The sequence below is a fragment of the Rhincodon typus genome, chromosome 4, assembly GCF_021869965.1.
Source record: "Rhincodon typus isolate 14 chromosome 4, sRhiTyp1.1, whole genome shotgun sequence".
NCBI classification, from domain to species: Eukaryota; Metazoa; Chordata; class Chondrichthyes; order Orectolobiformes; family Rhincodontidae; genus Rhincodon; species Rhincodon typus.
The window spans coordinates 36,671,562-36,743,650 of NC_063335.1; the positions used below are offsets into that span (position 1 = coordinate 36,671,562).

The following is a 72,089-nucleotide window of genomic DNA, read 5'->3' on the forward strand; positions in this document are numbered from 1 at the left end:
GAGATGTTAGGTCAAGAAAACTGACAATAGAGATACATAAACACCAACTAGCCACCAAGAGATATGACCAATTCTCACTTGTCTCACTACACACAGACAACAGGGGACACAAATTTGACTGGGACAACACATCGATAATTGCACAAGCCAAACAAAGACAAGCCAGGAAATTCCTGGAATCCTGATATTCCAACCCGAACTACATCAACAAACACATTGAATTAGATCCTGTATACAAACCACTGCGAAACAAAAATGGAAGTAATACCAAACACCCCAGCAAACCGAGGCATATAAATATCGAATGGGACAACACTGATACTTCACCAGAGGCGCACTGACGATGTTACCTAGCAGGGTGTTACCTAGCAACGTTTGCAATCAAACACACCGGCCCGGTAAGCATGTCAATAACCTCATCCACAACCCGAGCTACAAATCTTCTCGAAAAACTTTAAGTGATTTACCTTCTTGAACTACTGCAGTCCATTTGTTTTGGCTATGCCCACAATACTGTTAAGGAGGGAATTCCAAATTTGCACCTAGCAACACTGAATGAAAAGCAATATATTTCCAAGTCAGGATGGTGAGTGACCTGGAGGGGAACTAGTAGATAGTGGTGTTCCCACATATCTGTCGCCCTTGTCCTTCTGGATGAGAATGGATTTAGAAGGTGCTTTCTACGAATCCTTAGTGAGTTTCCACAGTGCATCTTGTAGATTGTACACATTGCTGTTAATGTGCATCAGTGGCAGATGGAGTGAATGTTTGTGGATGGGGGGGCCAATCAAATGGCCTGCTTTGTCCTGGATAGTGTCAAGCATCTTGAGTGTTGTTAGAGCTGTATCCATCCAGGAAAGTGGGGCGTATTCCATCACATTCTTGAATTGAGCCCTGTAGATGGTTCATAGACCTTGGCGAGTCAGAGGTGAGTTACTCACTGCAAGATTCTAAGTCTCTGACCTGTTATGGTAGCCATAGTATTTGTATGACTAATCCAGTCTTAATTTCTGTGCAAAGGTAACCCAAGGATGTTGATAGTCTGTGTTGCAGTGTCAGTACCATCATTGAATGTCAAGGGGTGTTGGTTAGATTGTGTCTTAGAGTCATAGAGTCATACAATATGGAAACAGACCCTTTGGTCCAACCAGCCCATGCTGAACGTAACCCTATCTGCCTAATCCTACCTGCCTGCTCCTGATCCATATCCCTCCAAACCTTTCCAATTCATATACTTATCCAAATGTCTTTTAAACATTGTAATTATACCCACATCTATCACTTCCTTAGGAAGTTCATTCCACACGACAACTACTCACTGTGTAAAAAATCTGCTCCTTACGTCTTTTTTAAATCTCTCTCCTCTCACCTTAAAAATGTGCCCCCTAATCTTGAAATTCCCCCATCTTAGGGAAAAGACAACTACCATTAACTCTATCTATGTCTCTCATTATTTTATAAACTTCTATTAGGTCGTCTCTCAACCTCGTATGCTCCAGTGAAAAATGGCCCAGCCTATCCAGCCTTTCTCTATAACTCAAACTTTTCACACCCAGCAACATCCTAGTAAGTCTCTTCTGAACCCTCTCCAGCTTGGTAATATCCTTCCTGTAACTGGGCAACCAGAACTGGACACAGTATTCCAGAAGAGGCCTCACCAATGTCCTATACAACCTCAACATGAATTCCCAACTCCTATAATCAAAAGACAAAGCAATGAAGGCAAGCGTGCCGAACGCCTTTTTAACTACCCTTTCTATATGTAACACAAACTTCAAATAATTAAATATATGAACCCTTAGGTCCGTCTGTTCTACAACACTACCCAAGGAACTACCATTAACTGTCTAAGCCCTACCCTCGTTCATTGTACAAAAATGTAATACCTTGCATTCATCCGGATTGAAATCCATCTACCATTTTACAGCCCATTGACTCATCTGATCAAGATCCCTTTGTAATCTCTGAAAACCTTCTACACTGTCTAGTATGCCACCAATTTTGGTGTTGTCTGCAAACTTAATAACCATGCCTTCTATAATCTCATCCAAATCATTTATATAAATGAGGACCCAGGTCCAATCCCTGTGGAACACTGCTGGTGACAGGCCTCCAGTCCGAAAAGCAACACTCCACCATCACTCTCTGTCTCCTTCCATTAAGGCAATTGTGTATCCAATTGGCAAGCTCACCCTGAATCCCATGTAAGCTAACTTTACCAACTAGTCTACCACGTGGAACCTTGTCGAAGGCTTTATTAAAGTCCAAATGAGTAATGTCTACTGCTCTGCTCTCATCAATCTTTTTGGTAACTTCCTCAAAAAACGCAATCAAGTTTATGCTGATTATCCCTAATCATGCTGATTATCCCTAATCAATTTTTTTTGCCTCTCTAATGACTTTAAATCCCACCTTCTATAATCATCTCCAACAATTTACCCACAACCAAAGTCAGACTCATAGGTCCATAGTTCCCCGGTTTCTCCTTACAACTTTTCTTAAACAAAGGTACAACATTAGGCACCCTCCAGTCATCAGGCATCTCACCTGTAATTATAGATGATGCAAATATTTCTGCAAGGTGTCTCACAATTTTTTCCCTTACTTCCCACAATGTTCTGGGATACATTAGATCAGGTCCTGGAGACTTACCCACCTTTATGCTCACTAAGACCTCTAGCACTGCCTCTCCTGTAATGTGAATTGTTTAACAACATCAAAATTTCTTTATCTGCATTCCCTAGTCTCCATTTTCTCCAGCACAGTAAAAACTGATGAGGAATATTCTTTTAGTATCTTTCCCATCTCCTGGGATTCAGCACAGAGATGACATTATTGACCTGTAAGAGGCTCTATCTTCTCCTTATTACCCTCTTGCTCTTAATGTATTTGTAGAATCTCTTTGGGTTATCCGTAACCTTATCTGCCAATGCTACTGCATATCCCCTCTTTGCCTTCCTGATTTCTTTCTTAAGAATGCCCCTACACTCTTTATAATGATAAAGAAATTCAATTGAACCAAGACAACAAGGTGTAGAGCTGGATGAACACAGCAGGCCAAGCAGCATCATAGGAGCAGAAAGGCTGACGTTTCGGGCCTAGACCCTTCATCAGAAAACCCGAAACGTCAGCCTTTCTGCTCCTATGATGCTGGTGGCCTGCTGTGTTCATCCAGCCCTGCAGCTTGTTGTCTCGGATTGTCCAGCATCTGCAGTTCCTACTATCTCTGATTCAATTGAACCAAGTTGTCTATATCTAAAATAAGATTCTCTTTTATTTTTGACTAGAACCTCAGTACGTTTAATCAGCTATTTTGGTCATTGCTTGGCACTTGTGTGGTGTGAATCTTACTTGCAACTTGTCAGGCAAGCCTGGATATTCTCCAGGTCTTGTTGCACTTGGACTTGACCGCTTCAGCATCTTAGGAGTCGCAAATGGTGCTGAACATTGTGCAGTCATCAGCGAACATCCCCACTTCTGACCTTATGATAGAAGGAAGGTCATTGATGAAAAAGTTTGAGATTGTTAGGTCTAGGATACTACCCTGAAGAACTCCTGCAGAGAGTTCTAGAGCTGAAATGAATTACCTCCAACAATGTTGTCCTTTGTGCCAGGTATGACTCCAATGGCAGTTCTCATTGATTCTAGTTTTGATAGCATTCCTATAAGTCACACTGTGTGAAAAGTTGCCTTGATGTCAAGAGCAGTCATTCTTTCATCAATGTGTAATAATATTGCTCATCCCTACTGGATAGAGTTAACAGTCAAACAATTCTAGCTGGATTGCAAATTTTTTTTAAAGTACTGTGGCCCTCTAGTGACATAACAGGAGAATGATTACAACATGTATTTTTGATGAGGGAAGTAACTGGAATTTCACATAATTCTATGGAACAGTGCAGAATACACCCTTAGAGTTGCATTCTTGCTCTTATCTGCATGAAGTCCTCAATGTTTCACATATATATTTGCTGAATAGCAGATATACTTTCCTTAGAACCAGATGCTTTGACTAGGCTATAGGCCATCTCTCTTAACATCTTATGTAATTTAATGTCAAATCTTGCTTCATAATGTTCCTATGAAACACATAGTATGACAACAAGTTGTTGTTTTGTTGCATTATTTGCTGTGTATGGAACTTTGTTTTATATCCTTAAACACAATATTTTTTTCCCATTTATATTGTCATTTACATTCCCTCAATTCTCTGCATCATAACTTGTCTAATATTGCATAGAAATGTCCCATTCTGTAGCTCAAATTCATGATCAACCACAGAAATTCCACAGTGGACAGTCCTGGGTGAAGCTACCCCCTAATTCTCCTTTCCTTTATGTGGAAAAGGTCAGAGACCAGGCACTGAATCGTGCATCCACATCCTACTCCTGCTGTTGTGGCACCATATTTGAATTGAATTGAATTAGCTTTATTGTCACATGCACTCACAAGTCACCACTTACTGTGCCATCAAAGTATAGATTCTTGAGTACAAATTCTTAGAAAAAAAAATAGAAAAATAAAGAAATAAAGAGTCCAGCATTACGGGCCTTCAAAAGTACAAAATCATAGTAATAAATTAGAAAAATAAAGCAATAAAAAATTCGGAATAACAGTCCTTCCATGATAATTTCAGCAGAGAAAAAGACAAAGTCCACTTAGTCGATTTCACAGCTCTGGGCTCAAGGAACCAACCCCACTTTGCCACTGGAATCCCAGGCCATACCCACTCCGCTTACCCACTCATCCATCCTTTCTTTCACAATGAGCAGCCAAATGAATTTTTGAAATGGGACAGGGATTTTTCAATTATTCTGCCCTCCTCCAGAGTTATGAAACATCCCACAATTTCCCTGTAATATAGTGCAATCCCTTTTTCACCTTATGGTGAAAGCCAGCAGCAGATACTTGCATGGTAAGATCCCACAAAAGTAAACCAGGTGGGATCACCCTATATGACAGGCACATGAGCTCCAGGCTCACTTCCCAATATGGAGAAGTCAACCATCATTGTTGCCCACACCTCACTGACTCTGTTGGGACTTGAACCAAGGACCATGCACTCCCAGGAGGCAGTCTGAAATGGCACCCTGCTCTGCTTTATAGACAACTGCCAAAGATCAGAGGCAACAGTCAGTCAAGAAATAAATGAAAGTAACTACAGCCAAACAGGAACCTATATTTTTGGATTGACGTTCATCCCACTTGTCAAAAAAAATCAAAAATCAACAAGCTTTCACCCTGTCTAACTCCAGGAGCTGTTTCTCCACTTACTATTGGATATCTGGTGGTTTAAAGCACAGGTCTCACAGCCTGCTGGGAAACAATGCCAACTCTCATTCATGGATCAGCGAAGAGGCTCCTCCCTTCCAACATTAGTAGCAGTGCCACAACAGGCTAATCTCATCTTTGCTTCTCTGGATTAAACCTCCCTTTTTTCTGAAGAATGTACAGGGTCAATTTCAGCTGGGAAATATATAGTCAATTTCAGCACTCCATTGTTGGTAATAACAGCACTGCTCGGTTGTATCAAACAGCTCCAAAGTCTAAAAGAGGTGAAACTGGGTGGGCCAGCTGGTGTTGACCAAAGCACCAGAAATGATAATGGCGCATCCAGTCTGTTGACCCTACAAAATCCTCTGTACAAATGTCTGGGGGATTTTGTGCTAAAATTGGGAGCATTGTTCCACAGAGGAGTCAAGCAATGGCCTGAAATAGTCATATTCGTCAAATCATACCTAACGATTACCCAGACATCACCATCCCACAGTACATTCTATCCCAAAGACAGGACAAATCCACCAGAGGTGGCAGCAAAGTGTTATACAATCAGTAAGGAGTGATGGAAATCCCCAATGTAGAGTCTGATCTTATGAAGTCTTATGACATAAGCTCAAACCATGGTCTGGAATATGCTCCACATGACTATTACCATCATGCCAGGAGATCAAACTTGCATTGATGTAGAATGCAGAATGTCAAGCCAGGAGCAATTATACTTAAAATGAGGTGTCAACCTGGTTAAGCTATAACACAGGATTTCTTGCATGCCAGATAGTGGAAGCAGACTTTAATTAATAGAGCTAAGTGACCCCATAGCCAATAGATCAGATCTAAGCACTGCAGTCCTGCCACATCCAGTCATGAACATGGTGGACAATTAAACTGGAGGAAAAGGTTTGACAAACATCTTCGTCCTTAATATCGGGGTGTCCCAGAACATCAGTGTCAAAAATATTGATGCATTTACAAGAATTATCAGCCAGAACTGCCATGTAGATGATCGATCACGGCTTTCTCCAGAGATCCCAGTATCACAGATGCCAGTCTTCAACCAATTTGATTCAGGCCATGTGATATTAAGAAACAACTGAAGACTCTGGATACTGCAAAGGTTGTGGCACCTGAATATTACATCAGTAGAACTGAAGAATTGCCCCAGAATTAACCATACCCCTAGCTAAGCTGTTCCAGTACATCTACAACACAACTACCAGACAATGTGGAAAATTGCACAAGTATATGCTGCCCTCAAAAGGCAAAATAAAATCAAAATGGAAAATTGTGACCACACAATCAGCTCTTGATCGTTGATGGAAGCAGTCATCAACAGTGTTATCAAGCAGCTCTTGCTTTGCAATAGCCTGCTCACTGACGTTGAGTTTGGGTTCTGCCAGGGCTACTAAGCTTCAGACATCGTTAAGGCCTTTGTTAATTATAACTGAGAGATGAACTCCAAGGTGAAGTGTCAGTGACTGCACTTGACATTAAGGCAGCATTCTGTATTTCATCATGGACCTCTAACAAAGCTGAAGTCAACAGAATATGGGGAATACTCTCCATGCCTGGAACAAAGAAGCCGGTTTGGTTGTTGGAGATCAATCACTTCAGTCACAAGACAACACTGCTGCATTTTCTTTGAGTAATGTCCTAGATCCAACCATCTTCCACTGCTTCATCAATAAGATCAGAAGTGGGGACGTTCACTGATAGCATAATGTTCAGCAGCATTCACAATCCTAGCAATGGGCAATTCGCCTTTGACCGACATTGATTATGTACATGCCCTTTCAATGTCCTAATGTCTAGATGACATGGATCCCAAGCATTCTCCCACCACCCTGCCCATCCTGGATATTGTCCCAGCCATCTTCCTGTTGCATTGTCCATCTAAAGAATGGCAACTGCTGGCAAAGAATGCTCTATTTCTGAAAGATGCTGATATGACTTATCTTGTAAAGTTGTTGTGAAACTAGGAGACTACCCAGACTGTGCTTGAGAGCCTGAGAAATTAGATTGCTAGTATCAGCAAAACCTCAGTGCACAGCATTTTGACCCAATGGAGCTCAAAAGTCCAGGTTGATATTCCAGTACATTAGTGATGCACTGTTGGAGATGCTGTCTTTCAAATGTGATGTTGAAGTGAAACACACTCTCAGGATATACATTACATATATGGTAAGCCTTTGTATTGAGAAGATAGAGGGACCATGCTCATTGAGCATACCACTTTTTGCTCATCTTATTTTCTTATTCCCTTACATCAAATAATGACTGTGATTTGTGATGTAAAACATACAAACAAATATGTTATTTAATCAATATGGTGTAAAGTATGTTATTTAATCAAAGTGATGTAAATAATCTGTTCCTGTAATGGATTTGCAGGTAAAAGCAAATGAAATAGATATTGTATGTTGAAACAATGCTGCATAGCATGTTAATGGGCATGTTAATAAAAATTAATTTTATATTTTCTAGTTTAAATATCAGCATCAATGTATTCTTTCAGGGAAGTAGAATAACGCACTGAACGAGGGCTGAAGCAACATGACTGATCCAGCACAGATGGTTATTATACTTCAATAACATGACAAATAATTTTTTGGAATCTGAGGTTGAATATAAGTTAGCCTGACAGGAAAGCTCAGTTATATTACACCTATTAATGAGAATCTTTCATCTTCTTGGATCTTTGGAGTATTTACGGACTGTCTGGAAAAGCCTGCAATGTTGACACAGTTGCCACATACAGCGTGATTACATAACCTGCAGGCTCTCCTTGAACCACACTACAATCACAGCAGACAACAGGGTGGCATCAGCATTCTCAAGGAGATCCGCACACCAAGATATTTATAGACAATCTTGCACTGTCATCTGGCGTTTGAGTGTAAACAGAAGATTCAACAGCCCAGGCCGGGTACTAAGCCTTTGAAGATCTTTCAGTTGTTGCCATTTGAGAGATGATCTCCAAAAAGTGAAATCCTCTGGGTTTCCGCAAGAAAAACATGTACCACAGATGAGGGCTGTGAATGCTGACTCCAGTGCTGATAAAGATAACAAGGGAGTTATGATCAAGATGGTACCAAAATGGAGAGGATATACTTATCAGGAAAGGGCTGAACAGGTTGGGAATCTAATCTCTAACAAAGAAAAGGCTGAAGACTGACCAAAAGGTCTTTAAAATTATTAAAGCATTTGATAGCGTTGACTTGGAGAGGATGTTTCCACTTATGAGGTAAAGCATAACTAGGGATCATAAATATAAAATAGTCATATAGTCGTTGATAGTACAGAACCTGATTATTGCTGAATAAATTACATATTTTGTTGAACCTTTTCATCTTGCTCTTTTCAGGCCAATTTGCAGGAAAACTATTTAAGGGGAGAAACAACATTTATACTCTATGAGAGGAGAGTACAGATTGGTTGACAAATGGTGTCTAGCTGATAGAAGTCTTGCCATGAAGAATGCACCAGTAAATTATGATTAACAGTTAACAGTCAGCGTTTGTTTAAATTTTTAACCAGACAGTTTTATTCTGGTTGGTCAATACATTGCCCTGAGAAGTCAACCAGCAAATGGCTGTCACCTATTATGTTGAGTTGAAACTGGTATAGTTTTGTGCATACATTCTTTGTCTCTGCAAAATAGAGCTCTGTATATTTATTAATATACATAGCTTCTGATACACACAAGTGCACTTGCCAATCAATATGCACTTTCCTCCCTTATCGCACTGACACTTTTGCGAATCATCTAATAAATGCAAGATGAAAAGCTTCAGCAGAATGTGTAATTCAGTCAAAAATTGTGAAGTGTCTTCTTTAGCTGGAGAATGGTTAGAATGTGAAGCTCTCTATGTCAGAAAATGGTTGATTTAAACAGTATAGATACATTTAATGAGAAACTAGATAAGTACAAGGGAGAGAAATCAATGTGTTGGTACAGTGAGAGATTGTAGGGGCAGAATGTCCTACTTCCATGCTGTTTATTGTGTGTAAAGACAGTTAAAAGTTAGGCCTATGATTATTGGACCTGAAGAATGAGGGTTGATCGTATTGAAACACAAGATTCTGAAGGCTTAACTGCTTGCTTTCTGAGAGGATGTTTCATTAACCAAGGAATTGTGAATGGTGTGGAAAATTATACAATCATCAGCAAAAATTCCAATTTCTGACCTTATGGTGGAGAGAAGGTCCTTGAAGCAACTGAAGAAAGCTGGGTGTAGGTCACTACCCTGAGGGGCTCCTGTAGCGATGCTCTGGAACTGAGATGATTGGACTCCAACAACCACACCCATCTTCCTATGTGCCAGATTTGACTCCAAACAGCGGAGAGCATTCCCTGAGTTCCCATTGATTCCAGTTACACTAGACTCCTTGATATTTATGTTGCTCATAGTTTCATGATTATAATAATATTTGAAATATGGTTCTGGCTTCATTTTTTCTCCTCATCTGGTTCTTTGAGGATTCCACAATCCTGTCAGTATTTGGTTTCAGTGCTTAAATTGCATTCTTGGCTTACTCCATTGTTTGCTATTAGTGTTAGAACTTGAGTTTTTCAAATGGCCGGTCGAGATAAGAACTTAAGGTATGAGAAATAGGATTGACCCACTTGGCCCTTTGAGTCTGTTCCATTGTTCAATACGATCATATATAATATGATTGTGGCCTCAACTCCATTTTCCAGCCACCCTTCAAAACTCTTGACTTGTTTTATCAACAAATATTCGGTCCAATTCATTCTCAAACAGATTCAATGACCCAATGAGCCTCCAATGCTCTCTGTGGAAGGGAATTTTCAAATGAAACAAGACCCAACAAATTAGGTTTGTGTTGATAAGTGGCAAGTAACACTCACACTACACAAGTGCCAGGCAATGACACTCTCAACAAGAGAGAATCTAACCAGCACCCTTTGACATTCAACGGCACAATCACTGTTGAATTCTCACACCATCAACATCGTGGGAGTTACCATTGACCAGAAACTGAGCTAGACTACATAAATCCTGTGGAACAAGAGCAGGTCAGAAGCTGGAAATTCCGAGGCAATAACTCACTTCTTGATTTCGCAAAGTCTTTCCAACATCCACAAGGAGTGTTATGGAATACTCTTCACTTGCCTAGATATATGTAACTCCAACAAAGCTCAAAATCTCAACACCATTCTAGACAAAGCAGCCTACCTGATTGGCACCTCATCCGTACATGTAAGTAGCCTCATTATGCTTTGAACTGCAACATCCATTATGACCATTCACAGATCTGCATGAAAATTATTTAATGACATTCTAATTGAAATTACTCCACGGAGGTCTGTATCCCATCACCTATTACCCTTTATTTACATGTGCACAGTACATGGACTCTGAACAGCTAGATCAGAGCCTAAAGTGTGGAGAATCTCTGAGATTCCTGTTTATTTCTGTCAGGGCTCCCTGTTTGGCCCAGGTTAACAGCCCCAATCAGGAATCTCGTACTCAGTGAGGTCCACCTGACCCTCGTTCCAGTCCCTCCCCCACTAAAGTCCAGGGATATAGGCCTGTTCTTTTTGTTGTAGCTACTCCTGGGACTTTTTCACACCAGGTCCGGCATCTGAGGACACGGGCAGCATGTTTCGCACCATTGCCCATCTCTTGTACCTGGATCGTATCAGAAGAAATTCCTCCTCTTATTCTATAGAGGCTGCATCCAGCTCGGACTCTGACGTTCCTTCAACGCTAGATGGTGGGGGAGAACCCAAAAAAAGAACATCAGAAAATGTCAGAATCCGTTTCTGACGGCTTTTCAATTGTTCTGAAGGGCCAGTAACGTTTTGCTCCGGCCCCATTTGTAAAGCAGCAGATTTCATGTGGCCCACATGTTTGTTCAGGACCACCTCACTTCCCCAAACTTTGTATGTCACAGGACCTGAACTTACATTGGCCTCACCTCATACCCATGCAAGGCCAGTTCCGTGGTTTCAGCACCAAACTTTGTCCCCTGAAGTAAATTGTCTCTCTCGCTTAGAGGAGGCATGTGGCCGGCATTGATATTCCTGATGCCATTTCACCCTCCCCCCAAAGGTCTGGGAATATCAGTCTCAATCTAGTGCAGAGTCTTCTCCCCATTGACAACTCTGCTGGAGCTGTCTCTATCATTGCATGAGCTGTGGTCCTATAATCAAGCAGGAACCGGAACAGTTTGGTATCAACTGAAGTTGTAGGCCATTTCTTTAAGCCTGCTTTCAACCTTTGGACTGTTCTTTCCACCAGACCATTGGACAATGGATGGTATGGAGTTGACCAAACATGCAGAATGCTACTCAACTTTAGGAAATACTCAAATTCCCTACTGATAAATGACCTCCCATTGTCTATGACCAATACTTCTGGGAGTCGGTGTATTGCAAATGTCATTCGCAGCTTTTCAAACTTCATTGTCATGTTTGACGAATGAACTCTATGCACATCCAACCACTTTGAATGGGGGCATCCACTTTGACCAAGAACATTGAGCCCATGAAAGGACCGTCATAGTCAATAGTAACCCAGTCTAGGCTTTACCCTGCTATTCCTACGAAGTTGGGGGAGCTGCTGGTGGTAATTTTTGTTCTTGTTGGCATTCTAGGCACTGACCCACCAATGTGGCTATGTCAGCATCCAATCCTGGTCACTAGACATAACTTCTCACCAACATTTTCGTCTTGGAAACCCTTGGATGAACCTGGTGGAGATCAGCCAGTATCTTGCAGCGACCTTTACTCGGGACAATCACTCTTGCTCCCCATAATAGTATGCCATCTGGTCTCGCCTTGCTCAGAAAGGTTTCAGTTCTGGCCCTTTTGTTTCCCCAACGCCAGCAGCTGTTTTAGTTTTGCCAGGACAGAATCTTTTTGTGTCCCCAGTCAGGTAGTATCAGCAGTGATCAGAACGGTGTCCAGAAAGTTCAAAACTAGAACAGGGTCTTCCAGGGGAGGCACTACCGGTAGAGTATCTGTCAGTGGGAGGTGGCTCAAGGCATCTGCATTAGCCACTTGGCCTCCTGGGCAGTGATCTACTTGTAATTTTATGCACTGAGAATAGGGCCCCACCGCTGAATTCAACCAGAAGTTATGGGTGGCACAGCCTTGTCTTCTTTAAGTAGCCCTAGCAGGCATTTGTGGTCCATTACTATTACACATTTACATCCATAAAGGTGTTGGTGGAACCTTCTCGCACCAGAGATAGCCAACAAATCTTCCTTCACTATCTGGGCATATTTGCATTCAGCATCAGCCAAAGTCCGCGAAGCATACGCTATCAGTCATTCCTCTCTGTTGGGCCACCAGTGAGACTACACTACCCCAATGCTGCACAGGGAGGCATCACATGTCAGTACCACATCTCACTTCAGATCATAGTGGGCCAATGCCTTAGACAATGTTAGCTTCTTTTTCACTTCCCTAAAGGCTACTTCTTGCTTATGCGTCCATTTCTAAAGTTCACCCTTTTTCAGTAGCAGGTGTAAGGGCCCCAAAATGAAGGCCAGGTTACACATGAATTCCCCGTTATATGTCAACAACTGAGGAAAGACCTAAGCTCCAGTACAGATGTGGGAGCTGGGGCACCTTTGATCACCCTCACTTTATCTTCCAATGGATGTAGTCCGCCTGAGAGAAATGTTTAAGCACTGGGTCCAAGTTCTTCTTTATTGGTCTTCCCAGTTATCAGCACATCATCCACATAAATGGCAACCTGGGATAGACCTTGTAAAAATGTTCTCCATCGTCTGCTGGGAAAGGGCACAAGCTGATGATATCCTAAATGGCCATCTTGTATATTGGTACAAGCCCTTTTGCGTATTAATTGTGGCATACTTCTGGAAATCCTCACCTAGTCCTAATTGTAGGTATGCATGGCTCATGTCCAGCTTCATGAAGGATAGTACCACCGCCCACAGCCAGTTTTGCATGTCGGTCCTCTATGCGAGGGATTGCGTATTTATCCAGCTGCGAGAAGCAAGAAGTTTACCGTTTGTTTAAAGTCTCCACAAAGGCGAACTGACCCATCAATGTTCTCAAAGGGTATGACTAGTGCTGCCCATTATTGCAAATTGGGCCAGTTTGATGATTTCTCCACTTTCCAGCCTCCTGATTTCTGCCTCTACTTTTACCTGTAAGACAAATGGCACTGGGCAGGCCTTGCAAAATCACAGAACTGTTTCTTTGTCAACATGTAAGGTGGTTTGGCTCCTTTGATAGTCCCTAGACCTTCCTGAAAAACCTCCGGGTACTTAATTAGGACCTCACTCAGGCACCCACTTTCTAATCAAAAAACATTGAGCCAATCAAGGTGAATCTTTGTCAACCAATTCTGCTCCATTAAACGTAGGCCCGAGCCTTATACTACAATCAGTAGTAACTGCACCAACTGCTTTTCATAGGAGACCGGGACTGAAATCATGCTCTTAATCTGTAATGGTTCCCCAACATATTATCTCAGTTTGGCCAAGGTCTTGCACAGATTTAAGTGTTGGAGTCCAGAGCTAATCTTGTTAAAGAATGGTTCTGTGATCACTGATACAGCTGTGCAAGCATAAACCTCCATTAGACCATTTAAACAAGCATTTATTTTAATTGATTCTGATTTGTTTGTTGCTAAGCAATTTAACCGTTCTAAACCATGTGTACGTGGACTTTCCAGGGTGTGCACTCTCCTGGATCCTGGCGTATGAGTTCTTTTACTGAAGTCAGGCCTCAGAAGATTTCTTTAATGTCTCAAATCCACATACCAGCTACAACTACAATGGCTTGATGCCTGATCCTGAAGAAAATGTTAACCATTTGGCCGAGGCTTGGCTTTGTTTTGGGATTTTGCTGTGGGCTGACGTGGGGCCCATCTGCTGAGGATATGGCCTGCATGAGGCTTTGCAACTGTTTACACTCAAGTGGTGTTCCCCAAGCTCAGTCGAACAGGTGACGGTGTCTACTTCCATTAGGATACATTGTAGCTGACATGTTCCGCTTGCCGCACTTTCGAATGACAAGCCAATTGTAGTGCCTGGTTGAAGTCCAGTTGGGCTTCAGCTAGTAGCTGTTTCATGATTATATCATTAGTCCCACGCACCAAACAGTCTCTCAGCATCTCATTCAGCGTTAACCCAAAATAACATGCCTCTGCTAGTCATCTTAACCTCATCAAAAATCCCAATACAGGTTCCCCTGATCCTCAAACTGCCGAAGAAAACTGATAGCTTCTCAGAATTAGAGGAGGCTTGGGTTTGTAATATTCCTTAACTAAATTCAACAAGTCTTGAAAGGTTCTAATATCTGTTGCCTCGGGGAAAGTTAGGATCCTTATAACTGAAAGTGTTTCAGGTCCACAAGCAGTCAAAAGAATTACTCATCACTTTTCATCTGCTCCAGTGTTATTTGTCTGGAAAAAATAACTTTTTTTTACATTCTGGGCCCAGTCTTCAACAGCAGGATCAAAAGGATCAAGTTTCCCAAACAGCAGCATGATGTCAGAAATGCTTACCCCCAACTCAAAGTTGACTGTTGCGTGTAGATTTTCTTCAGGAGCGAACTGTTTTCTATTGTCACCACTGAAGTAACTTCATAGAGATAAGAATCCCATCACCAAGTCAGTCTTTATTTACAAGTACACAGTACATTGACTCTGACAAGTTATCTCAGAACCAGTTCCTCAAGTGAGGAGAATTTCTGAAACTCCTGATTCTGTCTCAGGCTCCCTGATTGGCCGAGGTTAACAGCCCCAATCAAGGATCCTATACTCAATGAGATCCACGAGGTCCTCAGTCCAGTCACTACACTAACACTAGGCACTAGAGAGCATCTGCTTGAGTTATGGGTACAACCTTCTTTTGTGAGACAATGGGAAGTTTGCAATACCTGCTTTTTGGATGCTTCTCAGTCACTTAAGGTCTCAAAATGACATTGGCACTGCATACACTGATGTAAAATGAGCTTGTTGCTATGTCTGTAATGGGGTTGATGGTCGGGTGTCTAACTTCACCCACAAATATACAGAGCAGGTAGATCATGATGCCAATTATTGTGATTCGGTACTAATGTTGGCATTTTGGGGTTGTGTGATCCATCCTAAAATCTTTTCTACCATCCCAGAGCTGAACATATGCTTGACAGCATGAGAGAACTGCCCTCCCATTCCCCTTACCAACACCATTTAAAGAGAACATCAACTGCCTGCAGGATTATTACTGGATTATTCCTTCAGGCTGTTGATGCATTACTTTGCATTTTGGGCATTTATCCATACTTGGCAAAAGCTTCAGTTGGCTACAGAGACATCTGACAAATGTTAAAGGTTTTTTTGGTGACTGAATGATTTTTGGTGTGGGTAAAGATGTGGGTAGACCAATAGAATTCCCTCCTGTATTGGAGTACAAATGGGAAAGGCCACATAAGGCAGGAAAAGTGATCAGAAGAGGGAGTAGGAGTAGAGATCTCAATAGGAGGCTTTATCCACATTGGATGTTTAGGGACCAGATCTGATGGTGAAGAGATTGTATGATTGATGTTCACAAATTGGCTGCTCTAAGATTAGTTCATTGGCTACAAAGCACTTGGGACATCCTGAGGTCATAGAGATGTAGAGCCAGATGGCACGGAATTAGACCCTTTGGTCCAACTCATCCAACTCAACCAGACATTCCAATCTGATCTGGACCCATTCGCTAGCATTTGGCCCATATCCCTGTAAACCCTTCCTATTCATATACCCATCCGGACGCCTTTTAAATGTTGTAATTGTAGCACCCTCCACCACTTCCCCTGATAGCTCGTTCCATACAGGCACCACCCTGTTTTCCCCTCTGTGGCTGTACAGGACATTAGTGAGGCTACATTTAGAATGCTGCATACAATTCTGGTCATTCTTCTACACAGGGATGTTGTTAAACTTGAAAGGGCTCAGAAAATTAAGGAAGTTGCTGTGACTAGAGAGTTTGAGTTATAGGGAGAGGCTAAATAGGCTGGGGCTTTTTTCCCTGGAGCATTGGAGACTGAGGGGTGACCTTAAAGAGGTTTATATGCTGTGCCTTCTTAGTGCTGTGCCTTCTTAGCGCAGTAGGCAGCATGTCAGTCTCATAATCTGAAGGTCCTGAGTTCAATCCTCAGAGGAGGCAAGCTTGAGAGGGGGTGGCTTTTTGAAGCGGCACAGTGGTTAGCACTGCTGCCTCACAGCGCCAGGGACCCAGGTTTGATTCCAGCCTCGGGTGACTGTCTGTGAGGAGTTTGCACATTCTCCCCGGGTCTGCATGTGTTTCCTCCGGGTGCTCCGGTTTCCTCCCACAGTCCAAAGATGTGCAGGTTAGGTGGATTGGCCATGCTAAATTGCCCATAGTGTTCAGGGAGGTGTAGATTAGGTGGGTTATAGGGGGATGGATCTGGGTGGGATGCTCTGAGGTTCAGTGTGGACTTGTTGGGCCGAAGGGCCTGCTTCCACACTGTAGGGATTCTATGATTCTATAAAATCATGAGGGGCATGAATAGGGTGAATATCCAACGCCTTTTCCCCAGGGGTGGGGGAGTCCAAAACTAGTTTAAGGTGAGAGGGAAAAGATTTAAAAAGGACCTGAGCCACGAAAGGCTCTATAGAAATGCAAGTCTTTATTTTTGAATATTCAGTGTTCACCTTAGTAACAAAATAAATATCACCCCAGAGGGCCAGTGGGAGAAAGGGTGCAGTTATTATTTTTCCATAGTCAGCTAAATTATAACCTGAGAAAACCCAACAGACTAGCACCAGTACAATGTAATCTTGTGCACCACTACACACTGAGAGTTGTGAATGTTGTAAACAGATTTGGCTCTCATTTCTACTTTCAATATGAAATCATTTATTACCATAGTGCAAGCAAATGTGCACAGCCACACACATATATGCAGACATGTGCATACAAATATACACCATACAATCATGACCACGTACACACAAGCACAGGATCTCACCAATCAATCGTAACAAACGATAAATTAGGATAGCTACAAGGCAGGCTGAATGGGACTGGATCCAGCTGATGATAATCTGAAGACCAACATGCTTACTGATTCTGACAATGATCATTCGAAAGTAGACTAATTTTAAGCATTTCAGAAAGTGTTTATTTAGACTGGAGTTTTACTCAAATTTTCTGCATTAATCATTCCAAAGGTCAGCAGTCTCCTTGAGCTACTGAACAAAAGGGAAGTTTCCTAGACGGTGACTCAGCCTAAATAAAATCTGAACAACTTTAAATGTGTCCATGTGGAGTGAAGTGGTCTAGTAGTTTTTTTTTTGATGAACTGATTTGGAATAAAGGAGACTCGCCCACAAATATTACTTCTGCAACTCATTCAGAGCTTCATTTTTATCCTCACTACTGGATTGAATTCATACAAAGAATTTTCGAACAAATTTCTAGCAAATGCTTCGTGGACAGCTGTAGTTTATATGGTTAAATTAATTACTGCATCCAGGAGAAATGAGTCTTCTCAGCTGTACTGCTCCAGTGTTTCATCCCTGAAATGGATGAATGGATGTGAAGCCCTAAAGCTGGGATTTTGAATTCTGGTATCAATAGATTTCTTTGTTGAGTAAAGAGACATTCCATTGAAGTTTTCTGTCTTGCACTCATTAGGAATTATGTGAGGATACACATGTATCATATTAAATACTTCTGACAGGAAGCTGATAAGTTTGCAATATTTGAATCCACAGTTGCATCAAACAATTTCTTTATACAACTTAATAAGCTCTGCCATGCATTCAAATTTGTCATACACATGGGATGATCAAATGAGGTCCCGTTCCTTGATGTGTTAGCTGATAAATCTGCTAATAGGTTTTATACTCCTATCTACAGTAAGCCTACATTCACTGGTCAATGCATGCATTGGAATTCCAACAGTTTATTGCAGTACAAGATCAATCTTGTTGCCCTTGCCACATGCTTGCCGTGTAAGTTAAGTGCTAAGATATGGTGTATCAAAATTATTCTGAATGGTAGTGGCTACCCTGATCAAATTATCACTCACAAGGTAAATTATACCAGACGATATGCTGCTCTATGATTGGAAAGAGAGACAACTGGTGCTAGTTTAAACTGGGGGTCACCACACCTCAGGCAAGGGGAGAGGTTGAGAAGGACAGCCTTTCCCAGCAGCCTAAGCCAGTGCAAAAATTAAAACCATGCTGTTGGTATTACTCTGCATTGCAGACCAGCCGGCTAGCCAACTGAGCTAAAAACCAAAAGAACTGCGGATGCTGTAAATCAGAAGCAAAAACAGAAATTGCTGGAAAAGCTCAGCAGGTCTGGCAGCATCTGTGGAGAGAAATCAGTTAATGCTTCAGATCGAGTCATCCTTCCACAGAACGGACTAAGCTAACTGATGCCCTGTACTAGAGCATGCAAGTTCATGAAAGGGCCAATGGTTACCACTTTTGATCCTTAAAGTGCCCAAGCTACTTCAGATTACGCTGGAAGATGGCTGTATTTGTGCTAACCCTCTCATGCAGCTCCTTCACGGTAAACACACAAGTGGTTTTCTCCACAAAGGAGATGCTGTGGTTAGGCCTGAAGATGCTATTGCCTAAACAAAAATGAGTAATATGATATAAGAGTTTTAGTGCCAGTTTATGTGATGTACAAAGGCTGCATGTTCCTGTAACTGTTGGATTTATCAAACTACACTTTGCTTAGACCATCAGCAGAACTGTGCTGAGCAAGTCCATGTTTGCAAACTTTGGAATACCGTGTCCAATAGTAGACTTGGTTACGCTATTGGACAGTATTTACTGGAGAGAGCAGTTCCTGCTTTGTCTACATGCCAAACATGGTCCAACAAATCAGCAACTTCATCTCTTGCTGTATAAACTTATGTTCCCGTTTACAAGTGTATTTTTGCATGTCAGTCTTGATGAGGGAAATACTTTGTTTTTGTGGCTTTTTTAGGAAAGGTTTTTTTTCTAAATTGTAATTACCTGGAAAGTCTATCAGATAAACCTTTGAAAGCAACAACAGGCATTTAGATAGAAAAAAAAAGAAAGATATACAATTATTCAGCATCTTTCAGAACCACAAGATGTCCCAAAGCACTTCACAGCCAATGTAATGCTTTTGGAATGTAGTCACTGTCACAATGTCAAAGGAGTTTAACGCAAAAGACCTTTCAGGAACAAAATTAGGAAACACTCTACACAGAAAGGTTGATCAAGGTTCAGAGCTCTCTTTCACACACACAGTTGATGCTCAGTGAATTGTTAGTTTTAACTTTAAGATTGATAGATTTCTGTCAGCCAAAGATATTAAGAATGTGTGGCAAAGGTACATACGTGAAACTTGATCATGGGTCAGCCATGAATGACTTGAACAGTGAAATCACAGAGCAGTATAAGGGATTAAACAGCTTTCCCCTTTTCCTATCACACACTGCTGCATTTTCTTAGGATAATACCCTAGGTCCAACCATCTACAGCTGCTTAATCAATGAACTTCCTTCTACAATAAGGTCAGAAGTGGGGATGTTTACTGACAACATGATGTTCAGCACCATTCACAATCCTGGCACTGGGCCATTTGCCTTTCATCAACAATGATCATGTACTTGCCCTTTCGATTCCCTAACGTCTAGATGACGTGGATCCAATGCATTCTCCCATAAAAGTGACTTGGCTCTGCCCATCCTGGACACAGTCCCAGATTTTTTCCTGTTGCATTTTCCATCTATGAATGTGGTTTACATGTAGTAATGACTAGAGAATCAATTTCATTTTGTGCGATTTATTAAGAATACATATTGACCAGGACACCTGACAGGACTCCCCTGCTCTTCTTTGAAATAGTGCCACGGGATACTTCACATCCACTTTATTTAACATCTGTTTAACATCTCGTCCACTAGACAGCATTTCTGATGGTGCAGTGCTTATTTAGTACTGCATTGGAATATCAGGCTTGATTTTTATGTGCTCAAAACCTGGAGTGAGACTTGAAGACAGCAGCTTGTGTATCAGAGGTGAGAGCGCTTTCAACTGTGGCACAGCTAACCTGCAGAGGATAATATGGTTAGCACATCACCCACTGCAGATGGTCAAACCGGTGTTGTTTAATACATTAGAACACGTAACCTACGTACCTGGCATCACATGGGCACTGAAATTCATATACCACATCATTAATTTCAGTGATAGATGAAACATCTTTCAGCTTAACAACAGCACCGTGAAGAGTGGAGAAAATCATTTGTGCAATGTAGCAGTGTGATGTACTGTACACTGATGTGGGACTAGCGTCATATATGGATCCAATCAGAAAACCTGAGTTCTTCAGTTTACTAGCCCAGCAAGGGGCTTGGTAATCTTGGATACAGAAAATATCAGGAAATTCAAGATTGAAATCAATTGATATTTTAGGTAATAAAATGTAGCACAAGGATACAGGGATATTGCAAGAAAGTGGTGTTAGCGAGATGGTCAGCTGTGCACTGAATTGTTTTTTGAACGGGGTTAGGGGACCCTGTTGTTGAACTGCCTGGAAGAAATGTCACTCCCAAAACAGCCAACCTGAAACAACGCTGCCCTGCAGCTATTACACAGGCAGCTTTAACAAAGTGAAGGTTAACCTCCACCTGAGGGAGAGGTATTAGCAAACACAAGAGCTGCTAGCCAATCAATTAAAATTCTTTCCACCTATAAACAGCAGATCTTAAGAATAGAAATAGGCAGTGTTAGTTGAGCTGGGATTTTTCGGCATATTTGGTTCCTCTGAATACACAGGGACAAAAGAAACAGGAGCTGGAAGCTCTCGAAGTTGTTCCATCTTTCACTAAGATTATGACTGGGATTTTAAGGGTCCCATGCCAGCCATGTTTTCAGCGGGCATGTTGGGGTTGGGCACAAAAATACCTTGGGTGACCACCCCACAGCCTTCCCATCCACCACTGTACAATTCCCCATAAATATGAGTGAGCAACAAACTTGACAACCTGTTCACCATTTTGGAAAAGATCATTACTGAGCTTGTTAACAAGTCCATTGACCTGAATATTACGCTGTCCATGCCATAATACAATTGGCGCAGTCAGAAAAGTGGGAGTTGGAAGATCATTTTTTTTAACCCATGTGGTTAAAAAGTGGAAAAGGAGGAGGGAAAGGTCTTTGAGGGTGCAGCAGTGGTAGATCCCTCCCCAAGATATTGGACCCTACCTCCCCTCCCCACCCTAATCCATTGTCATCTCTTGCCTGGCCACCAAAAACCACACCCCCAGCACCCTCACCTCTTTCCATGGGCTCCCCAGCCCCTTCCATCCAATAGATGGGGCTTACCTCTATCTGGAATCCATGCTGTCTTCATCCTGGACTCTAACTGCAGTTCCAACAATGCTCACTACTGAGTCCTGGCACTGCTGCAGCTACCAATAATCGCATTGGTCAGCCGCGCTGGGTGGGTAGGGGGAACATTTTCCCACTGAGCGAGGGAATTTCCATTCTCATCTAAGGGCACGAGTGATGAATCTTCCTCAATCCTCCCTGTTCCCCTCACTACGCCCACTCCTCACTCTACTGAATACCAATTAAATCAGGCAACTTTCATCAGAAATGAAAGAGCTGCTGTAGGTGAAACTCAATATTGTATCAACCTTTAAAGCTGATATTTTCATGCCTGGCAATAACAAGATGTATGCACACTTTCTGCTGAGGCTAGATTCTCTGGATTTGCTAGAATTCAAAAATAACATGCAATTACAGAGCTAGAATGTTGGTACACACTTTAGGTCCGTTCAAAGTTCCAACTTAAAGGCCACTTGTCAGTCTTTATATTCTTAGAAACCAGACGGTCAATTAAACATACATGGGTCCTTGTTGACAGATGTCTCCAGCTGAATGTTACTCTGATGTTGAGCAGCCTTTTCTAACTTTCTGATCTTTTATACTTAGTATATTTAGCTTCTTTAGAAAAAACACAATGAAATTCAGGACTGCCAAGCTCCAGTCAATGCTGAATTGTGTAATTCCATTGGAGGTCTGCACTTGGGAACTGGTAATCATGCCAGTCCCACAAAGAGAGTTCCACACCAAAGGTCTCAGGAGATTGAGCTGTCAGATCAGTACAGGAACTTAGAACCAGCACTCTCAGTGGGATCTTTAAGTATGGGAAGGGCAAACTTCCTTTGAGAGTAGCAGGTAGGTGAATCTATGTTCTATCAGAGCAACATAGCTGTCCATTGCTCTTACACAGCTGAGTGCCTGAGCACACAGCAGAGATGAAGCTACTCAGACTGCACAATAATCAGGTAAATGAGGAGGAAGCATTGGGTCTGCATGCTATCTGCCACCAGGTGAAGCTGCCCAAGAAAAGAACTGTTTTTGTGGCTCGTTATGTCTCTGATTATCGGGCTCACTTTAGTCACACCTTTCAAAACTAGACACCATGTTGAGCTGTTTCAAATCCACTGCAATTTCTTCAAAGTTTGTGAATTCTCTTATAATGATTAAATGTTTGTCTCTTTCAGGGAAGCAAGATGTAGCTCACTAAGAGATCAGCCATGACCACATTGATTGGCAGTGCTGACTTGAGGGGCCGAATGGTCTAATCCTGTTCATACATCTAATGGTTTTATTCACTGGCAGAGCAGCTGTCGTCTAATTCAGGAACCTGACATGGCTGCTTTCCACAATACGTTGGCAACAGTATGAAGGTTGAGTTCATATATTTTATATGAAAGCTGTGATCTTATCTACCTGTCACAGTATTTCTCTTAGAATTATAAATGATACTATTCTTAGGTATGACGCCAAACAATTTTGCACACTTCTTTTGCTTGTGTGCTTGTTTTAGAACTCATAAATTTAATGGAACCAATTACTACTGTTGGCTTACTGATGAGATGCCAATTTAAGAAACAATTCAAAAACAGCAACTTATTTTTGTATTTTAATATCCTGGTTATAATTTATGTCTTTAAAATGGACTTAATTGCAACTCTTTCAAAAATTTCCTTTACAGTTTATATATTTTTATAATCTTGCCCTTTTTAAGTAAATGCAAACTGATTGCTAGCATAACTTTGATGACTAGCATAACTGATTCATATTATGTTAAAATGGACCAAGAGAAGCTTCACAGAAGCACAGAATTGTTACTGACAGAAGGAGGCCATTCAGTCCACCATGTCTGTACCAGCTCTCTGAATGAGCAACTTACCGAGCGTCATTGTCCCATCTTCTCCCCAGCACCCTGCACCTGTTTCCTTTCCAGATAGCAGTCTAATTGTCTTTTGAACACTTTGTTTCAACCATCTCCACCGCCTTTGCAGGCAATGAATTCCAGATTTTAACCATTCAGTTATGACGAGAGATTGGATAGGCTGAGTTTGTTTTCCTTGGAGAAGAGGAGGCGGAGGGGGGGATCTGATTGAGGGATACAAAATTATGAGATACATAGATGGAGTAAATCGAGGGAATCCTTTCCCCATGGCAGAAATGTCTAAGACTAGAGGGCATAAGTTCAAAATGAGAATTAAGTGGTTTAGAAGTGATTTGAGAAATGTTTTTCACCAGGGTGTGGTAGAAATATGGAACATGCTGCCTGAGATGGTTTTGGAGACAGGTACTGTCTCAATATTTGAAAAACATCTGGATGAACACTTAAAATGCCAGGACATAGTTGGCTATGGTGGGCCGAAGGGCCTGTTTCTGTGCTGTATGACTCAATTACACTGCCTGAATAAGTTTCTCTCACATTGCTATTGCCTCTTTTGACAATTTCTTTAAATCTATGCCTCTTATTCTCAATCCTTCCAAGAAGGAAATAGTTTTTCCATCTCTACTCTGTTCAGACTCTTCATGATTGTAAATGCCTCTATCAGATCTCCTCTTAGCCTCATCTTCTACCAGGAAAACAGTCGTAACTTCTTCAAACTATCTTTGTAATTAAAATCCCTCATCCCTGGAACCATCTTCTTTATTCTCTCCAATGTCTTCGCATCGTTTCTAAAGTACAGCGCCCAAAACTGGACACACAAGACTCCAGTTGAGGCCAAACTAGAGTCTTATATGAGTTCAACATAATCTTCTTGCGTTTAAAATCTATGCTGCTATTAATAAAGCCCAGGATATGTACACTTTACTAATCACTTGTTCTATCTGTCCTGCCATCTTCAACGACTTTGTACGTGTACACCCAAGACCCTCAGCTTCAGCACCCTCCTTAGAATTTCACCCCCCATGCACTTTGCCTGGAGATAACTTCAAAGTTGTATAGCTGAGTGACAAAATGATATCAGGGCTGAAATTTCAAAGGTTGCTTTACTGGTGCATTGGGGGAATTCTCCCTAGGGTCCTGGAGCAAAAACCTCTCAACCAATGAAATAAAAAGAAGCAACCTGGTCCTGTTGCATTGCTGTTTGTGGAAGCTTGCTGTGTATAAATTGGAAGATTTTTTTTCTCACATTGCTGAAGGGACTACATTTTACTAGCTGTGGATGCGGATGATGTTATATAAATGCAAGTCATTTTTTCTTTCTCTTTGCCCCCAGTCATATGTTTTCGCACCCACTGCAGAGATACCATAATCTGGCCTTCTTGTCCATGCAGTGTGTATTTGTAAACCAGTGGCATCTTTAGTGATCCCAATATTACAGTTTGGTTTTTAACTCTGGATACCCGGTTCAAACAACCTGAGCTACTAACCTCCTCATTTACTCCCAAATAAAGACAGTAGCTGTCAGATGTTGAGAATTCTGCAGCGACTAACTCACCTCCTAACTCTCCAAAGTCTGCCCTTCATCTACAAGGCACAGAGTTGGATGAGTGCAGTTTAAAATCACTCAAGAAGCTCAACACCGTTCAAAACAAAGCAGCCTGCTAAATTGGCACCCCATCCACCAACTTAAACTTTCCAATCTTCTGCCACTGACAAACAGCACTGGCAGTGCATACTATCCATAAGGATGTATTCCAGCAACTCACCAACCTCCTTCAATAGCACCTTCCAAATCCATGACTTCTACCACCTTGACAGAGTATGGCTTTGGACGTATGGAAACACCACCATCTGCAACTCATACATTCACCTGACTTGGAACTGTAACATCATTTCCTCATTGTCTCTGGGTCAAAATCCCAGAACTTTCTCCTTAACATATCTTCAGATGTCTCTACAGTGCCAATTCCAGAAACCTATCCCAACCCACTGAAGTAGAAATGCAATGCTGTGGAATATTTTGTTGAACATCCTCTTCCCCCCTCTGCCCTTTACACTATTACTATCCCAGTCAATATTCAGACAATTAAATGGATCACCAGCTCCTTCTCAAGACCGATTTAATGGTGAGCAACAAAAGTTGACCTAGCTAATGAAGATCAAATCCCACCAGAGTTTAAAAAAAAACTTACATTGCAACCCAAGGCAAAGCAATATCTCAAAAGATCAGCAGGACATAATTGCAAGGCAACAGGGCCCTTATTTCAACACAAAAATGAGCTCTATTCACGTGATCAGGACATGACTGCAGTTTTAACCTACATATAGACATATAGAGTCATAGAGATGTAAGCACGGAAACAGACTCCTCAGTCCAATTCATCCATGCTGACCAGATATCCTAAATTAACCTAATCCCAGTTGCCAGCACTCAACCCATATCCATCTAAACCCTTCCTATTCATATACCCATCCAGATGACTTTTAAATGTTGTAATTGTACCAGCCGCCACCACTTCCTCTGGTAGCTCATTCCATACACACCCCACCTTCTGCATGAAAAAGTTGCCCCTTACGGCCCTTTTAAGTCTTTCCACTCTCACCTTAAACCTATGCCTTCTAGTTTTGAACTCTGTTACCCTGGGGAAATGATCTTGGCTATTCACCCTATCTATGCCCCTCATGATTTTATAAACTTCTTTAGGGTCACCCCTCTACCTCCAATGCTCAAGGGAAAATAGCCCCAGCCTATTCAGCCTTGCCCTATAGCTCAAACCCTCCAACCATGACAACATCTTTGTAAATCTATCCTGAACCCCTTTCAAGTTTCACAGCATCCTTGCTATGGCAGGGAGACCAGAGTTGTACACAGTATTCCAAAAGTGGCCTAACCAATGTCTTATACAGCTGCAGCATGACTTCCCAACTCCTATACTCAATGCACTGTCCAATAAAGGCAAGCATACCAAATACCTTCTTCACCGTGGCCTAAAACTCTGGAATTCTCTACTCTACTTTCAATGAACTATGAACCTGCACTCCAAGGTCTCTTTGTTCAGCAACACTCCCTACCTTTAAGTGTATAAGTCCTGCTCTGATTTGCCTTTCCAGAATGCATCACCTCACATTTATCTAAATTAAACTCAATCTGCCATTCCTCGGCCCATTGGCCCACTGATCAAGGTCCTGTTGTACCTTGAGGTAACCATCTTGGCCGTCCACTACACAACCAATTCTGGTGTCATCTGTAAACGTACCAACCATACCCGCTACGTTCATGTCCAAATCATTTATATAAATGACATACTTGATTTCAACTCTACTGCCTATATTCCACCTTGCAGCAAGTTCCATTTAGGCATTACCTCCTGTGCTGAATTGTCTTTTTGTTAGGTAGTGCCCCAATTTGAAAATTCTTTCCTTTGTTTTTTCTCCATGGCCTCATCCTGCCTTTCTCTGTAATTGCCCCAAAACTAACACTTTGAGATCTCTTTGCTCCACCGGTTCTGCTTCTTGAGCATTCCCAATTTTAATTATTCCACCATCAGTGCCACATCTTCAGTTGCCACTGCCTAAAACTATGGAATTCTCTCTGTAAACCTTTCGGCGTTTCTACCTCACTTTCCTCTTTAAGACACTCCTTGAAACCTACCTCTTTGATAAAGCCTTTAGTCACCTGTCTCAATACCTCCTTGTGTGGCTGTGTCAAATTTTGTTTCATAATTCTCCTGTGAAGTGATTTGAGACAGTGTATTACATTATACATGACTACAAATTTTTGTTATTGAAGCTGCACAAATAAACCAATCCAGCAGCAAGTGGCTTTGGAATTAAAGGAGATGGATGGACCCCATTTCAATAAGGCTCGTGAGATTTTAACTTGCTTGGACCCCACTAGGGTTTAAAATACCGTTTCCAATAGCTGCTCACTGTACACCAAATAGATCCCCATTGAGGAATCCATGTACAGAGTCTAAAGTAGTATTTCAAATTAACAGACTGAACCTGAAGTTAATTAAACCCTTAACAACTTTCAGTAACAGCAACAAGAGCTTACATTTATATAGCGCCTTTAAAAATAGTAAAACATTCTTTACAGCTTCATTGGAGCATATTTAGACAAAATATGACACTGAGACACATAAGAAGCTATTGGGACAGATAAGCTTTGTCAAAGAAATGGCCGTAAAGCAGCAGCATAATTCTCTACAAGGTAGTTGCTCCAGGAGTATCTTACAGAAGCTCTTACCACCACTGATGAATAATTTGGAGTACCACTGTTAGACATGTTCTCTTAGACCATTTAAATGTGACGTCTGGCAGGCTCAAACTGGAACTGGCTATTAAAGAGATATTTAGGTACAGGGCATTTTTCTGTACCCATTTTGATCCAGGCACCTTCAAGATTGCAATTGTCTCTTCTTACCAAATTAAATCTGTCCTAAAATAAATGGTGATCCAAGGGAAAATCCAAGGCCATAATCCCAGCCATGTTAAGCTCATGCAGTACTGAGGGACTGCTGCATTGTTGGACATCCTTTCCTTCTCACAAGACCTTAAACCAAAGCTCTGTCAGCCAGATTTTTTCCCCAAAAATATATTTTGTTCATAAAATATATAAATTACATTTCCTGATGCTTCAAAGTTGACATTACATGAAATGCAAACTTAACTAGTTTCTTTCAATGGGATTCTGAGGTGATACAACAATGCAAATCTTCTTCAGTTTTACATTCTTGCTAGAGCCATTCCTGTTGAATGTTAGAATGAATGCAGTAGAGGAAGGCAATGATGCATGTATTTATTGAATTTGATTAACTGTCTCGATTTCTTCTTCAGTTCTCTGTCCAAAGGCTGAATCAACCAACAGTGTCACAATCTCCAACACAGGTAGGGCAAGGAGGCATATCCCAACTCCATAGGGACTCAGCCAGAACTGAAAGCAAACCCAACGCTGTTGGCACCAATTTGATATACATCAGCCATCTAGCCAACACGTCTGAGTTGCTTTGCTTACATCAACTTTTTACATGCATGTTGTAGTCCAGAACTACAGAAACAATAGTAGGGGCTCCAATTTCTTTCTGATGCATGGTTGGCCAGGAATGTTTTGCACGCTCACCAGCTGCCACTGACATGTGTTGGAAGGATTTGCAAGTTTGTGCTTAAACTGATTAGCCATCTTATGGATGTCCTTCTTCAACCGTCAAGTCCTGCAATGGGATTTGAACCCAAAGATTCTGGCTTCAAGTCAGGATACACCCACTGCACCACAAGACTTCCTAGATTCATTTAGTGGTTGAAATTGCATTTTTAACAAGCTCAGCGAGCAGATTTTGAGGAACTGAATTTCTGAAGTCAATTCACAATGATGATTCACCTTCAGAACTTATTTGCAAATTATTAATCATATTTGCAATGGTGAACAGTGAAATCTCCAGCTTTTAGGCAGACTATGAAAGAAGCAAAAAGGAAGGATAACTCAGGAGATATTATTAGAGATGTTGGAAATCATGAGGGTAAGAAAGTTAGCATAAAGGCACTTTACCTGAATGCTTGTAGCATTCGTAACAAGGTTGATGAGTTAACGGCACAAATCATCGCGAATGAATATGATTTGGTAGCCATTACGGAGACATGGTTACAGGATGGTCATGACCAGGAGTTAAATATCCAAGGGTACCAGACTATTCGGAAGGACAGACAGGAAGGTAAGAGAGGTGGTGTAGCTCTGATATTCAAGGATGACATCAGGGCGGTGCTGAGAGATGATATAGGTTCTATGGAGAATGAGGTTGAATCCATTTTGGGTGGAAATTAGAAATTCTAAGAGGAAAAAGTCACTGATGGGTGTAGTCTATAGGCCACCAAATAATAACATCACATTGGGGCGGGCAATAAACAAAGAAATAACTAATGCCTGTAAAAATGGTACGGCAATTATCATGGGGGATTTTAATCTACATGTAGATTGGTCGAACCAGCTCGGTCAGGGTAGCCTTGAGGAGGAGTTCGTTGAGTGTATCCGTGATAGTTTTCTTGAACAGTATGTAATGGAACCGACGAGGGAGCAAGCTATCCTAGATCTGGTCCTGAGTAATGAGACAGGAATAATTAATGACCTCATTGTTAGGAATCCTCTTGGAAGGAGTGATCACAGTATGGTTGAATTTAGAATACAGGTGGAGAGTGTGAAGATAAAATCCAATACCAGGGTCCTGTGCTTGAACAAGGGGAACTACAATAGAATGAGGGGGGACTTGGCTAAAGTAGATTGGAAACAAAGATTTTATGGTGGGACAGTTGACGAGCAGTGGAGGACTTTCAAAGCAATTTTTCAAAGTGCTCAGCAAAAGTATATTCCAATGAAAAGGAAGGACTGTAAGAAAAGGGGTAATCTGCCATGGGTGTCTAAAGAAATAAGGGAGGCTATCAAATTGAAAGAGAAGACATACAAAGTGGCCAAAAACAGCATGAAACTAGAAGATTGGGGAAAACTTTAAAGGTCAACAGAAAGCCACAAAAAGAGCTATAAAGAAAAGTAAGATAGAACATGAGAAAAAACTAGCACAGAATATAAAGACAGATGGCAAAAGTTTCTATAAATATATAAAACGAAAAAGAGTAGCTAAAGTAAACGTTGGCCCTTTAGAGGACGAGAAGGGGAATTTAGTTATGGGATATGATGAAATGGCCGAGGCATTGAACAGGTATTTTGTATCGGTCTTCACAGTGGAGGACACTAATAACATGCCAGTAATTGACAAAGAGACGAAGGTAGGTGAGGACCTGGAAACAATCATAATTACGGAAGAGGTAGTGTTGGGCAAGCTAATGGAGCTAAGGATTGATAAGTCTCCTGGCCCTGATGGAATGCATCCCACGGTACTAAAAGAGATGGCGGGAGAAATAGCAGGTGCACTGGCGGTAATTTTCCAAAATTCGCTGGACTCTGGGGCAGTCCCAGCAGATTGGAAAACAGCAAATGTGACGCCACTGTTTAAAAAGGGAAGTAGACAAAAGATGGGGAATTATAGACCGGTTAGCTTAACCTCTGTAGTGGGGAAGATGCTTGAGTCTATTATCAAGGAAGAAATAGCAAGGCATCTTGATAGAAATTGTCCCGTTGGGCAGACGCAGCATGGGTTCATGAAGGGCAGGTCATGCTTGACAAATCTTTTGGAATTCTATGAAGACATTACGAGCAAGGTGGACAATGGGGACCCAGTGGATGTGGTGTACCTAGATTTCCAAAAGGCCTTCGACAAGGTGCCGCACAAGAGGCTACATCATAAGATAAGGATGCATGGCATTAAGGGTAAAGTATTAGCATGGATAGAGGATTGGTTGACTAACAGGAAGCGAAGAGTGGGGATAAATGAGTGCTATTCTAGCTGGCAGTCAGTGACTAGTGGTGTGCCTCAGGGATCAGTGTTGGGACCGCAGTTATTTACAATTTATATAGATGATTTGGAGTTGGGGACCACGTGTAGGATGTCAAAGTTTGCAGAAGACACTAAGATGAGTGGCAGAGCAAAGTGTGCAGAGGACTGTGAAACTTTGCAGAGGAACATAGATACATTGAGTGAGTGGGCAAAGGTCTGGCAGATGGAATACAATGTAAATAAATGTGAAGTCATACATTTTGGTAGGAGTAATAGTAAAAAGGATTATTACTTGAATGGTAAAAAGTTGCAGCATGCTGCTATGCAGAGGGACCTGGGTGTCCCTGTGCATGAATCACAGAAGGTAGGTCTGGAGGTACAACAAGTAGTTAGGAAGGCAAATGGAATTTTGTCCTTCATTGCTAAAAGGATTGAGATTAAAAGCAGAGAGGTTATGTTTCAGCTGTACAAGGTGCTGGTGAGGCCACACCTGGAGTACTGTGTGCAGTTTTGGTCTCCTTACTTGAGAAAGGAGGTACTGGCACTGGAAGGGGTGCAAAGGAGGTTCACTAGGTTGATTCCGGAGTTGAGGGCATTGGCTTATGAGGAGAGACTGAGTAGATTGGGATTATATTAATTGGAATTCAGAAGATTGAGGGGGGATCTTATAGAAACATATAAAATTATGAAGGGAATAGATAAGATAGAAGTAGAGAGGATGTTTCCACTGGCAGGTGAAGCTAGGACAAGAGGGCATAGCCTCAAGATTAGAGGGAGCAGATTTAGGACTGAATTGAGAAGGAACTTCTTCACCCAGAGGGTTGTTAATCTATGGAATTCCTTGCCCAGTGGAGCAGTTGACGCTACTTCAGTAAACGTTTTTAAAGATAAGGTAGATTTTTTTTGAACAATAAAGGAATTAAGGGATACGGTGAGAACGCGGGTAAGTGGATCTGAGTCCACGAAAAGATCAGCCATGATCTTATTGAATGGCGGAGCAGGCTCGAAGGGCCATACGGCCTACTCCTGCTCCTGGTTCTTCTGTTCTTATGTTCAGTGAAGTGCAGTACCAGTGCCTGCCACTAGATGGGACACAAAACAATGTTTTAGTTTTGAGTTTTAAACATTCATTTCAAAAAAATCATTAAGGCTGCTTGAGAAGAAAACTAGAATAGCAGTATCACAGATAAAGGTCATTGCCATACATTTAATCCTACAAGTAAAACAGTTTATAGAACTATTCCAAGTGTGTGATTACATATAAAATTCTAAAATTCCTATGAGAAATTGAAGTTCTCTGCCAAACCAGTTGCAAAAACCTGCAACTTTGAAATTGTTTAATTTTATGCTTAAAGTTCTTTTGAAAATTTAAATGGTGGTGAATTTATAACTCCCTGAAACTACCTGTGACATTCTTTTCCCTTTAAAGCTTTATACTCCAAAGTAGCTGCAAAACTTTAAGCCGGAAGTTTGAAAGAACAATGTGCGTTTAATGGAATTTTAGAAATTCATCCATCCAGGAATTAGCTCTGTACTTAGGGCGGAGCTCGCTGATATTTAACCAGACTCATTAGAAATGGTTGGCTGTCTCTTTACAGTTCATAGGTTTTACACAGAAGGATACTGCAGCTTTAACAATAATAGGGCTATTCATTATAATTGTTTTTTAAATATTAGTTTAATTCCTTACTACGATATTAAAGTCCAGGTTGTTAATGACGAGAGGGCTTCAAAGTAACAGTGAGTGATGGCTGTAAATCACTATGAAAAATTCCAAGGACATGATGTAAATTAAAATTAGATTTGTCCATATTTTTGTATCCTCATTTATAGTGATTCAACCATATAGTAGTCAACCCCTTTACTAGGTGTCACAGTGACAAACTCAGGTCTGTAGAGTATTCAGACTATCTTTCCCATCTCCCTTGTTCGCTTCAAGGTGGAGGTGACCATGTTCATCATGATTGGTGTTTGGTTAAGCTGATCTGCATCCATGAGGTTTACCTGCAAATAAGTCAGGATACTGCTATCAAATGAATTCTGGACAAATAACTCGCTTGGGATTTCCTCTCCTGATGCTTTTCTGATATGTGTATGCTTTCAAAGGGGGCTGTTTTGTCCCAACAGGTACAATAATCTTGGGTGAGTTTCCCCCAGAACTTGAAGTTGATGTCAAACCTTCTAAATGAAGGCTTTATACTGTCCTTGTAGCACTTCTGTTGGCTGTCATGACAGCACACCTCAGACTAATGCTTTGTATAGAAGAATCACTTTAGTATGCAAATGTCAAGCACTCTCGCTTGACCAGTCCAGCTTAGTTGTGATTGTCTCAACATGGTGTAAGTACTTAGCAAACTAACTCAAAGAGCTCCTCAGCATCCAATATTTTTTCCTAACAACTGATCTTTAGCAGCTTCCAAAGGCAGCTCAAGTAAAAGTGATTGAGCATGATCCTGGTAATAATCTATCTCTCAAATGGGTAAAGAAGGTTGTACAGGGCTATCTCTTGATAGACCATCAGTTTGGTAGACAGACTTACTCTTCTTTGTTCCTATACTCTTGTTCAAACACCTCCAAAGATTAAAGGCAAAATATTGCAGATGCTGGAAATCTGAAACAAATACAAAGATTGTTAGAGAAACTCAGCAGGTCTGGCAGCATCGGAGGAGAGAGAAACAGAGTAAATGTTTCAATTCCAATATAACTCTTCTTCAGAACCCTTCTGTTCCCCTTCCAGGGTTCTAAAGAAGAATTGTACTGGACTCAAAACTTTAACAGCGTCTCTCTCTCCACAGGCGCTCCCAGACCTGCTGAGCTTCTCCAGTGTTTTCTGTATTTGTTTCACCAAAGATTACACTTGCGTTTGCAATTCTTGGAAATTCATCACAATGGTTAAGGCAAAAATACATGTGAAAACAATTAGGAAGGGAGACTTCTTCAGCATTGCTCTAAAATCTAGCACAGAAGTCACAAGGGGAGAAATTTACTGTTGATGTGAAGGTGAGATAATCGCATTTACATATTTTTATAGACAGATACTAATGCAGCAAAACCAAATCATGATATGGCAGTACTTAAATTTCAGTAAACAAATTCTGCCAAATTTTTGTAGACCATTTTTTACATATCTAAATAAATTTCTCTGATGCTTTTATTTGCTCATTTTAAATGAATCAGTTGAGCATGCCTAATTAGCTCTCCTCGGACCGGTAGGTGTTCCTAATTTCTATTTAAAAAGAAATATATATATATATGTATGTACAAAAAGTATGATTGGCAGTAAAGTTAATTCAGCAAATGTCCATATTAGAAAACTATGGGCAATGACAGGCTTTCGTGAGGTTTAAGCTCATTTCAGAGTTTTATCTCAGAAAGTCCAATGGTGAAGAATAAAACTGGAGGCTAACCATTATACACTTTAGAAGCTTTATTTGCAGTGACACACTTATACAAACATATATCCATTTTCATCTGTCTATTAATAGGAGCATAAGTGAATCCCCAGTTGATACCCATTTTGAAACAATTACTCAATCAATACACAAGCAACACCATCAACTTTTCAATTTCCAAAATTTGTGTCCTTTAATTGAGGCTCCCAATCATCTGTACGTATTTTTTAAATACCAAAGATTATTTCATTGCTACTCTAAACTAAAAAAAATCTGGAAATTTCTGAGATTTCACAGTCTACAAGTACTTGTAGCAGAATGGCGGTCAGTGGATAGTTGTTCCTTGTGTTATATTAAGTTGCTGCATAGTTTTACCCAGGTCTTAATTTAAGCAGTTTAGAATGTAGCCTGTGTGTTCAAGCATCCACCTTTTCAGCCAGTTATTTAAATGTTTACAACTATTAGAAAGTTGACTGTTATATCATATGGACCGTTGACTCTTGTCACAATTTTGAAGGATCTATTTCCTGAATATCGTGGGCTGGTAAGGCTAGTGAAGGTAATACTTTCTTTATTTTTCTGCCCTTAGGATTTAAATAAATTCTTTGAAATCAAAGTTTAATTAGCTTTTGGCATTTTCAAAATAACAGGCTAAAAAAAATGGGCTTCAATTGTTTCCTTTGCAATTCTTTGTATATGATCACTGCACCCGTAAACTGGAAGTATTCAACTATGAGAATACAGTGGAGATGAAGGTTAACCCCGCCAGACCTGGCAGTGTATTTTTACGACAGACTGATATTCCTTTGATGTAATCATCCCGTGGATGTAATCGCCAATGTTGTCTGCACTTGGACACCATCCTGAGCTAACTTTCAAAGGTTGCAGTTAGTTAATCACCATCTCTTCGTTTATTCTTTCACAGGAAATGGTGTGGCAGTAGTGAGCTGCCTTCTTGAATTGTTGCAGGCCATGTGGTGCAGGTACACCTACAGCACTGTTAGGGAGCAATTTCCAAGATTTTGACCCAGTGACAGCAAAGGAATAGTGATATAGTCCCAATTTAACATGGTGGGTAGTTGTGTTTCCATGTACCTGCTGCCCTTGTCCTTCTAGGTGGTAGAGTCACAGGTGTGGAAGATGGTGGTAATGGAGTCTCAGGAACTTGTTTTGACGTATCTTGTAGATTTTATACACTGTAGCCATTGTGTATGTCAATGGTGAATGGAAAGAACACGTTTTGTAATGGCTGAAGTTCCAATCAATCAGGCTGCTTTGTCCTGAATGGAGTCAAACTTCCTGAATGTTGTTGGAGCTGAACTCATCTAATTAAGTTGGGAGTATTGATCACACTCCTAACTTGTACCTTGTGGATAGTGGAGAAAGTTTGGAAAGTCAGGTGGTGAATTATTTACACAGAAATCCTAGCTTCTGGCCTGTCCTTGTGGCCACAGTATTTATATGGCCAGTTAGTATGAACACTCACTCCACCTCTCCCCCACTCCTGCAGAATTTTGAGAGTGAAGGTAATGACAATAAATGTCAAAGAGTGATCGTTAGATTCTCTCTTACTGGAGATGGTCAATGCCTGGCATTTGTGTGGCCCAAATGTTATTTGCTACTTATCATCCAAAGGCTGAATGTTGTCCAGGTCTTGTTCCATAGACGAGGGCTCATCTAGTACTCAAGCAGTCAAAAATAATGCTGAACATTTTGCAATCATCAGCAAACATCTTCTCTGACCTTATGATGGAGGGAAGGTTACTAATAGAACAGCTGAAGATGGTTGGGTTTACGACATCACCTTGAGGAACACACGAGACTGGTGACACAGTGGTAGTATCCCTGCTTCTGAGCTGGGAAGCATGGGTTCAAGGCTTATCTGCTCCAGAGGTGTGTAATAACATCGTTGATCAGGTCGATTATAAATTATCTACCCTGACAAACTCCTGCAGTAATGTCCTGTGACTGAGATGATTGTCAATCAGCAGCCATTATCCTTTGAGCTAGGTATGACTTGTAGTACTGTCTATTATCTGTGCTAATTTACAGATAATAGTGGGCAATGGGAGGGATTAATAATCTGTGACCTCTTGAACAATTTGCATATACAAAGTACAGTGGACTCCCTAACTAATCATTAGGTTTTAAATCTGAAAGTCCATGTTGCAATAAAAATAAGAAACGTGTGTTTATTTGAAAGATGGTTAAAGTTTTTTTTTCTCCATGTGAACCTTGTGGTTTTTGTCCTGTTGGATACCTTGGATTGCTCATCGACAGTTTACCAATCAACAACTAATAATTATTTTGCCCCTTTAATATGATAAAACATTTCAAGATATTTCACAGGAGTATTGTCAAACAAAGTATGTCACTAAGGAGGTGTCAGCTCAGATGATCAAAAGCTTAGACAAAGAGATAGGTTTGAAGCAGTGTCATAAAGGAGGAAAGCGAGGTAGAGAGGCAAAAAGATTGAAGGAAAGAATTCTGGAGTTTGGGCACCGGGCAGCTGAAGGCACAGCCATGATTGGTGGAGAGATTAAACTCAGGAATCCTCAAGAGTTCAGAATTAGTTAACAGAGAGATCACACCAGTTGTGGGATCGGAGGAGAATGCAGGGATATGGAGGAGTTAGGCCATGGAAGGATTTGAAAACAAGAATGAATATTTTAACATCAAGATGCTGCTTCAATGGCAGCAATTTAATCAACGAGCACAGAGGATGATAGATGAGCAGGATTTAGTGCGAGTTCTGTTGGTAGTAGTGTGTGCAACGCAGAACAAAACTCATTCACTCCAAGGACCTACAGGTGGTGTCTTTTAACATAGGCAGGCTGTTGCACTGCAGCTACTTCACATGGAGTTCTGACTAACCAGGAAACTCTCACTTTGGTGTGAGACTAATCAGGTAAATGTAAATTGTTGTTGTTGACAGGCTCTGATTGAGCTAGTAAGGCAGACACAACAAGGAGCAGTTTAAGCATGTGGAAGAATTGGGTTTGTTAGGCACTCCATTTATGTAGAAAAGGGGGGGCTGAATCAGATTCTAGTGGAAAACAAAAGCAGATAAGCTTCTCAGTTAGCAATAGGTTAGAAAAGAAGTACCCTTATTCTAGACTTCAAAGTATGAAATAAATGGACATAAAAGCTTATTATGGAGTTTGAATAGGAAAAGATCTTACCGAGTCTGCATTTTTTTTCATTCATTTAATATTATTGGTAAGGCCAGCATTTGTTACCTATCCCTACCCACCCTTGAAAAGGTTGTGGTGAGCTGCTTTCTTGAATCATTGCAGTCCATCTAGTGTATGGACATAGTGCTGTTGGAAAGCAGCTATGAAGGAAAAGAGATATATTTTGAATGTAGGATATTGTGTGGCTCAGAGGGGAGCTTGCAGTTGATGATGTTCCCGTGTGCCTGCTATCCTTGTCCTTCTTTTTAGTAATAGGTTGTAGTTTTAGGAGATTCTGTTGAAGGAACTTTAGTGATTTGCTGCAGTGTGGTCTGTAGCTGGTACACAGCTATAATCAATGCAATGACTAGTTTTAAAGGAGTTAAATAGAAAGTTTGTATACTTCCACATTGAAATATTGTATATATTTGGGTTAATTCCATAAGGTTCCTCCTGATACTGTTAATAGATGCAGAAGCTTTATTAATGGTAAAACTAGAAATATGAACAGAAAAAAAATCTATCATGGGTAATAAATTACAGAATAGTTTTGTTTGCTTGGAGCAAGGACAGAAATATATTTCGTAAGTTTTGAACCACCAAAAAAAATTGAAGGAATTATCCTGTAAGTGATATCGTAAGACACCAGTCAAATGAAAGCAAAATAATGCAGATGCTGGAAATCTGAAACAAATACTGAGAATTCTGGATGAACTCAGCAGGTCTGATAGCGTCTATTGAGCAAGAAACAGAGTTAATGATACTAGTCCAATATGACTTTTCGGAACTGTGTTCAAAACATCAACATTGTTTCTCCCTCCATAGATGCTGCTAAATTTGCTGAGTTTCTCCAGCATTCTGTGTGTTTGGTTTGTAAGGTGATAGATTTTTTTTTCTGTGGTTAGGGTGCCTTCTCACCTCCCATATAGGTTGGTAGACTATGAGGTGCTGAAATGTGATAAGTTCTAACTATTTGCTCAATGACCTGGAGGTGCCGGTTTTGGACTGGGATGGACATGGTCAGAAGTCACGTGCCACCAGGTTATAGTCAAGCAAACCTGTTGGACTATAATCTAGTGTTGTGTGACTTCTGCCCTAATTTGTTCAATAGAACTGAACATCTGGGTTTGACGGAAAATGATTTCAGCAAGCAAGTATCTTAGGCAGTAAATCATGAAGTTTGGAAAAGGAAGAAAGTAGCTCATGAGGGATGGGCACTGCAGAGACTGCACCAGGCATACAAGAAAGAAAATTAGATACTTAAAGAAGCCAGTCTCAGTGGAAAATACAAGATAATTCATGGAGACACTAGAATATACATTGAATGTGAGCCTGCAACAATATAGAGACCTCAACGTATTTTGCAGAAGTCAGTAACAGTGGGTTGAAAGAGCAGTTAATAAAGCATATAGTGTACTAAGCTTTATTAAAAGGGGCATAGAGTACACTAGCAAAGTGTTAAGTTGAACTTATAAAAAAGTGAAAGTAGTGGTGTACTGGTAATGTCGCTGATCTAGCATTCCAGAAACCCGGGCTAAGGTTGTGTGGATATGGGTTCAAATACCACTATGAACTCAATTACAAAAGTTATCATTAAAAAAGCTGGCTACCTCTAGCAGATGTGTCTGGCTATTACAGTATTGTTAGGAGTGACCACTGAACAGTGATTATGAAGATGCAGTCCAGTCTTCACACTGAGGATGCCCTCCATTGTGTTTTGTAACACTATCACAGTGCTAAATGGGTCAGACTTTGAACAGATCCAGCAACTCAAATCTGAGCATCCATGAAGTGCTGTGGGCCATCAACAGCAGAAATGTACTCTAATACAATTTATAACCTCATGGTCCATATATGCTGCACTCTACCATTATCATCACGCCTGGTTCAATGAAGAGTACAGAAAGGCATGTCAGGAGCAGCATCTAAAAATGCAGGATCAACCTGGTGATGCAACAATGCAGGACTACTTGTACAGCTGAACTAGGGGAGCAGTTACATGTGAACACCACCATCAGCAGGCTCCCCATCCATGCCATCCTGACCTGAAATATTATTATCATTCCTTCATTGTTGTTGGGTCAAAATTCTGGAATTGCCTTCCCATACCCTATGCCCCCAAGGGCTGTAACGATTCTGGAACGCAACTCACTAACATCTTCTCCAGGGCAACTAAGAATCCTGTGAATGCATGACAAAAAGCTGGGGTACTGTTTCCAGTTCTGAATGTTGCACTTCAGGAAAGATGTGAAGTCATTGGACAGAATGCAGAAAAGATTCACGAGAACAGTTCCAAAATTGAGGAAACTTCAAATTCTTCTTGGAGAAAAGAAAGCTGAGAGGAGGTTTGATAGAGGCATTCAAAAGCATACAAATTAGGCCTATTTTCTCTAAAATTTAGAAGTTTAAGGGGTGATCTGATCAAAGTCTTCAAGATATTAACAGGAAAGGGCAGGGTAGATAAAGATAAAGTATTTCCACTGGTTGGTGATTCTAATACAAAGGGCCATAGTCTGAAAATTAGGGCCAGACCATTCAGGAGAAATGTTAGGAAGCACTTCTATACACAAAGGGTGGCAGAAGTTTGGACACTCTTCCAGAAATGACAGTGGATGCTAGATCAGTTGTTAATTTTAAATCTTTGGGAGGGGAGATAATTATTTCTTTAAGCAAAGGTATTAAGGTAATGGGCAAAGGCAGGAACATGGATTGAGGCCACAGATCAGCCATGATTTCATTGAACAGCAGAACAGGATGTTGCTAGGAATGGAAGGTTTGAGTTATAATGATGGGCTGGATTAGTCTGGGACTCTCTTCACTGGAATGTAGGAGATCGAGGAGTGACCTTATAGAGGTTTATAAAATCATGAGGGACATAGATGAGGTGAATAGCAAGGATCTTTTCCTTAGGGTGGGGGAATTTAAAACTAGGGGCATATTTTTAACAGACGCAAAAATAGAAACTGCTCGAAAAGCAGGTCTGGCAGGATTTGTGGAGAGAGATCAGAGTTAATGTTTCGGGTCAAGTGACCCTTCCTCAGAACTGGCGTACTTTAAAGGTGAGAGAAGAAAAATTTAAAATGGACATGAAGGGCAACATTTTACACAGTGTGGTTCATATGTGGAATGAACTTCCAGAGGAAGTGGTAGATGCTGGCACAGTTACAACATTTAAAAGACATTTGGATAAACACATGAATAGGAAAGGTTTGGAGGGATATGGACCAAACACAGGAAAGTGGGACTAGGTTCAGTTTGGACTAGTTGGACCGAGGGGTCTGTTTCCATGCTATATGACTCTATGACTCTATGATTATAACTCTATAACAGGCTTGAGAGGCTGAATGGTCTATTTCTGGTCCTATGTTCATGACATTTCTGGACAGAGTTGACTTGAGAAACTGTGCCCATTTATAAAGTATCAAGAGTGAAAGGACACATTTAAAGTAATTAGCAAAGGAAGAAAAAGTGATAAGAAATCAAAAGTTTTCATGCAGTGTAGTTAAGATGTGGATTGTACTTCCTGAAAGTGTGGCTCTAGCAGGTTCAATCAAGACCTTCAAAATTAAATTGTTATTTGAAAAGGAACAATAATGATTGGTTGAGGGACAGGCAGGGAATGGCACTAAAAAACATACTCATTTGGAGAGCTCGTGCAGTCATGATGGGCCAAATGGGAACTGAAACAATATTGTGATTCCGTGATAAAATTTTTCAAGCCAGATATCTAGTCCCTTGAGCAGCCATACTTTTAAATTAAAAATTCTAATGATAAAGCTTCTTAATTATACTACAGTGTATACATTGTAAAAAGTAGCTTTTAGTCTATCCAGTTTTTTTGCCAATATTAAAATGTTTGAAATTAAATTGCTGCATTCCTAAACTCCCATCAGAACAGCACTGGGATAGGTCTGTGTCCATCATAGCATGAGCACTCAGAGCAAGAGCGTAGAGGTACACTTTAACACATAATGAGCTTACTTACATACATTTGCGCTTTCCCAGCATCTGGTGTATGATGAAAGGAACAAAATATTTGCATTTCACAACCTCAGGAATTCCCAAAGCACCTTAAAGTCAATGACCTGCATTTTGAAGTGTGTTCGCTGTTGTAACTTATGAAGTACAGCAGTTAATTTGCACATAGTAAGTTTCCATATATGGCAATGCAATAATTGACCAGATCACCTGTTTATAGTGATAGTGGTTGAGGGAAAACTATTGCAAAATGTTATCCTGAATACCATGCTCTTCTTCGACCAGTAATTTGGGATTCTTTTCATAATTACTGGGTTTGTTATGTGTAGCCATACAGTTGGGCACTAATAGCTGTTGAAGAACTGGAAACCGACCTGGGCCACAATGACACCTTTAATAGATTGCTAACTAGAAGTAATAATATGAATAAATGTCTTGAATTGGAGAGACATTATTCAGAGTGGAAAGGTCAAATTTTGTATAGCCATCCTTTGAGGAGTTTATTCAAAACAGGCAATGAAATACTAGGGACAGAATTTAATAGGGATCCAAGTGATGGTGAGATGTGTGGCATAATTAGGCAACAAGAGCAATGAGGCCCATCTTGAGTTCATCTCACTGCATCGTTTATGATTTTCACAAGTAGAGTGGTGAAATTTGTGCTAGGCAACAGCAAGATGTCAATTGATACTCATTATTACTCGTTGTATGCCTTGTTAATGCCATAACTCTCCTCATTCATGGTCAGACTACCATCTTACCAAGTGCACCAAACAAGCTAAATGTTGGGAAAACTCAACAAGGAAACCAGGGCATGTACGTCGCAGATTCAGCTCGCCTTTGGCTTCAATCGATATCCATGTTGGAAACCAGGTGCCAACATCACAGGGCATGCTCCTTGGGCACCAGCCACATGCACCTCACATCTACAGAAATTGGCATTCAATTGTACCATTCTCTAAGAACTCTCATGGCACATCTCCAATCCATGCACTTGTCGCTTCTGCACTTCAATGCTATATTGTAGGCTGTGCTGGCAGCTATCATTGTCATGCTGCAGCACGGATACTTTGAGCTCAGGGACATGTGCCCAGCTAATGTTCTAGAAAAAGCTGTATCTCTGAGCTCTTTGCTTTCTGTCATACTGCCCACCCATTCTGAGCCTAGCTGGATTCTCACATCATCCCAGCCTTGTATTGCCTTGCCTATTTGTGCTTTCCTCCTCAGCCAGACATATCAGGCTCATAATACTGTTGTGTTGCCTTGCCATTTATTGCAGACACAAAGCTTGTCGTGATTGTCAGCAGGGCTTAGTCAAGTCAAGGAAGAAAGCTGTTGCACAGTAAGTTGAGCAGTCTCTGATATTAGTCAGAGCTTGATCAGGGCAATCAGAATTAATATTCTCTTTTCATGAGGAGCCAAGTAAATGGCAACCCACCACCCATCTTGATTCTTTCTACCCTATCATGTTTTGCTTTCCTCCTGACGATAGAGGCAGGTGTTACAGTGCATGAAAGTGGGTGGCACAACTATTATTTTTGGTGCAGGTGGGGCAGTGTCCTGAACAAGTGAGCAGGCAGCGCAGAGGGCATGGTGCGTGAATGGTGTCACAGGTTGGGGGTGGGCGAGGGTGAGTGGGGAAGATGCTGCTGCGAATTGTAGAGCAGAGACCTTGGTGGGATGTAGATATAGTGGCAGGGATAAGAGTGAGTATGAGGTTTCAGAGACAAGATAGTGGCAATTACACAGATGAAGCAGAGAAGGACATCCGCTTGCAGTGCTGTGCATCCCTCTGTACAACTGCTTTAACACAAGTGGCAACCCTGGATCAGGATGGCATGACCTGGTGTTATGACCTACACTGCTGGTCCTGGGGGAGGAAAAAGTCCTGCCTGTTCTCCATCCCAACCAGCAGGACTTTCAGGATTCTGCCTGGAAAGCGGGACATTCATTTCTCCCTGTCTGCTATGACTGGGCAGAATGTCAGGAAGCATGCTGGTCTGCTTACCTGGGTAAATAATGGGCTTTCAAAAATGGCATACGTGCGGGCACACCAGTGAATTCTAGGATATCCACTGAATGGCAAGTTGTTGTGGGAATGACATTTGGCAAGATGTGGTGGAAATCAGATGTGAGTGATACCATTGGGGTTTGTGGTTAATGAGGTGAGTTTGATAAGAAAAAGCCAGAGAACTTGCTAGGCTTCATCGTGGAAATCCCTTCAAAAAAACCTGGCCAACTAAGACTTAGCCAAAAAAAAAGCCCAGAAGATTCCATTCTTGATGTTTTTCAGAATCTCCATCTGGACTGTGATAACCTTCCTTTGTTTAACTTGAAAATAGGGCCTTAGTTGCACTTTTCCATAATTGGTGCTCATGATTAACAAATCCAATGCAAGATAAAGGAATAATATGTTGTTTGTAGCCTGCATTGTTGTGTGCTGTGTATATTGAGTGTCTCTCCCATTCAAACTCCTCTTGATTCCTGCTGTCTATACAAACCTTAGCTATTGCATTTCCAATCTACAGTTTACAAACTTTGAACTTTCTGCAACCCAATAAAAGCTTGAAAACCCTAAACGATGCAATTGGTAAGGGCAACTTCAGCCAGTTCTTCAGAGATAGTAAGAACTGCAGATGCTGGAGTCAGAGATAATCAGAGGACCCTTCCCGACACAAAACATCAACTTTCCTGCTCCTCTGATACTGCCTGGCCTGCTGTGTTCCTCCAGCTCCACACTGTGTTATTTCAGCCAGTTCTTCATTGGGATTTCAGAAGGTACCATTGCAGTATGTGGTATGAAAAAGTGGCTTCCCCCTTTCTATCTACAGTTTGCCCACATTTCATCAGATTCAATTAAACGAGTGCTCCTCAGGCATTATTATGCACAGAGGAAAAGACATTTAGGGGAAGAACTCCAGCTTAAAGTACAGGTAACAGAAGGTATGGCTGCTAATAGTGGTGCAAATAAACAGCAAGATCATGACCAACTTCATTTACTCTTTGGATGTGATAATTTCATATTAGAAATGTTATGTTGTAATATAATTTAGATGTTGAAAGCAGAGTGTCCGTAACTTTTGCTCCATTTGTAAAAGGGTCCTTGAACCAAAAAATGTCTTGTGAGTAACGGGTGTCGAAATGTCAAAAACAAAATAAGAGCGAAGAGAAAAATAATATTAATTTTGTAAGCAGACTGCAGCAGGTTGCGTTGTCAGATTTTGAGATGCTCTAACTGTAAACCAACTACCGTAACAAAAATCCAGACCAAAATCTCTTGATTTAGAGTTTGTTCTTCAATTCATTGGCTATGCTGGTGTTTTGTGGCTGTAATACATAGGTTTTTTTAAAAATGAATATCTGTAAAAATTCATCATGTTTTGTGGCTTGGTATGTCTATTCCCTGTCATAAGATGCTATGTTACTCTCATCAAAAGAACATAGAATATAAAGGAGTCTCTTGTCTTGCAGAAGACTATTATACGGTACGAAAGTAATGAGCACTGCTTTATCTCTGTACCATGACATACAGTGAATTTTAATGGATATTTAATTATTTTGAATGTGATTATATCTAGTCATGAAGCAGTCTATTATTGCGAGCTCTGTGACTCACCACTGAAGAAGTCTCCAATCAATAATGAGATGACTGAGGAACTTTGATATTTTAAATTCCCAGGTCATTGCAATAATAAATATGATCAGTGTAGCAGATTTTCAAGGTGATAGCCATTTAATTTCTGAAGAATGACAACAAAGAGACTTAATTTGGAGAATTAAGTTCACTGGAAGCAAGGTCTTTAAGAAGATAGGATCATAGGAAACAGGAACAGGAGTAGGCCATTTGACCCTTCAAGCCTCGTCATTTATTATAATCATGGCTGATTTGATTGTGGCCTTAAGTCCACTTTCCTCACCACATCACTTCACCTGTTCACCACTAACTGACCATTTACCCTTGATTTTCTTGTTGATCAAACAGTTGTGAAACTCAGCTTTGAAGGTGTAAAATGACCCAGCCTTCAACGGCTGTCTGTGATAGAGACTTCCAAAGATTAATAATCCTCTGAGAGAATTGCTTTTAATCTCCATCTTAAGTGTGAGACCCCTTATTCTGAAATTGTACCACCTTATGCTAGATTCCCCAACAAGGGCAACATCCTCTCGGCACCCGCCTGTCAAATGCCCTCAGAATTTAATGTTTCAATTAAACCACCTTTCATTCTTCTAAACTCCATTGGATTTAGGCACCAACCGGTCATTCTTTCCTTAGGAAACAATCCCATCATCCCAGGAATCGATTAATGACTCTCTGAGCCGTGCTGATCAAGAAGATCACTGATTCAATCTGTTGTCTGTGTTATGCAATGTGGCTTCAACTACAATGCTGACCTTGGCACCCATAATTTAATGGGGAAAGGTTTCAGCTATGGTGCGCATTCCTCCTCAGATAGAAACCTGTGATGGATTAGCATGAGTGAATGTCATACATACTTGGATCAGGCTTGATTGTGATGGCCTTTCACTTATCTGCCAACACTCACTGTCAAACCTATATTTGCTCAATGCTCCATTTTGTTGAGATGCTGGATGATTACCATTACCCACGGTGCCATCCCACCAAAACGAGTCAACACGCATAAGAGAGGAAAGGCTAACAATGTTCAAGGAATGGAAAGACTGGAGAATTAAAACAATTAGCAAGTTAATGATTAGAAAGTGGGAACAATACCATCGCCCATGTTTCCCTCCAAGTCATACCGTGTGCCGACTTGGAACAAAATCGATGTTTATTGACTGTCTCAAGGATCAAGATTGTGGAACTCCCTTCATAACGGCCCCTCAGATGTACCTACACCACACAGACTGCAAAGGTTCAAGGAGATAGTGCACCACCATCTTCTCAAAGGCAATTAGGGAAGGGAAATATATGTTGGACTTGCTGGTAGTGCTGACATTTTATGAGTGAATAGACAAAGTGATTAAAAATAACTAGTACCTCAATTTAAAATGCTGACCTTCTGCCTTCATAAACCCCTTTAAAAAAATCCCTTCAACAGTGCCTTTATGTCCCACTTCTCAAACTCTGTTATTTTCCTTCTCAGCCCTCATTTCTTCACATGAAATATTGTTTTGTGAGACTAATGCACTGTAATGTTAAGCCCAGATTTTGCTACCTTGGTGAGTGTCTCGTGCAAAAATGTGGCCCAAAATCCCGAGTCCCTCCCTGAAATACGTAACTTCCCATTTCTGCTGAGACAGGAATGGAGCTGGCTTGGGCTTTGCATGTATGCAATTCCTTGAGGCAGCTGGCCATTTAAATGTGTGTACACAGACAGACTGGTTCAGAGCAGGTCTGCATTTCTTTCAGATAGCTAGGGTACCCCTATGATGGGCTGAAGTATCCCAGGGGATATCATCCCAAGACAACTTAGTAGGTGTCAGATGCTGTTTGGGAGGAGGATTCAAGTAGGTTTCTTTAGGATTGTTAACTCCACATAAAATTGTGCGCAAGAAGTGCATAACCCTCTGGAACTGTCAAAGGTGTAAATAACCTGTTAAGTCATGTCAAGAAGTATCAAACCTACCAAGAAAATTCAAACCTGTCAAGAGCTGTCAAAATGTGTTTTTTTTAAATGGAAAGTAGTGCTTTTTCTCAATAGCAATGTAGAACTTTAAATAACTGAAATGTGTTTTTTCTACTATGTGCTTTAGAACTTGTAAATACTAGGTATGGTATCTGAAAGGGGAAAGAGTGATGAGTGAAGGTAAACGCTAAGTCGACAGGGGGTCTGAAGGACCATGAGGTATGGGCAAAGAGGCATAAGGTGATATAGGGGATATTAGAGACCATGAAAATGGGTAGATGGGTATAGGGTGGCATAGTGGGTAAAGGAGCAGTGCAGGATGGATATAGGAGTCTAAGGTTTTGGAGTAGATTTGTAGCTCGGGTTGTGGGTATTGAGGTTGTTGAAGTTGGTTGGCTCGCCGAGCTGGTTTCTTGTTTCGCAGACGTTTCATTACCATGCTGAGTAATATCCTCAGTGCAGCCTCCGATGAAGCTTCAGTGTGTTTTCCCACCTGGCTTTTAAACTCTGGAGTCCGTTGAGATGGATTGCCTCACTTCCGGGTTTCCTCTGTAGTGGAATGTATATGAGGTCGAGTTCAATGTGTTTATTAATGGCATGCTTCGTGGAGAGCCATGCTTCTAGGAATTCTCGTGCCTGTCTCTGCCTAGCGTGTCCCAGGATCTTGGTGTTATCCCGGTCGAAGTGGTGGTTCTCCTTGTCCATGTGGATTGAGATGAGTGAGTATTGGTCATGCCTTTTTGTAGCCAGTTGGTGTTCATGTACTCTTGTTGTTAGTTTCCTTCCTGTTTGTCCAATGTAGTGTTTCTCACAGTCTCTGCAGGGGATCTTGTAGATGCCATTGGTCCCGTCCATGGCAGGGAGTGGGTCCTTGGTTCGGGTGAGCAGTTGTCGTAGGGTTGACGTGGGCTTGTGCGCCACTCTGATGCCCGGCGGTCGTAGGAGTCTTGTGGTGAGTTCTGATGTGTTTCTGATCTAGGGTGGTGTGATGGGTGTTTCGGGGCATGTAGTCTCTTTCTGATGCTGTTTGTGTAGGCATCTTCTGACCCAATTCTTTGGATATCCATTATCCTTGAAAACCTGGAAGAGGTATTCTTCTTCTTCTTGGCGTAGTTCCGTGTTGCTGCAGTGTGTTGTTGCCCTTTTAAATAGTGTTCGCACGCAGCTTTGTTTGTGTGTGTTGGGATGGTTACTGTTGAAGTTCAGTACCTGGTCTGTGTGTGTGGCTTTTCTGTGTACTTTCATTTGCAATTCCCCATTTGTCTTGCGCTCTACCATGACGTCCAGGAATGGGAGTTGTTTGTTCTTCTCCTCCTCTCTGGTGAATTTTATTCCGGTGAGGGTGTTGCTTATAAGTTTGTGTGTCTCCTCTAATTTGGTCCGTTTAATGATGACAAAAGTGTCGTCTACGTAGCGTATCCGTTTAACGATGACAAAGATGTCGTCTATGTGGCGTATCCGTTTAATGATGACAAAGGTGTCGTCTACGTAGCGTATAGGGGTGTAGAGTGGAATAGCAGGTGAGCAGCACCACAGGTACGTACAGGTGGCATGGATAGGCATTGATGGGAAAAAGCAAACATGTAGATGTAAGGGAAATTGCAGGAGGTGCTGTGATGATGATTGGAGGAATATTATGTATTTTATTATTTCATTTTCATTACTGAACACAGGTGGGCTTTTGACTTAGCTATCTTAGAAACAGGTAACATCTTAATCTCTTCCTGCATTGCCTGGTCCAACTTGCAATTCCATCCAACCCTCCCAGAGGGGATTATGAGCAGTCATTTTTAGAGGTTCAGGAGCTGAAAAACATCCTGTCACTGTGCACCCAATCCAGAAATAAAAATTGAGGATTCAATCTTCTTTTGTCTGTGCAATGAAGTGTTTTGAGATATTTTGCTATTTTAAAGGTGCTGCACAACTGCAAATTATTGATTACAATAGGCTGTCTTTCTCAACGTTTCTCCATGATAAAGAAGAAAATACTGTCAAGAATCGCAACTTGGATAAGATGTTCATGGATGACCAATTGCAATGGAACATATCCAACCAAGAGGTCAATGGAAAAATTACAAGAGGTGTGCAATTTCTGAAAAAGTGCATGTTAATCTTTTTTTTACAAAAAGTATTCAAAGATGCCAACTTGTCTTGTGACCCATTCAAAAAATTCTGTATTGATACAGTATATAAAAATAAGTTAGGAAAGTAATGTCTCTGTCAGCTTGATTTCAAATGCAAGTATGGTACTGAGCACTGATCTGTAGAAGCTGGTCCTGATGGGATTTGTAAATTTCATTCTCCCAGCTAGAAGTAATAAAGGCAGGTAAAAATGTCATCTCGCTGTACGTTGTGTCTGCCCTACAAGCATATCATGAACGATGGTACAGCCTATGGAAAGTCAAATCCTGACTATTTATTTTGGAGTCACTTAAGATAAACAGGGGCAGGGCTTATACAGTTAATGGTAGGGCCTTGGGCAGTGTTGTAGAACAGAGGAACCTAGGGGTGCTGGTAAATAATTCTTTGAAGTTTGCATCTCATATAATTAGGGTGGTTAAAAAGACATTTGGCACACTTGCCTTCTTGCTCACTCCTTTGAGGACAGGAGTTAGGACGTTATACTGAGGTTGTACAGGACAAGTTGAGGCCTCTTCTGGAGTACTGTGTCCAGTTCCGATCGCCCAGTTATAGGAAGGATATTATCCAGCTGGAGACGGTTCAGAAGAGATTTACCAGGATGTTGCTGCCAATGGAAGGTTTGGATAGGCTGGGACATTTTTCACTGAAGCATAGGAGGTTGAGAGGTGACCTTATAAAGTTTTATAAAATCATGAGGGGTATAGATTAGTTTAATGGTAGGTGTCTTTTCCCTAGGGTGGTGGATTTCAAGACTGGGGGACACATTTTTATGGTAAAAGGAGAGAGATTTTAAAAAGACATGAGGGGCAAATGTTTTACTCAGAGGGTGGTTCGTGTGTGGAATGAAATTCCCGAGGAAGTGGTGGATGTGGGTACAATCACAACATTTAAAAGACATTTACATCAGTTCATGAATAGGAAAGGTTTGGAGGAATATGGGCCAGGATCAGGCAGGTGGGACTAGTTTAGTTTGGGATTATATTCAGTATGGACTGATTGGACTGAAGGGTCTGTTTCTGTGCTGTATGACCATGACTCTATGAAAGGGTATGAAATAAACTTTAATCCTTTACAAAATGTTAATCCAATTTGTGATAACCAAGGTACTTTCACATCACTCATAATAATGTTTTTCAAACAGTATATACTTTTGTCCTTGCTTTGGAAAATCTATTAAATATAATAAAACATTTCCAATCTGGCTTTGTCTGGTGCCAGTGGGTGCTGCTCCAGTTACTGAGTCAGATGAGTTCAAGTCCCACTTCCACTTGAAAATAGAGGCTGACAATGCCATTACTGATGCAGTGTTATATTGTTGGTGATGGCTGTCTATCAGATACAATTTTAAACTGAGGATTTGTCCGTTCTGCCGAGTGAACACAAAAGATCCCATAGCACAATTTTGAATAAGAGAAATTTGTCCCAATGTCCTGACAATATCTATCTCACAACTAACATTATATAAAAAAACAAGTGACCTCGTCAACATCACTTTACAGTTTAGAGGAACTTGCTATGTGCAAATTGGCTGCTGTGTTTCCTACATTATAAAAATGACTGCGTTTCAAATGTACTTTATTGACAATGAATGCTTTGGGGTGTCTGGGGGTCAAGACAGTCACTTTGTAAAAACAAGTCTTTCATAGTTTCAATTAACAACCTAAAAACCTACAAAGATAATACTGCATCATTAGCATACCGAAGGCTGCTTAAGTCTAAGACATTTCTCATGGCATATTTCTGATATCTAAACAAAGAAAAGGGATCATGTCCTTTTAAATATTTCAATTATACCACCTTCTTGACCAGATATAGAAGAGCAGGAGGGTGTCACTGTGAGGCTGGTTGGAACTGCATGCCTCTGTTTGGAGTTGCTGATATGTGTCATTTCCTCTCCGTCAGATGAAATCCCCTGTGTATGCATATGTGAGTGTTTCTTTAACTACAGGGCTTTCCCCAGCTGTAGATCTCACTCCAATCTTTCATCAGGAAAAGCCTTGATGTCAGATTCAATGAGCACATTGAGCAAGAGCTGTAGGAATAAAAGGCCATTTGGCTCTTGCAGTTCAGTGAACTGATAAGTTCACCCATCAGACAGAAATTAGTTACTGCAATGCTGCACAAAATCTTGGGGCATCTTCAAGGTGTTCTTTGTTTCTTTTTCTTTTTTAGCAAGTTGGATTAGATGAGATCTTAAATGTCCACATTAGTATATCTCCAATCATGCAGAAAATGTACCTGCTATAAATGTCAAATGCTTTCTTTTTCTCAGTCTTAAACTGAAACAAAACATTTTATTTTCAAATTACACATGCTAATTCCAAACCTAAGATGGAGGTAGGGAAATGAAAGGAGAATGAACTTCCCTAGTTTATCCAATACTTTGGGACACTGTTTACTTTAAGCATTCCTGTTACAAATTTAGTAGTATTAAAGCCATTATTGTAACAATACAGTGATTATCATAATACCTGAACCTTAATCTTTATTAACATTGTAAACTGATGTATAAATGTGCAATGGGTAAAATGATAGTTGAATTAAATACAAAGTTTATTATTATGTTATATTTCTTTAAGCTATCCACTTGAGAATGCTGTAGCTGGAAACAATAAGACAGCTGTGGCTTAGATTGTAGTATTCCCATTTTGGAGACTGAGATGGTGGGTTCAAATCTCATTCAAGGATTTCAGTACAAATATAACTATGTGGATACTCCAATGTACTCAGAGAGGCACCATCTTTCAAAATGCAGGTGGCTTAAAACTAACTGACTTCTTGGTGGATATAAAAGATATATAAAAGATCATGGAGTACTGTTTTGAAGAGCCATGCAGTTTTTTAAAATCAGCCTGCTCAGACCGTCAACACACACCTCCAGAGCAGGTAGGACTTGAACTCAGGGTTCAGACGTAGGGATGCTATCACTGAAACACAAGAGCTTCTAGTTAATGCTGAAATACTAGCCAATATTTATGCCTCAATCAACATTGATTATATTAAAAAATTATTTGGTTTTATCACTTTGATAGAAGCTGTTTTGGGGAAATTGGCTTGTGGCAATTCATCCAGTACAAAAATGACATTTCAAACAAAGAATTAAACAGCTGTGAAATGCTCCTATAGGAACATAGGACCTCAAAGCTGGAGTAGGCCATTTAACACTCAACTCTGTTTTGCCATTCGATAATTCATGACCAATGATTTTGACTCCACTTTCCTGGCTGCTCCATAACTTTTGATTTCTATTTAAAACCATCTAACTCGGCTTTGAATAAAGTTACTTTTTCAGCCTCAGCTGCTTTCTAGGGCAATGGATTCCACAGATGCACCACCCTTTGAGAGAAAAAAAAGTCACTTCCATCTTAAAGTAAGACCTTTCAGAGTGTTGGGAAAGGAAAATATGAATGAATTTTTAATAAACAATATTGTGTAGGGCTTGGTATATCATTTGGGTTGAAAAATGATCATGGTGAATATTTGTTAAAACACTAGTCAAGCCTTTGAGGTAACAATGGTGACAGGACCTGGGCTGAGCACAAGAACACAAGAAATAGCACAGTGGACCACAAGGCCGGTTGAGTCTGTTCTGCCATTCATTATGATCGTGGGTGATCTTAGGCATCAACTTCACTTTGCTGTGTGTATCCGTTGACAGCCCTCAAATCTGTCTAGCCTGGCCCTTAATGTGTTCCAACAACCATCTGGGGTCGAGAATTCCAAATTTCACAACCCTTTGAATGAAATAACTTCCCATTTCATTCGCTGCTTGCCCCCATGCCTTAAATTCCCTGGACAGCAGAAGCAATCTCTCAGCATTCAACCTATCCAGCTACTCAGAATCTGGAGTACTTCATTCTACGAGATCGCCTCTCATTCTTGCAAATTCTACAGAATAAAGCAGAAAAAGAACATAGGGCCAATTTTGTTGGCTGCCAATCGCAGGGCAAAACCTATCGTCCCAGGATGGGAGCAGATCACTTTTGTTTTTCATCATTGGTTGTGATACAGGAAGGATCCAGCACACGTGGTGGACAGAGTTCAGTGGAGGAGAGGGCTGAGTGACTTGGACAGAAGAAACTTGTGCACATAAAGAGAATAAAGCGCTTTTGGTATCGTATGCAAATAGCGCTTGCTGACGTTTGCGATCATGTGCTTTGGCGGATCTGCCCCTCTCGAGGTTTCTCTCTGCCTCCAAGCTGGGCTTTGCTACATTTCGCTGCTGGATCCATTGTAGCCAAGAAAGAGTTACAGAGTAGCGGCGGCTCAGCTCTCAGTATCCCCTCAACACAGCGGTGGCGGCGGTGGGAGCAGCAGCAGGAGGAGCAGGTAAAGAGATTTTTAACCCCCTCCCTCCCTCCCTCCACACAAGACTGCACCTCAACCCAGACAGTGAGGAATAAAATGCAACTTAAACATGTCTCCCATGTCGTAAGTAGAGCGAAACATGGCGGCCATGCCTTTACCCCCCCCCCCCCCCCCCCATCCCCTGTCAGCTGTTGTTTCATAAAACAAAAAAAATGTTTCTTCTTTTTCTAAGGAGGTATAGGTTTTATTTTTCTTTCATCTCCTCTTGTATTTTCCGGGGAAAGGTCCTTTTTTTTTGTCAGCCAGCGTTTTCTCCCTCTCCCACCACTACTCCTCTTCCCACCCACCTCCCCCCCCAAAAAAAAAACAAAGTGCAAGATTAACAGTGAGGGTTTTGAGGGAAGCTGTGACCATGGTGTTGCCGATTTGGTTTGGCCTCATAAAAGAAAATGCGCGATCCGACCAGGGCCAAGGGGGCGAGACTGGTGGAGATCTGGCGGGGGACTTGGTGGGGAAGGGGGAATTGGCATAATCGGCCGGCAGCTTGGGGTGGGGGTGGGGGTGGGGGTGGGGGGGGGTGTGTGGTGGATTTGCTGTAGGTTTGGGAGGGATGGGGAATGTGTGTCCCAGAGATTGGTGAGAATTAGGCGGAGATTCGGCGGTTTGTTTTGGGGTAGGTTGGTGGGAGGGTAACATTTGGCGGGCAGCTTGGTGGTGAAGTGAGGGTGTTGGAGCTAATAATAATGATGCTGGTTGATGGGGAGCCGTTTATTGCGATCCACTATTCTCTCCTTTTTTTCTCTCTCTTGGCTTTTAAAATAAATAATCCTGATTGCAGATCACGGGCCTCGATTAGCCAAGACATAGGAGTTTTGGTGGTCAGTCCTTTTTTTTTGGACCATGTACCACCTTGGATTTGAAACTTGTTAGGAAGATCAGGCTTTTGTTTGCTCGTATGCGTGCGTGATTTAAATTTCCCAAACTTCAGTTTAAAGAGACAGCATCCCTTCATGCTCCAACTGTACTGGGTGGCATATAAACAACTTTCTCACCTCCCTTCAAAAACATGAAAACCAGCACTTGCTATTCACTTCTATATCTCAGTGTGGTAAACATCGTCATTTGCGTTCAGTGATGGAAAATAAGTTGCATACTTAAAGCTCTAAGTGTAGTAATTGCTATCTTTTCTGGCCCAACCATGCAACTGTTAGTCACCTATGTTGTACGTTCCTCTGCAATGGTTTAAAACTGTTTTCTGTTGTATCTGAAAATATGCCTATGTGTATGTGTTAATGAGCATGAGATCTAATGTCTTTAAAACTTGTTGTTGAGCCTTTTGGCATGCTTGTGCTCAGAGAAAAGAGCAGTGTTCATCAGCCAATATCAGTGCTTTGCAAGACTGGTTTTAAAGATGACTGAAACAGAGAGTTTGTTTTGCCAAGAGTGGGTGTACAGAAACAGTTTTAAAATTTACTGAGTCCTTCATAAAAACAACATAGTGGAAGTGGGGAGTCTTGGTTGGTACGGTAATATGCAGATTGTTTTCTTATAATTCTAAAAAATCGAATGAATGCCACAGCGATAGAGTACTATTGTATTTTCCTGCTTATATAGTTGCAAGTTTTAGCAACTCAAGGTTGTTATACAACAATAGTTGCACACAACATCACTAACGAACAGTCGATGAGAACAAAACTATTGTAAAATCATGAACGTGCAGAACAAAAACTTGTATCAGATCAGGGCAGCACAGTGGCTCAGTGGTTAGCACTGCTGCCTCGCAGCGCCAGGGACCCGGGTTCATTTCCACCCTCGGGCGACTGTCTGTGTGGAGTTTGCACATTCTCCCCGTGTCTGTGTGGGTGTCCTCCGTGTACTCCAGTTTCCTCCCAAAGTCCAAAGATGTGCAGGTTAGGTGGATTGGCTAAGCTAAATTGTCTGTAGTGTTCAGGGGTCTGTAGATTAGGTGGGTTATAGGGGGATGGGTTTGGGTGGGATGCTCCAAGGGTCGGTGTGGACTTGTTGGGCCGAAGGGCCTGTTTCCACACTGTAGGGATTCTATGATTCAATGATTCGCTGTCCCCATCTGCAGAGTTTTTTTTTGTGGACCATCCCTTCTACCCTGTTATTTGGCAATGAATAGTAACTCCCCCAGTGCAGGGAGCATTGTGTAAATATTAATGTTGAATTTACAATGTTTTCTTGGCCTTTTTGAGGTGCAATCCTGCCAAAATTAATTTCTGCTTTAAGAAAAAGCCCTGCATGTTTTTGCAGAATAAAATTAATTTAAAAAATATGTTGTGATCCTTGGTTACGTTTTGGAAGAGGCCTGAAAACCTTGGAATTGAACCAGCATGAAGAGCAACAGTCAGAAATTTCCCTGGCTTTATTCCCCCTGTTTTTACACAGGAATGGATGAAATTTACTGACAACCACATTACATGAATGAGTACAAAGGCTGTCAGGGTGGGTATTTGCAATGTGTTGAATTAAGTTTTTGCTGTACATTTTAAATAAAAACAAGTATTTGTTTTTGATTTTGAAGGTGCAGGCTTTCCAATGAATATTGAATATGACTGTATGTATTCCATATGATTTAACTGGATGATTCCCCTTCCTAAGGGACTGAATTAAGAATGTTAAATGAAATTAAGAAGGGTTCAATTAAAAGGCAGATGTGGACAGGCCTAACATTAAGACCCATACAGAGAAACTGCAAATGCTGCTTTTTTTCACATCTGTCTTTTTTTGTGGGGGGTTTAAAGAAAGGAAAAATGAGTCAACCAATGAGTGATGAGGCAGTCCAGTGGAGTTATAACCTAGTGGTCAGGGTCATGGACGTAGAAAATCAAATGAATGCCATAGCAATAGAGACCTATTGTATTTTCCTGCTTTATATAGTTGCAAGTTTTAGCAATTCAAGATTGTTAAACAACAATAGTTGCGCACAACACAACAGAATAGATACAAAATTCTTAAAATTGTTCTATTTCTGACCTTGTTGTGGTGCACAACAGCAAAATCTGACTTTCAGCAGTCAAAATAAAATTTTGTCATTCATTTGGTGAAGCATATTTTGGCTGTGCTTTCAATAATTCGTAGACAAAAATACATCTTGTGATGCAAGGAACTACAGTATTCTGAATATTAAATGCTAGGTGAAGATATATGCTGTTTTACTGCTTTGAAAAAAAATCAGTTTTTCCACTCAAATTGGTAGTTATGAGCAAATATATGTGAATTTTACGTCAGTTGAGGATTTCTGGTATGTTAGATGTAACAACTGTTAATTTGCATATTACAAGTAACCATTCACTTCTGATTAGGGTAACCTGCCCTTAAAGTACCCATCTTGTATTCACACTATTTGCAGTCCCTAATCAATTTGTATGGCAGGTAGTGTTAGATTACCAACTAAACTTGTGCAGTGCTTTCCTTGATTTTTGTTTCTAAAATGGATTAAATTAACGCTCTGTATTGGTTTTATTGGCATTATGCTCTACTGTTTTTATTAATCACTGCCAGTGTTTACAGAAAGAATTTTATTATCAATTGGCTGTGTGTTCACAGGATGAATGTGCCACTGTGTGATTTGGGTTTAGTTCAGGTTCTGGTCGAAATAAATGTGTAGATTTCTGGTAGAACAGCAAGGCACCTTGTTATTCATATAAGGCATGTTCTATAATCTGTCATTTACATGTTTACTGTTGTTTGGGTATTATTAGCTGTATTAGATTTTGTAGTGACAGTCAAAAATTCTGAACAGTGAAATTGGGGATTATTGTATACATTCAGATCTGGTTGACTCATTGACGGAATGGCAAGTGGAATGAAACCAAAGCAACATGTAAGATTGTGAGGCCATCTCTCCTCCTTCCTTACTGTGGTATAATTAAAAAAAAATGCTGTGATTAAGTCCTTTTGCAAAAGAAATGTTGTTTCTTGATGAATGTAGCACCTTTCAACTTTTGAAACATTAATGGTTTTAAAAGAAGGCTGCAACATTTGTTTCTTTATTTCTGATGCTTGTGACTGACACTCCTTTCTGAAGTGGGACAAATGTGCATGAATTTAGTGGAGTTCAAAAAGAGTTGGGGTGCTGATGACATTGGTTTTGCAAAATCTGGAAACCCAAGTTCTGAAGAACAGATTTTGTTTTCAGAAATTTGTGGCCATTCCAGCAACACTGTAAGCATGATCACAACTGTTTATCTCTGGATGAAAGCTGGGAGCTAATATTTCACTACTTTTTCAAAGAACTCTGCTACTTCTCATCAGTGTGCTCATTATTTCAGAGACTCGATTTGTAGATTTTCATTTTAATGTTTTGTATCCAATGAGACTAAAAACAATGCCATTCCCCTTGCCTTACGTTCTCCACTTTATACAGATGCTTATGGGTGGTCATCATCTCCTCCTTAGGCTTTCTAAAATATATATCTGCAAAATATAAACATTCTAATGTTCCTAATAATTGTGAGGATAACTGACTAGTCATGGCAATCTGGATATAGTTGTCCTTGGTAAAAGCACATCGAAGAGTGAGTACATCTCTCACCGTATTTAGTACTGTTATAGAATTTAATTTGTTTTATTTTGTTCTTTGACTGTGTAATCATGGTGACTTTCTTTATATCTACCTTTTAAATTGTAAAAGTCAGTATAAGAAACAGCCAGAAAGATCTTTGCAGAGGATTTGTGATCAAATATCTTGTGGTTTTAGTTTAAACACTGGAAAAGCTTTCCACTTTTTGCTGTCTTTTAAAAATGTGTTTACTGGTTTCTCTTTTCCTGCCTGCCCAGTATAACTATTTGTTTCACTGCACCCACTGCATCTCAGCCATAACAGGCAGGTTGTCTTTTTTTGTCCCCATGTTCTCATGTCAGACAAAGATGGGGGAGAAATCCTTCTCTTGGCACTCATTGGCACTACCATGGTTGAATCCTCACCATCACTATCCTGGGAGTCACCATCGGCCAAAACGTCGGCTCAAGAAGCTCAACACCATCACTCAGGACAAAGCAGACTGCTTGACTGGCCTCATGTTGCTACTTTAACGAGTTTTTTCCTCCACCAGTGAAATACAGCAATAGATACGACGCAATGCACCAAGCCTCCTTCGACACCACTTTCCAAACATGCAAACTCTACCACCTGGAAGCACAAGAGCAGCAGGTGAACGGGAACACCAAGGTACCCCCTATTTATACGCCATCCTTACTTGGAAAAATATTAGCTGTTCCTTCCACATTGTTTCAAAATCCTGGCTGTCTCTAACTCTGTCCACGCACCACAGCAGTTCAAGGCATCACCTGTTTCTTCAGGGTCAGCAGAGCTGTGATGCTTCCATCCTGTGAAAGAACACATTTAAAAAAAAACCACTGCTAACTTCTTCTGTTTCATTCTATCTGTTTGTTGGTTTCACAGCTTTACATATGCATAAATTTGGAAAAATATTCTGCGCTACTTTAACAGTTTCTCTCCAGTCACCTGCTTAATACAGAAAATGGTTGGGCCTTTGGACACTTCATTCGCACCTTAATTTGTACCAGTAAGAACTGTCAACTTCCATTAGTTTTCAAAGAGGCACACTGGTGTGGAAACCTTTACTGCATAATTTACGTAAAGAATATTGGAGATTTAACAAGCCAGAGCTACCCCTTCATAAAACATTTAATCAGATATCTTTGTCATCTAATTTAAATAAGTTCAAAAGTTTTCACAGTTTTGCTGGAGAAGAAATCCAGAAGAACATTCGGTTTTGCTGCAATGAGCATGGAGTCATATTGAAGGCTGATGAGTGAGAAGTATATCATGTGTGATAGGTTGTGAGAGTTTGGATAGTTTCAAATTACAGTACATTTATTGTTGCCTTGACAACAGTCACACTAAAGTTTTGCCGCTAGTGCTTTTATTTTCCGAGTGACATGCTGTACAATGTTTTAGTATCAGATTATCCAAAAGGCATTATTTAGGCAATTTGCTAAGTATTATTAGCTCTCAATGTTCTGTGCTCACAACATTGGACAAGCATGGCCCAAGCTGAACCCACTTGTTTCAATAATTTAATGCACTGTGAAGGGTTATTATATTTTAGTTATTTGAAAGATGGCATTGTGCTCACAAGCTTATCCCATGGCTTGCCTTTTTATCACTTTGTATTTCAAATTTATTTTTGCTACCTCACATTTTAGACCTTTTACTCACAGGATTTGTGTGGAACGTCTGTAACAAAAATTCAAAGTCTGATTGCTTTTGTGCTGAGACAGAGACAGATGTAGAATAGATTTTTTTTCCCTGCAGAAGTGATGTAAGCACTAAACTATCAAGTCAGTTAAACAGCTACTTCTGAGAAACATTTTTGTGGCATTTAGAAAGCAATTTAATTCTGATCGGCCTGTGAATTGGTGTGTTTTTAATGAGGCCTGTTCGAGACATGATTATGTAACAGTAACGTTCAGAAAGAGGGCTATTTACCATTGATGGCTTTAAGTCACCAACTTACTTAGGAATGGACCTCCTTCATGGCGTTGCCCATATAAGGACTAATTCATGAAACAGTACAATGTGTAACTTTTTTTCTCTCTTGCTCCTGCTAAAGATGAACACTGTAACTTGGTCTGTCCTTTTTTTGGTTACAATCTTTCATGGTGTTCGGGTTTCACTGGCACGTGCAATATTCGTTGTCCATCCTTTTGCCCTTGAGATGATAGTCGTGAACTGTTGTAGTCCATTTGATGCAAGTCCGCTAATTGCGCTATCAAGAAAGGACTGCCAGGATCTTATTCCCACAACACTGAAGGATTTACAATACAGTTCAAAATTGGGATGTTGTGTGGCTCGGAGCGGAATTTGCAGGTGGTGTTATTCCCGCACATCTTTTCCTGCTCGATGATAGATGTTGAGAGTTTGGAAATGACTTGCTGCAGTCTATCATGTGGATAATACACATTGTTATCATTGTGCATTGGTGAAAAATTTGAATAATTAAGTTGGTGAATGGGTGCTCATCGAGTGGACTGGTTTGTTCTGAATGGTGATGAGCTTCTTGATGGCACTACACGCATTCAGGCAAGTGCAGAGTATTTAATTTGTGATGTGCCTTTTGGATAATGGACTGGCTTTCAGGAGTTAGGATGAGAGTTCTTTGACACTGAATTCCCAGTCTCCTGTCTGCTCCTGTATATGACTGGTCCAGTTCAATTTCTGGTCAGTAATAATCTCTGGGATGTTAATGGTGGGGAATTTAGTAATGTCATGCTATTGACTGTCAAGTGAAGGTAGTTGGATTTTCTCTTGAGGGAGATGGTGATTGTCTTGCGTTTTTGATGTACAAATTTAACTTCATTCATTATCCACGCTTGAATGCTGTCCGGGTCCTCCTGCATAGAGACAAAGACTAAGCCAATATGTAATGAGTTGCAAATGGTGCTGAACGTTGTGGAATCATCAGCAAATATCTCTCCTTCAGACCTTATTTACGAGGGAAGAATCAGTTGAAGGAGCAGAAAATGGTTGAGTCGCAAATACTACCCTGGTGGTTTTGGATTAATTTGGAAAATGTCTTTGGCATAATCATCTTCAACAAAAATGAAATTTGCACTAACATACCCATGTTCAGATTAATTCATGGTTCAGTTGATAATGAAACGCATGGCACAGCTTTTAGCAGGATCTGGATGACAACCCAACTTGGCTGTATCCGATAATGGAGCAGTTTCGACGGGCTGAACGGCCTAATTCTTCTCCTGTATTCTATGGTCTGTGGTCTTGTGCCTCCAAGCACCAAGGTAGTGACCATCTTTGAAAAGAAAAATCATAGTCATCTTCCCCAGTATTCAATAGAACAGTCATCATCAACATTAAAGACTTTGGGCAAGGAGTGGGAGGAACACACCTCTGCTCAGCTTAATTAGACCAGTCACATTCACACCGTGGTTAAGGAACTCTGAGTGGCTCACCCCATTGCCTCTCTACCATTTGAGTTCTTTATTTCTGACTTCTCACCAGTTAATTTGTTGTTCCTGTTCCCATCAAGACATCATCCAAGACCAAGCAGTTCTGTCAACTGGCCCCAATGCCACTGAATATCAGTTCCTTCTACCACTAGTGTATTGTGGCAGTGCTGTGTATAATCTATAATGTGCAATGCAACATGTACCAAAGTTACATATTTGTTTTCCTGTGATCTTTACCACTAAGAAGGAGAAAGAGTAGCAATGCTCAGATTTTCAGCCACATCTCTCACTCTCTCTGCCCTGATTTGGGCATTTGTAATTGCCATTCCTTTGGGTCATTAATGCACGCTCATTTTCTTCTGAACACCAGCGTCGATGTCTACTCATTGTCATGACAATGTACAGTGGGTTTGAACAAGGCTTCTTGCCTTCTTGGGGCAGCAGGGATGGGTAATAAACGGTGTCCTTATAAAACTATGGCTAACTATAACTAGAAACAAATGATGATAGACAACATTCCACAGTACAAAGTGATGTTAGAGGTCAGAAAGTAACCTATTTTCATTGCATTGTGCCACTACCATCTCACTTGTCACTTGAGCATTAGGCATCTTGGTTAAAAGACATTCATTTCAAAGACAATGAAATTAATTTAGTTTATTTTCTGTCAAATTCTGTAAACCAACATTTTGTTCAGAATGAGATTTTCTATTTTGGTATTAATGGCTCTTTAAGATAATGCAAGTTGTCAGATGTTTATAACGATGAGGAATTAAGTTTTTCAGTACAGATATATTAAAGTAAAAACGTGGTATTCAGAAGAACAAAGAAATAAATATTCTTGCGTAGTGGTACAAGTTGTGCTATTACGAAGATATTGCTCTTTCTGTATTTTCTTACCTTGCAATTCAAATTGTCCAACAGCACTGATTGTTCATTGTTCATTGTGTCACTCAAGTTTATATTTATAAAGTCTGCTTATATATAAGACTTTTTTTCATTTAATATAATGTACCAAAGAGCCTTGCAGGGGCATTGTAAAACACAATTTTACATCTAGCCATATAACATTTTATTACAGGTAACCAAAAGCTGGTCAAGGAGGTAGGATAAAGGAGAGCCCTAACAGAGGAGAGAAAGCAAAGAGAGGGAATTACTGAGCATTGCACACAGGCACTTGAAGGCATGGCCCCACTGGTGAAATGATTAAACTCCATGCTTGACAAAATCAGTGTTGGGTGAATGTGGACATCTTTGAGTGTCATGGGGCTGGAGGGACAAGGGATAGCTGAGGCCTCAGGGACTTAAGAACTCAAGGTGAGAATTTTAAAATAGATTAGTTGCTTAACCGGGAGTCAGTGTAGGTCAGTGAGCAGAAGGATGATTAGTGAATAAGAGTTTGTGGAAGTTCAACACGGTCTTTGATGACATGAAGTTTGCAGAGGATAGAGTGTGGGAGCCTAACCTGGAGTGCGTTGGAATCGTTAAACCTCGAAGTAACCAACACATTGATGTGGATCCCAATGGCAGATACACTGGGGAAGGGACAGTGTCTGCGTCAACGGTGTTATAGAGATTGAAACTGGTGACCAGTTTAACAGAACGTTATCATTCACTGGAAACTGCAATGTATTTTACTCCTTTTTGTGACAGTGTGTTTTGACGCATTATGATGGTGCAGATAAGCAATGTAATGATGTTAGTACTTTGTAGAAATAGTTTGAGTTTCAAATAAGGGTGAATCAGTCTGCAAATTCAAAAAAATTGATGTTGGAAGGTTGAGTTTCCCTGAAGTTCTCTGTAGTTGGTTAGGGAGGAAAGAAACTTACTTTTGAGAAGCATGTAAAACATTTATTACATTAGATGGTATGGGAGAATCTCAGGTGGAGTGTGCCTATAAGTCTTTATTTACCTTAATATTGAGCTTCCATTTCAGAGACGTTAAACGTTTTAAGTTGAGCATACCAGGAAAAGAGGTGAATAAAGAAGAAACTGATGACCAATTCAATACACTTAATGGTAAAGTCCTGGGGAGTGTTGCTGAACAGACACCTTGGAGTGCAGGTTCATAGTTTCTTGAAAGTGGAGTCGCAGGTAGACAGGGTAGTGAAGAAGGCATTTGGTACGCTTGCCTTTATTGATCAGTGCACTGAATGTAGGAGTTGGAAAGTCATGCAGCACCAACATGACATTGGTTAGGCCACTTTTGGAACACTGCTTGCAATTCTGGTCTCCCTCCTATACGAAAGATGTTGTTAAACTTGAAAGGGTTTAGAAAAGATTCACAAGGGAGTTGCCAGGCTTGGAAGGTTTGGGCTATAGGGAGACGCTGGAACAGCCAGGGTATTTTCCCTGGAATGTAGAGGTTTATAAAATAATGAGGAGCATGGACTGGCTGAATAGCCAAGGTCTTTTCCCCCGGTTAGGGGAGTCAAAAACTAGAGGGCATTGTTTAAAGTGAGAGGGGAAAGACTTAAAAGGCACCTAAGGGGCAACCTTTTCACACAGAAGTGGTGCATGTATAGAATGAAATGCCAGAGGAAGTGATGGAGGCAGATACAGTTACAACATCTAAAAGGCACCTGGATGGGTATATGAATAGCAAGGGTTTAGAGGGATGGGGGCCAAATGTGGACAAATGAGAGTAGGTTAATTTAGGATATCTGATCAGCTTGGACGAGTTGGACAGAAGGATCTGTCTCAGTGCTGTGCATCACTGTGACTCTATAAATTTACCATTTAGTATTCCAACAATGGTCAGAGAATAGAAATATGCCTAAAATCTGGAGCATGGAGTAATCTCTTTGGATGCTGGATAATCACTATTTATCGATAACAAAATCCATAGGGATAAGCTTCTAAAGAAAAGATTATCAACAATTTTTTTTTAAATTTAGCAAGTGGAAATCTCTGAAGCCAAGAACTAGCCTTATTCATTGGGTTTAAGATGTTTTATTACTACTTAGTCTGTAGAGGAGACACTCTACGGTAACTTGCAGCATTATACGTTTGCATCTGCCCACATGTTCACGAGGGGGTTGCACTATAGCCACAATGATAGATGTTGACTGCACAGGGGACCAGCTTGTCCTGAACCTGTTTAATAAAGTTGCCCGTCACCGTGGTAGTTCAAAGGCTGCTGTTTGGTATATTGTGTTTGTCCCCAGAAACTTGTGATTCCTGTGAGATAGTAAGAACTGCCGATGCTGGAGTCCGAAACAACACAGTGTGGAGCTAGAGGAACATTGCAGGCCAGGCAGCATCAGAGGAGCAGGAAGTTGACATTTCGCGTCAGGATCCTTCTTCAGAAATCCTGTGTTTCCCATTCCCATTCAGGAATGCTACTCCATTTGAGGCACTGACACAGAAAGTGGATACTAAATGGATTTGATAGTTCATCACGGGTGAGCTGCAGATGGGAGGTTTCAAGCAGTTTGTTTGTATGTATGTTTTTATCTGTCGGCGGAAGTGTGGGGGAGTGGTGATGTTTTCAAACACAGGAAACCAAGGGCGGTATGTTGAATGCGGGGTTCAAGTTATGCTGTGCATTGTTGCATTCACTTGAGTGTCATCAAAATGTATTTGATAATATGCACCAGAACAGATACACTGCACTCTGCTGCGGAATGTGAACGAGCAAGCGTTGAGGTCAGGAGTATTGTGACAGCTACATTCCCTGTAGATTGACTGAGTTTGGTTAATATCTTGTTTCTGATTTTTGACATTTTTGCTTTCTTCAGATATTCCTGGTGGGGCAATACAGTCACCCCCAAAAATGTTAGGTTGGGATCATGCTTTCATCTCTGACATGCATGGGATTTGTGATTCTTATTTGGGATTGGCATTGCAGAGGTGGAATATGCAGTATATGAATTTAGCGGTATTCGGTGTGAAATATCATGTGTAACAGTGGACTGGCAACTTTGTAATATCTTCACTAAGGATCAACAAAAATGAAGGCATGTGGCATTAGATGTAACCTTGTGACTCGACTTCATGAATAAAAGTGAGACAGTTAAGATAAAAGAAGCATATTCATTGAGGGGATACAAAGTGTGGTACTCCCTTGGGATCTGTACTGGAACCTCGGCTTTTTGTGATATTTCTGCAACTCCTTGGGCTTGCAATGCTCCGTGGGTTTGTCTTAACTCCCATGTAGTTTCTGGACAATGCCACCCATACTCCGAGTGGGAGATGGCACAAAGTAAGAAGACTTAAGTTGTGCAAACAGGAAAAAGAAGTCAGAAAGGACAACTACATTAAAGGATTGGGCAAAACAGTGGTAGATGAAGTTCAAGGTGAGTTCTTTCACTTGGACTCTAAAAGATTATCGGAATATCCTTGTGAGAAATGAGGAAGTGTGGAAATTGAGGGAGATTTTGTGTGTTCATGTAAGAAGTCACTGAAAATTAGGATAGTTACAAAAGGTTAATAGGACTTTATTGCAAGGGGTTTCGAATAGAAAGGGTAGAAAATGATGCTTCAGCATCAACCTTCAACAGACCCCACAACAGCACTGCTTTCTTTTCTGTGTATTACAGCTCCAGAAGAGTATTTTGGCTTTGAAAGGGATATCACAGTTTTGCCAGAAACATACTGGGGCTTGCAAGGTTAAATTGAGGACAGGTTGTTTCAACCTAGCTTGTGATTCATTCGGTTTAAAAGGTTTGAGGGACGATATTATAAAGTTTGCAAAATGATTTGAGTTTGTGAATGAAAGCGGCACATCATCAATCATTAAAATTAGAAACAGGTTGTTTGGCCATATAAAAAAAATCCCCTCTCGCACTGTTCTTTCTCTTTGCTTTCTGCCCCTGTCCCTGCCCTTGTACTCAAAAAGGGCCAGTTGAAATGTTCATGTTGTTAGGTTTTGGATATCAAATGAAATGCATCAACGGAAGGTAAATAAAGTGATGATATGGTTAATTCCCCATGGCCTGACTGATTTTAGCCTTAAAATGCTCAATGGCCTACTGCCTTTCTTATCCCTGACATGTTGTCCATGTTCTCTTGCCCAAAGACTAGAAGACAGAGAGGAAGCAGCCATTAAAAGTACTAGCATGGAAAAAAAACATGCAGCATAAGAGTTCTAATTTATAATCACTCTTCTTTCAACTGTGACAGTTTGAGGGATGGCGCACCGTGTAAACAAAAAGAATACTTAGCCGTGCATGACCTTTTGCACAGTAACAGAATGTTCTGTGTCTTTAGCAGTGGTGTCTTTTTTACAATAATTTACAGATGTATGCTTACTTCCAACAAGAGGGACTTCTATTTCTGATGCTGATTGTCAGGAATTAATCAGCAATTAAGTGTATAACAGAGATACTAAACAGATAAATACAAAACAATAGTGAAGATTTTCTGGCCAGAATGGTTATGGCAGAAAATCTAATTATAGATGTCAAAGCTATAAAATTTTAATAAGATCTATTTCCACATTCATAACAGTGCTCATCTTCACTCTTGCCTGGTTGTTCAGCTGTTGAAATCCTCATCCATGCCTTTCTTTACTCGACTTGCCTATTTTAATGTATTCCTAGTTGTGAACTTGAAATTATCCAAAAATTTGATGCCCTAACTTATATCAAACGCTGTTCATCCATCAGTCCTTTCCTCACTTGCCTATCGTAGATCGCAGTGTATAAGTTGATAATTTGAAAAGTACTCCCAACAATAGGGTTGACATGTACAGGTTATAAACTGAATCTGTGGTGTTGGTACAGGGGGATCCATTCCAATTCATTGGTCACCAGGTGCAGTCTGTTCTATGGGCTTGTCTTAACTCCCATGTAGTTTCTGGGCAATGCCACCCATATTGCCTACTTGATCCTGTGTGCCAACTTATAACCATATATGTGTATCTCTGAGATGAATATTCGTTAAGGGGTGATCAACTTAGACATTGAGTAAATGTCTAAATATGTATTATGACTGAGGAAATCTAATACATAATGATCAATGGTACATTAGCTCTTGGTTAAATAGTGCATCAATTTAAAATTCTTCATCCTTGCATTCAAACCCCTCCCTGGTCTTGGGACCTTGATAGCTCTTTAATCTCCTTCAGCTTTGGAACCTTTTTTGTGCTCTTCTAATTTTGGAATCCTAAGCATCCTTGATTTAAATTGATCCATTACTGGTGCCTTCAGTTGTCTGGGCCCACACTCTGGAATTCCCTCCCTAAACCACTCAGTCTCTCTACTGCTTTCTCCCTTGAGACACTCCTTTAAAGCCTATCTCTTTAAAACCTACGAAGCTTTGGGAGGTCATCTGTCCTAATATTGTCTTTTATGTCTTGATGTCATTATCTATTTTATAATGTCTCTGTGGAGTCTTTTGAAATGTCTTATTGTTTTAAAGGTGCTATATAAATGCAAGTTGTGGTGAACTTGGAACTGCTGTCTGAAATGAAGCTTTTCATATAAGCAGTACCAATGCTCTTTAACATTTCTGGAAAGGAAAGGAACCAAAATCAGTTTCAATATTTGAAATGTGAAGTCAACCTTTGAAAGGTACCATTGTGCTTCTTGGTCACAGATTCATTAATTATAGGCCTGACAGCTTTTTCCTTCCATCTGTATGTCCTTTTATTGTGGGTGGAATAATTTATTTCCTGTTTTAATGTTCCTAACTGCAATGTCATTTCTTTTTAAATAGTGCAAATAAAAATAGCAGCAAAACATCAGGTTGAGGTTGTTAAATGTTGAAGCAGCTGCTGAGCTGATGCTGAAACTGTATAGTAATGAACTCTCTGTTCCCTAGTGGGAATGTGAGCTATTTAATTGGTGGGTTTATTGAAATTGTCATGAATTAAAATGGTTACTAGGTTGAAACTAACTAAACAGTTTGATACAATTTAAATTTCAATTGACAAGGCAGTTTTAGTTTTGTCTATCTGTTCCTTTTGGCTAATGATCAGTTTAGCATTTGCCCTGTGATTGCAGGCAAATGGTAGGATGTGATACTTGAGGGCAAATTGTCAATTTATTCATCTTTACACTTTTAAACTCCAAAGCCAAATATTCATAACCTTCGGTTCTGAAGAAGGGTCACTAGACCCGAAACGGTAACTCTGATTTCTCACCGCAGATACTGCTGGAGAGATGCTAAGATTTTCCAGTAATTTCTGATTTTGTTTTTGTACATAATGTCATAATTGCTATTTCTTGTACAGCCAATTGCAGCCCAAATTTCGTTTGCCTGTTAGCAGTTAACCTGATTTGGTTCAGTACCTGAAGTGTCCTGTCAGTAATCTTTAATTAACGCCTATGCACTCAGCATGCGCACTCACGAAAATTAGATTTTAGCTCATTTATTTTTCCAATCATCCTTAAACCCAGTGATGTTGCAAATTCACTGTTACTAAATCCAAATTTGTTATCTCCAAATATGAGGCTATCTTGTATTTTTAAATTTAATTTTGAATATAGTTGTAGCATCTCAGCTAAAACATTCTTATTTAATGAGATGACTTCTTATTTTTTAAAATAGTGTTGATTTTTCACAGGTTTTGTAGACCAATTGCAGAGTGATTTATTTTTTAAACAGTCTACTTATTATGGATCGGTATCACTTATGATCCATCACAATCGGTTTCAAGGAGATTTGAGTTGGAAGTCCAGGTATGCCATAATTTGCTGTACCTGTTCACGATATTTCAACCAAAAATACTAATTGAATACTGACCTATATACCCAGAGGAATTAGATGAGGGGTAGAAGTAATGTTTCAGCTTGACAACTAAAACTAAGATTTCTGTTGCCAAAGGTATTAAAACATATGGGGCAATGGTTGCACGTGGACTAAAGTTGTAGATCAGTCATAATCTTGTTGTATGGTGTAAGATTTCACTGCACACTTAGACCAGTTGGTGATTCAGGTTTCTCTGTTTTAAGCCTACTTGGTTAAACATTTTATGAAAAAACAAGTTCTCACCAAAGTTCTCGCTTTCATTCCCCTTCTAAAAATGTTGCCTGCTCCCCTCTTAACTGGGGTTCAGTTCCACAGACTCAGTCCAATAGTTTATATATGCTGTCCTTATTAATAAGACAATAAGAAATAAGATCAGGAGTAGGCTATCGGATCATGACTAATCTGACACACCTTACATCCACTTTCCTGCTCTTTCCCTGTAACCCTTGATTCTCCTACTGATCAAGAATCTTTCTCTCTCAGCCTGAAATATACACAAGGACTCTGCCCCAACAGTTCTCTGTAGCTAGGTTTTCCAAAGACACTCAACCCTGTGAGAGAAGAAATTCTTCCTCATGTCAGTCTTAAATTGGGGTGCTTTATTCTGAGCGTATGCACTATCGTCCTACACTCAAGCCCCTTAAGAATCCTTTGTTTCAATGAGATCACCTTCATTCTCCTAAACTCCAGTGAGTAGAGTTCCAACGTGCTTAGCATTTGCTCGTAAGGCAGTCCCTCCATACCAGAGATTATCCTAGTGAGCTTTCTTTGAACTGCCTCCAGTGAAATGATATCGTTCCTTTAAATAAGGGAACCAAAACTGCTCTCAATACTCCAGATATCATCTTCACCAGCATCTTGTATAGTTGCAGTAAGGCTTCCCTACTGTTTTATATCCAACCCCTCGAAATAAGGGCCAACATTCTAGTAGCCTTCCAGACTGCCTGCTGCACTGGTGTGCTAGATTTCTGTGTTTTAGGTACAAGTGCCCCAAGTCCCTTGGTGTTGCAGCTTTCTGCAGTTTTTATCCATTTAAATAATTTTCTGTTTTTTTTTGTTCTCCCTTCAATTATGAACAATTTCACAGTTTCCCATTTTATACTCCAACTTTTTGCCAATTTTACTTAACCTGTCAGTATCACTGTAAGCTGTTTGTATCCCTGTAACAATCTGCCTTTCCGCCTATTTTAGTATCATCTGCAAATTTGGCTAGAGTACATTCATTTCCTTCCTCCAAGTCATTGATAGATCTTGTAAACAGTTGTGGTCCCAGCACTGATCCTCGTGGAACCCTACTGGTCACAGGTCACAGACCTGAAAAAGAACCCCTTCCGTCCACTCACTGTTCCCTGCCCATGAGTCAATTATCTATCCATGCCAATATACTACCTACTGTGGGTCCTGATGTAGAGAGTTAGGAGGTTAATCAGTAAAATCAGTTTCTGCCTTGTCCGTTGCACCTATTCGGAGTGGCTAACTGAGCATGGCAACTGTAATGTATTTCCCTTCTAATGCTCAGGTGATAATAAGGCAAAAAGCAAACCATAGAGAGATTAGTCAAGAGTAGACTAAACATTTACGTGAAACTTCCTGGACATTCAGCTCAAGTACATTCTGGATAATGATTTAATTCTTCAGCTACATCTCTACCAGTGTTATGATAGGACTGGATTAGCCACTCTAAATATTAAGTGCCAGAGTACTATAGTACATGATTTGGTTTCAGTATAGAGCACTGTGTGAAGAAGGGGATCCCAAAATGTTTTTTTTTCTATGTTAAACATTAAAATCCTGCACAATATTACGGGTGACGCGCACTATCTACTATTCAAACATGAAGTCTTGAGGCATATTTCCTGTAGCAGTTCCATTAATTCCACCCTGTCTTCCTATTTCCCTTTTATGTACATAGAAACTGTTTGTTATGAATCTCTGTTGCTGAACCGTACCAACACATCGGCAAATAGTCTTGTTTATTTTGGGCTTCATTCATCCTCAAAGACCTGCTTCACCCGACTTCAGTGGAGGAGGTCAGTGAGGGGAAAAAGGAGAACCTATGAATGCACCCACTCTAGATAGAAGCTTCAGTCTCTCTTCTGATTGTTAGGGTAAGCATACTTGGCTAGCCTCCACAGGCTGAATACAGCACAGGTCAATAATCCACACTAGCTGCTTGCTTATTGACAATAGTTATGTAGCAGGGCAGAAAATGGAGGTTACTCCAAAGATCAACTTTCATTTTAGTCCCAAAGTTGGTATAACCATTTGGCTTTGTCCGTACGCTCCAGGTGCTCCTCAAAGTGTCACTTGTTCATCTGCTCTCCAAGCTCACCATTACTTTCTCTCCTCCCTGCTATTGGCAGAAAATGTCTGACTTTGGTGAAATTATTGAGTCGTGACTGTAAATCAGTTTTGTATTACACATTAAGCAATTTAAGCAAATCAGACAATTAGTTTGCTGTAGATGGTTAGCCATTCAGAAATGACCAGGCCATTGGTGCCAATAACATTCAAGGTTGCTTACTGATTTACAGTGTAAAGATGGTTGAATTCAATCCCCAATTAGAATGTTTTTAAAATTCCATGTCGTTTTTTGTATTGAAAAATAGAGTTTGGTGTGTTCAGTCACCATATTGATACCTCTAATAATGACCTATACTTAAATACAAAGAAACAAGGAGCAATTAATAATCTCAAATTTAGAAAATATATGGGTTGCCAACTCTCCTGTCTCACTTTTCAAACAATATCTTTATTATAGGCCTGATTAATGAAAACATCAGATCTCTTGCTATCCTAGTGGTACCTGAGTTTTATGTGTTTTTAATAAAAAAAAAAATTTCAAATTCCAGGCATGAAGTGCTTCATGTGCTGGTTCTACAATAAAAGAAATTTTTTTTTGGGCTGAAACTTAACTTTGTTTTTGCTAAGCGTATAGTTGTGTTAGGTTTTTGCAGTGTTTTATGCTGCAAGGCACAGTGAATCACCTTG

At 40.5% G+C, this 72,089-nt stretch overlaps 1 non-coding gene across 1 annotated transcript; it reads left to right on the forward strand.

Annotated features, from left to right (window-relative positions):
* Positions 1-16,346: 16,346 nt before the first annotated feature.
* Positions 16,347-16,419, forward strand: trnam-cau. Its single transcript has one exon. It is a non-coding gene; the product is annotated as a tRNA-Met (tRNA).
* The last annotated feature ends 55,670 nt before the right edge of the window (positions 16,420-72,089 follow it).